Source organism: Rhinolophus sinicus, chromosome 14 (assembly GCF_057876585.1).
Source record: "Rhinolophus sinicus isolate RSI-liver-muscle chromosome 14, RSI-T2T, whole genome shotgun sequence".
NCBI classification, from domain to species: Eukaryota; Metazoa; Chordata; class Mammalia; order Chiroptera; family Rhinolophidae; genus Rhinolophus; species Rhinolophus sinicus.
This window is the reverse complement of record NC_142514.1, coordinates 39,799,829-39,871,917: the sequence shown is the minus strand read 5'-3', so window position 1 is coordinate 39,871,917 and position 72,089 is coordinate 39,799,829. Positions and strand designations below refer to the sequence as shown.

General features: G+C 40.4%; 2 non-coding genes and 1 pseudogene across 2 annotated transcripts; all 3 read left to right on the top strand.

Moving 5' to 3' along the window:
- The first annotated feature begins 24,316 nt into the window (after positions 1-24,316).
- LOC141572562 (small nucleolar RNA SNORA24) lies at positions 24,317-24,426 on the top strand. Its single transcript, XR_012497886.1, has one exon. It is a non-coding gene; the product is annotated as a small nucleolar RNA SNORA24 (small nucleolar RNA).
- A 1,557-nt stretch (positions 24,427-25,983) lies between these two features.
- LOC141572563 (small nucleolar RNA SNORA24) lies at positions 25,984-26,120 on the top strand. Its single transcript, XR_012497887.2, has one exon. It is a non-coding gene; the product is annotated as a small nucleolar RNA SNORA24 (small nucleolar RNA).
- Positions 26,121-29,868: 3,748 nt separating this feature from the next.
- LOC109453223 (pre-mRNA-splicing factor RBM22 pseudogene) lies at positions 29,869-56,115 on the top strand (annotated as a pseudogene).
- Positions 56,116-72,089: the final 15,974 nt, after the last annotated feature.

Here is a 72,089-nt window from a genome sequence, read left to right as displayed (position 1 = left end):
TGTAAATTGGTGCAACTATAATGGAAAACAGTATGGAGGTTCTTCCAAAAATTAAAAAAAGAACTACTATATGATCCAACATTCCACTTCTGGGTATTTATCTGAAGAAATCCAAAACACTAATTCAAAAAAATATATGCTCCCATATGTTCATAGCAACATTATTTATAATAGCCAAGATACGGAATCAACCTAAATATCCATCAATAGACAAACAGATAAAGAATGAAATCTTACCACTTGTGACAACATAGATAAACCTAGAGGATATTATATTAAGTGAAATAAGTCAGACAGAGAAAGACAAATACCATATGATTTCACTTATATGTGGAATCTAAAAAACAAAATAACCAAACAAACAAAACAGAAACCAACTCTTAGATACAGAGAACAAATTGATGGTTGCCAGATGGGAGGGGATTGGGAAGATGGTTGAAAAGAGTGAAAGAGATTAAGAAGTACAAATTGCCAGTTATAAAAATAGTCATGGGGGTTTAGAGTACAGCAAAGGGAATATAATCAATAACATTGTGATAACTATGTAAGGTGTCATATGGGTACTAGACTTATTGGGGTGATCACTTTGTAAGATATATAAATGTTTAATTACTATGTTGTACACCTGAAACTAATATAATGTTTTATATCAAATGTAATTGAAAATAAATCTTTTAAAAAAGAACAAAAACAGTTGTACCAAAAAAGGGGTCACTTCCTGATGATAAAGGGGTTAATTCATTAAGAAAATAACTCTTAAATGTTTATGTACCTTATAAGAAAACTTTAAAATATGTAAGCATACACTGAGAAAACTTTCAAACTTCTCTCTCGGCAATTGATAATACAGAAAATTAGTAAGAATATAGAAATTTTGAAACATTTTTAACCTGTTTGAACTAATTTACATTTATTTGTAAAATATTCCACCCAACTACAACATAATGTATATTCTTTTCCAGTATACATAGAAATTCAGCAAGATAGAACATACGCTAGACTACAGAACTATTCTTAAAAATTGTTTTTAAGAATTAAAATCATAGTTTTTTCCTGTCTCCTAGAAATTGACTTAGACATAAGTCTAATAACATAAGATAGCCTTATAAATCCCCAAATATTTGGAAATAGAACAACACACTTCTAAAACAATCCATGGATCAAGAGGAAATCAAAAGCGAAAGAAAAATGAACATTGAGCATAGAAGAAAAATGTTTTCTGCCCTTTAGGATCTCACAATCTAACAAGGCAAATAAACGAACCCGTTGAAATAAATATGGAAACTACTATAATAGAGCAAAAGTGTTATGCTGACATAGATAAGGGAGTGACGTACTTTACACAGTAAATGTCATTCAAGTGAGTAATTACATGATAATTCAAGTTTACCAACGAAAGAGAACAGTATGTTCAAAGACAAGGTGACATAAAATGGCATGGCATTTCATTTACTGAGGCTAAAGGCAGGGTGTGTGGAAAGATGGTGGTAAGAGATAAGGCTGAAAATGTTGGGAATCAATTGAAAACCTAGCTGGAGCTCTTGGACTTTATCCTTAGGCTGCTGGCAGCCACAGGAGGCATTTAAAGGAAAAGATGCCGGGGGTTGGGGGGGGAGCATTACTAGACTTCTGTGTTAAAAACAGAACTATCAAGGACAGCCAAGCTTATGCCATCTTTTGTAACCAGCTCTAAATATCTGTTCTTTGCTTGGAAAGCTCTTCACCTGCATCTTTATAGGCTGACTCCTTGCTTTTAGATATGGAAAAATTTCATTTCTTGGGGGGGAATGTCTCCAGCCTCCTAATTAAAGTGGTTTCCACTGGAAGCCAATACAACACCCTATTTCACTTTCTCAGTAACATTTATTAATCGGTAGTTAGCATTTATTAATATTCAACATTTTCTTATATATTTGCTGCCTATTCATTTGTCTGTACCTCACTAGAATGAAAGCTCTGTGAGAAAACAACTTGTCTTTTGTTTCTCTGCACCTCCAGCATCTAGAACCATGAACATAAAGGGTACTCACCAAATATTCGTTGAGCGTGAGATGTAATAAAACCCATTTCTTTTTATGACTGTCATGAGAGTTGCCTAAGATCACGCAACTAATAAATAGTAGAAATGAACGTCCTTGTCTTCTGATTTCCTGGTTCACTGATCTTTCCATGCAAGACATCTGGTCTCTTATGTCACAGGGCAATTGGGAGGATCAAAGGAGATATGGGGAAGAGCTGTAAGTTTTCTCAGAAGACAAGACTTAGAAGTTACCCCAAAAGAAAACAATGAGTGCCTCTAGAGGCTGAGACCAATTCACAAAAGACACTATATGGGTGGTGTCAAACCTAGCATCGGGCGCTGCTGAAACTGAGATTTCAGTAGGGATACCTCACAGGAGAGAGGTGGATGGGGCAAAGGAAATAGACATGGATCTGTCTCATTAAAACACTACCAAAGTCCTGAGGTGGGCAGGATTCCCAACAGCTCATATCTAACGTATCCCTTCCTCTTTGGGCTCTCTGAGTTAAAGGTTACATCCTCCTGGATTTCTTCCACTTACAGGACTGAAGAGATAAAATCTATATGTGACTGATAACGAGAGAAGACATGCCCTAGGCAATGGATGCCTAAGAATTTAAATTTGAATTGATAGACTATTAATTAATGCATTTATTGCTCACTCATCCAGTATTTATTGCATAACAAATGAATTAATTAATGAAGCAATAAGTATTGCAGTATTTTAGGCCAGGTAGAAGGCACTATATATAATAAGTATGGTGATAAATTGGTAAATAGGATAGACATGGGTTTTATCTTAAGGGAGCTTTGAAGGTAAGCACGGAACACATATTAAATACATATGAGTATGAGGCATTCCATCTTGTTGAGGTGACTCTGGGAATATCCTTGCGCCTCAATGAGAATCAGGGGCACACACTGAACAATGATTATGAAAAAGATGTTTTGTTTCTCGTCATCTTTCTATTAAAGTAGAACTATAGCTCTAAAACAATTTGATTTGAATACCAAAGTTGGAATTTTGGAACAGTCTTAAATTGGAAATGTACTTAGTTTTTACATTTTTTAAAAAGATTTGTGCATTATGTTTTTTACAAACATTTTTATTGAAGACTTTTTTCAGCTTGTTTTAGGTATAATTGACAAATAAAATTGTAAGATATTTAAAGTGTACATTGTGATGATTTGATATACGTATACACTGTGAAAGGATTCCTCCCATCTGGTTAATCCACACAACCAACACCTTACCTCACATATTTCTCTCTATGTATATCTTTTTGTTTTCTTTTCTCTTTTTGGTGATAACATTTAAGTTCAACTATCTTTGTAAATTTCAATTACAATAGTGCTATCAACTACAGTCACTATGTTATGCATTAGATCCTCAGATTTTATTCATTTTATAGTTGAAAATTTGTACTCTTTTACCATCCTCTTCCTATTTCCCCACCCTCAAGCCCCTGGTAACCACTTTTCTACTCTGTTCCTGTGAGTTTGACTTTTGTTTAGATTCTACATGCAAGTTGTAACAGGCAATATTTGTTTTTCTCTTTCTGACTTATTTCACTTAGCATCATGTCCTCAAGGCCCACCCATGTTCTTACAAACAGCAAGATTTCATTCTTTCTCATGGCTGAATAATAGTCTATTGTACACATATATATCACTTCTTCTTTGTCCATTCATCCATTGACAGACACTTAAGCTGTTTTTGTATCTTAGCTATTGTGAATAATGCCAATGAACATGGGAGTGCAGATATCTGTTTGAGATCCTGTTTTCATTTCTTTTGGATATATACCCAGAAGTGGGATTGTTGGATCACACGGTAGTTCTACTCTTAATTTTTAAGGAAGTTTCATATTGTTTTCCACAGTGGCTGCACCAATTTGCATTCCTATCAACAGTGCATAAGTGTTCCCTTTTCTCCACATCCTCACCAACACTTGTTGTCTCTTGTCTTTTTCATGATGGCCATTCTAACAGGCGTGAGACTCTCACTGTGGTTTTGATTTGCATTTCTTTGATTATTAGTGATGTTGAGCATCTTTCATGTACATGTTGGCCAATTATATGTCTTCTTTGGGAAAATGTCTATTCAGTTCCTCAGTCTGTTTTTTAAATCAGATGGTTTGGATTCTTTTGCTGTTGAGTTGTGTAAGTTATTTATATATTTTGGACATTAATCCCTATCAGATATATGATTTGCAAGCATTTTCTTCCATTCCATAGGATGCCTTTTCATTTCATTCATAATTTCCTTTGCTGGGCAGAAGTTAATTTAGTTTAATGTAATCTCACTGTCCATATTTTCTTCTATGAGTTTTACAGTTTCAGGTCTTAAATTTAAATCTTTAATTCATGTTGAATAGATTTTCTGTGTTGTGTAAGATAGGGTTCCAGTTTTATTGGAAAAACTAGACAGTTTAGTTTTCCCAACACCGTTTATTGAAGAGACTATTTTTTCCTATTGTATATGCATATTATTGGCTTCCTTATCACAAATTAATTGACCATATATACATGGGCTTAATTCTGGTCTCCGTACTCTGTTCCATTGATCTATGTGTGTTTTTATTCCAATAGCATATGCTTTGATTACTATAGCTTTGCAATATAGTTTGAAATAAACAAGTATGCTGCCTCCAGCTTTGTTTTGCTTTAGCTATTCTGGTCTTTTATGGATCCATACAAACTTTAGGATTGATTTTTTTTTTTCTGTGAAAAATGCCATGGGAATTTTGGTACAGATTGCACTGAATCTGTAGATTGCTTTGGGTAGTATGGACATTTTAACAATATTAATTCTTCCCATCGATGAACATGGAATATCTTTCCAATTATATGCCTTTGATTTCATTCATCAATGTTTTGTATTTTCCAGCATACAGATATTTAACCATCTTGGTTAAGCTAATTATTTGATTCTTTTTAGTGCTTTTGTAAACAGGATTTTTTTTCTTAATTTCTCTTTCTGATAGTTTGTTACTAGTGTACAGAAACACAACTGACTTTTATATATTGATTTTGTACTCTGAAACTTTACTGAATTCATTTATTAGTTTTAACAGTTTTTTAGTGGAGTCTGTAGGGTTTTCTATATATAACATTATGCCATCTGCAAATAGAAAGAATTTTACTTCTTTTTTTCTAATTTGGATGCTTTTTGCTTCTTTTTCTTGCCTAATTGCTCTGACTAGGACTTTGAGTACTATTGAGTAAAGTGGTGAGAGTAAGCATGCTTTTTTTGTTCCTGATCTTAGAGGAAAAGCTTGCAGCTTTTCACCATTGAGTGTGATGTTCTCTATGAACTTGTCATAAATGGCCTTTACTATGTTGAGGTATGTTCCCTCTACATCCAGTTTGTTGGAAGTTTTTATCACGAATGGATGTTGAATTCTGTCAAATGTTTTTCTGCATCTATTGAGATAATCATATGATTTTAAGCCTTTGTTTTGTTAATGTGGTATGTCACATTTATTGATTTGTAGATGTTGAATCATTCTCAAACCTCTGGATCAAATCCCACTTGATCATGGTGTATGATCCATGTAATGTACTATTGAATTCGGTTTGTTAATATTATGTTGAGGATTTTTGCATCTATGTACATCAAAGATATTGACCTATAATTTTCTTTTATGTGCATTATTTGTTTTGTTGGGAAAATTCCCTTGAATATCAGCCATCTCCAATTTGATGCAGTATTCTACTTCACTCTTGTTTCTTTGCTAATCCAACAAAAGTGAGGATCATTTCTAACGGGTCCCATAAGAGGACAGACCTCATGCCTATCTCTTAGGGATGGTGGAAGCAAAAAGAAACACATCCAGCCTATGATTCTGTTTTTCAACTCTGGGACCCATAAAACAAAGGGCTCTTTCTTCTCTGACCAGGTAGGAAAGCCTCTGTTCTGTTGAAGAGCTATAGACTTGTCACAGAGGTAGAGTTGTCACAGAGGATGATTTATTGATAGTAAGGTGGATAATACTACCTTCCCTCCCACAATGGAGCAATACAGGTCAGGCGGTGATGCTTAACTACCAGAAGCCAGGAGTTTGCAGTTATCCTCATGATCGGTAAAGTGGGCATGGCAGCTGGAGGGCTTCAGCTATAGACCGCTGTGGAGATAGTTAATAGAACACCATATCTCTAGGGGTAAAACAGATGGGCAGTCAGTGAGGATACTGCTTAATACATATAATCCACAGATAGCAAGAATGAAGGAGCAAGAGATTCAAGGAGGTTGTCCCCCCAAAAAGTGTCTCAATTTCCATGCTTGAGTCAGTTTTCAGACTGAGAACTTGTTGACTGAAGATGTGGCTCATTCCCCATGAAGAAGGACACTGCCACATTACAATGGGTATATACTGTGTTAATTCCCACATTCTTTCCCCTAAAAGAACTTCAGCCATTTACTTGGTTGACTAGGGACAAGGGAACTCCAACAGACCTAATGAATTATCACAGATCCCCTGTTAGAGAAGGGGGATGTAAGAGGCCTATAAATGAAATTCTGGACAAAGGTTGGCTGACAATCAGTCCACTGAGTCCACAGGCCCGTCTGGTGGTCATTTCCCCAGTCCCTAAATATATAAATAGGATTGACGTACTTGGCAGTTGGAGTAACCCCTGCATTGGGTCTGTAGGGTAAGAGCTATCATAGTGGAGAAACCAAGAAGAAGCCTTCACAATGCGCCACTCACCCTGGCCAAGACAGTAAATAAAAAAACAATATCACATCCACGTGAGATGGAAATTAGTTTCACCGTAAGGATCTCAAGGATATAGGGGTAGAGGACTCTATCATATTGCATAAGTCTGGCCTCTGCTGAAATAAAACAGATCCTGGAGAATGGCTGTAGACTATTGCAAGCTCAATCAAGAAGTAGCCCCAATGCTGCTGCTGTATTAGGTGCAGTACCTTTGATGGAGAATACTAGCAGGGCCTCAGGAAGCTTTCCTGGGCGAGTGTGTTCTTTCCTAGTCCAATCAGAAGATTTTAAAAAGCTAGCAATTCGCATGGAAGAGACAAAATATTCATGTACCATTTTCCCCAAATTCATGTTAATTTGTACATTGTCTATTATAATATAGTCCAAAGACATTTGAGCCTCAAGGACATCCCATGGAACATCATATTGATGCATTACATTGATGTCATCATGCTGATTGAGCAGAATGAACAAGTATCTAGTACACTGGAGGCCTTGGAAAGACAAAGGTACTCCAGGAGGTAGGAAATAAAACCTACAAAGATTCAGAAACCTGTCGCTTCAGTAAAGTTTTAGCAGTCCAGTGGCCAAGGGCATGCTGGGATATGCCCTCTAAAGTAAAAAAGACAAATTCCTGGATCTTGTATCTGTTATCATAAAGAAGGAAGTAAACCACTTGGCAGAATTTTTCAGATTTTAAAGGATCACATTCCACACCTAGGAATAATACTCTGGCCATATACCAGGTGACAGAAAAGGCTGCCAGCTTGACCATGGGATACCGAGTGACTATATGCCCGGACTGCCTGTTAGTCATTGGATATGAGCAGCACTGGGAAAGGTTTGACCTTGGCTGAGGTGGTGTTCTGCAGCTGAGAGGACCCCCAAAGGGGCTGACAGCTGAAGGCTGCCTGCTTATTACACCCCAAGCAGCTGGAACAACAAATTCTTTCTCGAAGAATAATCTGGGCATCACATCTCCATGTCCATCACATAGGGTATGGTATAATGGTTTAGAGCTGGATGACACAGATAGAGAGAGTTAGTGTTGAAATCTGGCTCCTTTGCTTTCTAAATGTATTAGCTCAGGACATATATTTAAACTCTTTAAGGTTCAGTTTTGTCATCTATAAATAAGGTAAGGATAATAATAGTACTTTGATTATGAGGTGACTTACATGTAGGTGAGGTAATATGTGATACAAACTTAGCATAATGCTCAAAAGTGCCACCTACAATTGTGTTCATTAATTATTTGTAAACCGAGATTGAGCAGTTGAAATAATGCCTGTGTCAGGTTTAATCGTGATTAATTATGCCCAGATTATTTCTCCTTTTTTTTTTTCCTTCTAATTTCTTTCTGAATAATGTTTCAAAGTCTCCATATGGCTTTCTTTTGACGAATGTTTGGCACCGAAATTAGAAAGGTAAGATGGGTGGGGGACTGAGAAGGGAACATTCTTTGTTGTGTTTGCTTACTGCATCAGTAGCCCTAGCAACTCAGCCACAGGTCTGCTCTGTGGACACGGCAGTTCAACTTAGATTTATGCTGCACAAGTTGCAGACATACATTAGAATGAATTCCCCAGGCTTCTTGCTATCCTAACACTCTTCTGAGACACCTACATATACTGATCAAAGGTTTCAACTTGCTGGAGAAGTGGAGCATAATTTGACCAAATCTAATTTTTGTGTGGATATGGGTGTGTTTTCATTTCCCCTTCCATAAAGAAAAAAGAAAAAGAAAAATGGGAAAAGCAGCATATGTTATTTCTTTGCTGCCATCTGAAACAGCCAAGTTGAGAGCCAATTTATTCAGCCTAATTCATTCCAGATTTCTCAAGGAATAAACAGTGTTCTTGAGAATTCTCAGATGTATGGCCAATAGAGATCCAGTTGCCCAGGAGAACTAATGTCAAACATGCAGGTACCCTTCAAGTCAGGGTACAAGGCCCTGGGGATGGAGGGTGGACTCAAGACACTGTCTGGAATGCCCCTGAGGCCTCAGAGCTGAATGATGTGACATCTACTTTGCATACCCTAAGCAAAGACTTAGGAGAGCTCACTAGGGTTCCTGGAAGCAATATTATGTTTCAGTGCTCAAAACTCAAATCAAATATGCCGAGAGAAAAGGGACTTCTCACAGAGAGAAAAACAGAGGGAACTTTATTCAGACCCTTTCTCGATGAGTCCTACATATCCTTCAAGGACCCCCAAAGAGACCCTCCTTTCTATAAAGCCTTTCTAGATGATTCCAGCCTACACTGATAAAAGATTTCTATTGAAACTCTTCCAAATCCCATTTCTCAGATGAGGAGATAGAAACTTCGCTATTCTGTGAACACCTTTCTTACTGAGAACTTGCAACCCCTAATATGTACAGAAAAAAGATTACATCCTTTGGAGGTGGTGGTTGTAGTTTCCAATTTTGTTTCACTTTTACTTGCTCTGTGAATTTGGGCAAGTTATCTCTCTGAGCCTGTTTCCTCATCTGAAAACTGAAGACAATAATTTCCAGGTTTCAGATAACATATGTGAATCAAACAGAATAATTATCATTATTTAACTTTTTGTTGCTTCATTAATATGAGCTTGGCTTCCTCCAATGCATCATAAGCTCCTTAATGGAGTAACAAGCACCATGGTGACAGCGCCAGGGTGTGTACTGTTTGTACTCAAATCCATTCCTCACCTTCCTCCTGCTTTTCTCTGTATCACTGAGGAGGACTCCAGAAGGCTGCATTGCCCAGGCTGCTGCTGAGAAAGCTGAGGCTGGGTTGGACCCAGGGAGGCACAAATCGGAGATAACAGGCAGAGGAGAAAAACATTCAGGCTGTCCTCGCTCCCTCCTCTGACTAGGTGTCTCTGACACTACATAAGCCTGTCTGGTTCCATCATCCTCCATATGACCCTGACCACTGGGCTCTGGAAACATCAGCTTCTCCGTTTGTCCCTCCAGCCTAGAGAGTGGTAGTAGTTTCATGCTGAAGCCAATCTTGGGCGGTGAGGGAGTCTCACTGCCTTGTGTTTGGGCTCTCAGCTCGTCTTTCACCAGTGTAGTTTCCTCCAGGCTCAATATTCAGTACTTCCTGGTTTAATCCCGACCCGTATGAGTATCCTGAGTATGGAGGAGGCACTCAATAAAGAATTGCTACAGATTTTTTTTTAAGGCATTAAAGAGCCCTGGTAAATACAGAATATTGGAAATTGATGCATCTTCAGCATATGTAGAATCCTGACACCCTCATTTTATAGATAAAGAAACTAAAGCCCAGAAAAGGGAAATGACTTCACAAGGCAACACAACCAGAAAAATATGCAGCATGTATGCTCATGTGAAAGATATTTCTACCAACTGTATAATGCAGGTTTTCTACATCGTATCTCACTTGAGGACAGGGATTCCTCTGTATATTCATAGTTCAGAGTGCATGGCCTGATATGGAATAGGAGCGGAGCTGTAAATGTTTGTCAGATGGAACTCACTAGCTGGCCAACGCACACTCCTTGGAGCAGGAGACATAGGGAAGCTATAAAGATGCTAAAATGTATCATAGTGCTCAACTTATGTTGAAAATATTGGCGTTAAAATATGACATACATATTTTCTGCCCTTACTCTGGAAGACAAATGTTACATGGTTTACAAAATAATTTCTCACATAAGCCACAGAACAACTTTGTGGGCTAATAGGCAAAATAAGTATTTATTAGGCTTGTTTTATAATTGAAGAGGTTAAAGTCTTGGGACTTCAAGAAACTTATCCAAAGTAAGGTCCTAGTCTGAACTCAAACAGATCTTCTGATTGCAAAATGAATATTGCTTCAATTATACACTGCCCTGTGCTCCCTATCTAACATCTGAAGTAGATACAACATCTGGAAGCCATAATATATTTAGCCATTATGGCAGCATTAACAAGTTAGAAATATCCTTCTCAAACTGGGTTACTTACAGCCCCAGGGAGTTCACAGCGGTGTCCTGGGGCTACTTGAAGCCAAAGAATAAACCTGCTGGATCTTCCTGAGCATGAAATTTATTAGGGGATTTGAGTAAATATGTACCTAAGTACTTTAAATAAAAAGTTGTTTCACATTAAACTCACACAAATATATTATGAGTAAGCATATAAAATTTTTGTGATCTTCATTATAAAACTCAAGACCTGAAAGCATTTTTTAGTTTGTCATCACAGTTTTAGTGCATGCCTACATTTCTAGGGAGGTGTCTTCATTCCCCATTCTAGAAGTACTTCAGTAAGAGTTTAATACTACATCTTGTTTTAAAAGAGTATTTGGAAAAAAAATCAAAGTAATACATGCACATAATTAACTGATAAAATAATACAGAGGGATTAATAGTGAAAACCAATAGTTCTCTTCTCCATTTCTTTCCTACTCATCCTCACTTTCAGGCCTCCCAGAAACAGTGATCTATTATATGTTTCTGTGTTTTATTATTTATTTATGAATCAACTTTAAATATTTTCCATTAACTTCTGCATATGAAAATGAGGATTTACCCCAGTTAGACACCCCTAGATGTATTACGTCCCCTCTATGGGCTTGCCGTTCATCCTTTTAATGGTGGTTTTGGAGTAACTATTTTTAATATTGTTGTGATCAAATTTAGTAGTCTATTTTTTGTGCCCTGCTTAAGAAGACTTTCCCTACGTCAAGGTCATGAAGATATTCTTGCATATTATCTTCTAAGAAGTGTATTGTTTTATCTTTTTTACTTAGAGCCATAATCTATCTGTAATTGATTTTTTAATATGGTGTTGGATAGAGGACAAATTTACATTTTCTGAATGAAAGAATGAATTTATAGCATCATAACCAACTGACGGCTCTCTTTCACAATGTATAAAGAACATCTATAAATCATTAAGAAAATGCTAACCATCCAATAGAAACATGCAAGAATGTTGAAAAAAAGACTTTGCAGACGAGGATATACTAATGACCATTTAATATTTAAAAAGATACTTAATGTAATTTTTCAATTTTTATTAAATTTATTGGGGTGACATTGGTTAGTAAAATTATATAGGTTTCAAATGTACAATTATACAGTACATCATCTATATATTGCATTGTGTGTTCACCATCCTCATTTGTAACCACAGAAATGCAAATTCAAACCATAATAAGAAACCATTTTATTTTTAAATGACAAAATTAAGAAATCTTACAATAGTAAATATAGAACATCAGAGAATCTTCTGAAATGCCGATGAAAATATAAATTGTTAAAAACCATTTTAAAAATTATTTGGCTTTGCCTATTAAAGTTGAACATACATGTGCCCCATAATCCAGCAGTTTTACTCTTCATTGCACAAAAGCACCAAAAGATGCGTATAAGAACTTTATAGCAGTATTATTTATAATAGTTCCAGATTGGAAACAACACAAAAGTCCATAAACAGTAGAATGAGTTAATACATGGTAGAATATTTTTATAGCAAAAAAAAAGTGATGAATCTCACAATCATAATTTTGAGCACGAGAAACAAAACACACACACACACACACAATGCAGTGCATGATGATATTTCTACGAAGATAAAAGAAGCAACAATCTATACTGATGGAAGTAAATACAGAGATTATTGTTCATGGGTATTGGGGAACCCACTATAATGGGTGAATTAATTCTAGGGCTGCCATAACAAAACATCACAGACTGGGTGGCTTTAACACCAGAAATGTATTTAGTCACAATTCTGAAGAAGTCCAAGATCAAGGTGTTGGAGGGCTTGGTTTCTTTTGAGACCTCTGTCCTTGGCTTGTAAATGGCTGTCTTCTCCCCTGTCTTTACCTGGCGGTGCATGTCTGTGTCCTAATTTCCTCTTCTTATGAGGATACCAGTCACATTGGATTAGGGCCCGCTCTAAGGACCTCATTTTAACTTAATTATATTACATATTTAAAGACTCTCCAAATAAGATCACATTCTGAAGTACTGAGGGTTAGGACTTCAACTTTCTAATTTTGAGGGGGCACAATTCAACCTATAGCAAGGAGGAGAGGGTACAATCTTGTTTTTGAGGACTGTAGCTATTTCGCCTTTTAACCCAGGTAATGATGATAACATGGGGTTTAATTTAGTGTTAATTTATGGCAGGGAACATTTGTTTTGTTTCCTTTTTTGGATGTATGTTATACTTCATGATATAAGGGTTTAACTTAATACAATTAAAAATGCAAATTAGTTGGCTTTGCTTAGAGAACAAACAGCCCTAAATTCTCAGTAGTTTATAACAGTCAACATTTATTTCTCACTCACATTAATTCTTGGTGGCTGTGGATCTGCTTGACCTAGGATGAAGGAACAGTTTTTATTTGGGACATGTTGTTTCTGTGGCAAAGGGAAAGGAAAAAGAGAGCTGTTAGAAACTCATAATGTCTCTTCAAACAAAAAATAAGTGCATCATTTTGTAAAAACATTGGTGACCGTTTGCCAAGTACACATCAGTGGCGAGGGATATAGACTCCTTCTTCCCTGAGTGGGAGACACTGCAGATCAATAAGAAATGATACAAAATCCTCTTATGGAAAAGTAGGGGACAAATAACCTGGGACAACAAAATAATCTACAAAATTATAGACCTGGAAGAAAACTTTTGAGATGCTGATGACAGATCAATTCCTGACAGGTCAAAATAACTAAATACTTTAAAAAAATATGGAAGTATGGGACCAAAAAAAATGGAAAATTTGTTTTATAACCTTAAAGTAGGGAAAGTCTAAGTTTGACATTAAATTCTGAAGCCATAAATCCGAGTATATAAAAATTGAACACTATGAATTAGAAAAATGGCAATACACAAAATTAAAAGACAACTTACAAATATTTAAAACTCAAATCACAGGCAAAGGGACATATTTTTTTTGAGAATATAATATGCTTCTACAAATTAATAAGAAAAGGTTTAACAAATTTGTATTGTTTTACTAACTAAACACAAGAATTTTCCTATGTGTTGCCTTCATTCCTGAGGCCCTAGATAATCCAGGTGGACATTCTCAAAAGGAGAAATGTAAAACAGCCCAAACACAGGGGAAGATCCCCAGTCACATTTATAAGGAAAATACAAATTAAAACCATAATGAGGCACTATTTTTTCACCTATCAGATTGGCAGAGATCACAAACTTGGGTAATGATCTTTGCAGGCCAACAGGTAATTTTATATATTGTTGAAGGAATGTCCGTTATTACCTCCACTTCCACTCCAACCTGGCAGTATCTCTCAAAGTTTGTAATGTACATACCCTTTGGACAAGTGGTTCCTCGATATTTAAATACTTAAATATGCATCCCATGGTTAGTACATGTAAAAGTATAAGCTTGCACAAAGATATTTATTACAGCATTGTTTGTAAAAAGAGCAAAATATGGACAAGAAACCTAAGTGTACTTCTATAAAGCACTGGTAAAATAAATTATAGCACACCCATACAATGGAACAATATGCAGCCATTTAAAAAGACACTTTTATATTTGTTTAAATAGAAGGATCTCCAGCATATATTAAGTGGGGAAAAAGGGACATGAAGAAAATTTTGTACAGAAGGCCATCTTATGTGGAAAAGAAAACGACAGTCTCTGACTGAAAACTATTAACTGCCTAGGGGGGGAGAATTGAGTGGGAGTGGCTAGAAGACAACTTATGGAGGGAGTCTTATGTTTTACCCTTTTGTATCTATTTATTTTTGTATCATGCATCTGTACTACCTAATTATAACCGGCCAACCAACAAACAAGCAATTGAACAAACACGAATGAACAATACAAAAAAATTTGGAGAAGTGCTATGAAGAACTGAAAAGATCCCAGGATTTATAATCAAATGGGTCTCAGTTTAAATCCTAGGTCTTACCTGTGGGCCCTTTGTTTCTCTGAGTTCTGTAAAATGTAAATCTGTAAAATAAAGATCATAGTACCTATGTAGCAGCATTGTTGACCGAATTAGAAACAAGGAGCTTGATGTGCCTGGCTCAGGGAATAGTCAGCATTGTCATTGAGTGGAGTCATCTCACAGTTGGGGGAATTAATAACCACTGAGAAGAGTAAATCTATTCCAAGACAACAGGAAGTTTAATGCAGAGTTGTTCCTCAAGGGGCAGCTTCGGCTTGCTGAATATGGCGGCACTCTCTTCAGGGCAGGACAGAGCTGGATCTGTCTGATGGTTCCGTTTCAAATGCAATAGAGCAGCAGTAATGGGTCTTCTTGTTGTGTTTCCCTCATTATCATCTCAAAGAACTCAACCAGCATTTGGCTGGGAGGGGGAATCTTCTGGGTGGTCGTGGGTCCCAAGAGGGTTGCCAGATAAAGTGACACTGGAATTTCAGATAAACAACACGTAATTTTGCAATACAGATATATCCCAAATAGGACAGGAGAGCTTAAATGTGGCATACTTATACTACAAAATGATTTGTTGATTATTTGCAATTCAAATGTCACTGAGCAACCTGCCCTTTTATTTGTTGAATCTGGCAACCCTACCCATGAGTGGGAATTCTTGCCTATAGGAGAATTCTTGCATTCATTTGGTAAAATGATGCGAAGGTCCTCAGAGCCTTTGAGAACCACCTCTCCCTGAACATTTTGTGGCATAAATGTTGAGGCAGGAATTGAGGAAAAGGTGAAAACAAGGGAGGAGGACAGTTGTGCCCGATTAACCCACCAGGTAAACCTGCTGCCTCAGTTACCCTCAGCTTTTCCTTTTCTTCCTAGATGAGGTAGATGCCTTTAAAGTGGAGGGTGAGAGGAGGGATGGGAAGGCAGGTGTTTTCCCTTCCCTAATGCAGCTCTATTTCTTCCTGAGCATGCGCCAATGACGCTTGCCTTTAAAAGCCAGGGCTGGGCTGCTGGCCGGCAGCGTTGTGGAGGGGCTTGTGCTCTGGGGAAGGTGGGCTTGCTGTTTTCTCTGGGGGCAGGGCGGCGTATTATTTTTGTAGATTAGCAGATTTATAATCAGATAGTGATTGGGGAGAAATGAAGAAATGGTATCTGTTTCTTTCCCTTTCTTTCTGCAAGAACTTTCCTTCTCAGTCCTACCTCCAGGACTTGGAAAGCTGTTTCACAAAAAAGACTTTTCTTTTCACTTGACTTCTCTTACAAAGCCTTGTGTTTTCACCTTTAAAGGAGAGTTGGCTTTTCGCCTCATCCCTCTACCATAGTTCTGAACGAGTCAGTTCTCTAAGGGTTGGGAGACGGCACAACTCCAAAATGTTTCTTTCTTTCTCTTCTGACTCTGTCTAACCTGCTCTAAGAGAAGTGGAAGCTTGAGGCAACTGTCTCTTAGGGCCTCCGGCAGGGAGAGGCTCCTAACTATCATGGCAACTGCTGATACTCCCGCAATGGAAAGGGAGGTCAGGCTCGCCTAAAAGTCGGGCACAGAAATGTGCTGGGCTGTGCCTACCCTCAACTTAGAGACCTGGGGTATGGGGGTGGGGCCGCCCCTTTCCCTAAGCAGGTTGTTTCTAACCAGGGTATATAACCTCTTCATTAGAACTCTGCTGTCCTATTCCCGGGTTTCTCAAAGTAACTCTGAAGGCTAGTGTTGGGATAGAGCCAAGCACGGCTTTCTGGAGCATTGTTCTCCTGGGAGAGATTTTCCCAAATATGAAGCAAGCCGAGAGCTCCAGGGGCACTGTGACGAGCCACACTGCTTTGGGGACTCAACTGTTTGTGCTGAAATCTGGGCTACATAAAAGGCTGGGCTGATGCTAGCAAGCTACTGGAATCCATTTGTGTTCAATAGCAGTTAGCAGTCAAGTACCAGCTGAGTAGAGAGAAGTGGAATAAGCTACACTTGATGACTGTTTTAGGCAGAGGGAAGAGAAAGGAGTGAGCATGTTGTGAGAGGTAGCCTGTTTATCACTTAATTTCACTAGACTTTACCAGCAAAGCTACTAAGAGTTGGATGTGAAGTAATATCTCGATATCATGTGGAACAGTAAAATGGCAGAAGGTGGGTTTATTTTGGGTGCTCTAAATTCAGTGCAAGCCTTAATGCCTTAATGGAGACTGCTGAGCAATGAGTCCTTTCACAAACATGGAGACAAACATCCGGGGCTAGGCATGTCCATCTGATAGCTACACATAAGGCTGCTTCCATCAATGTTAAGCTGATTTTAAATGCAATTTTTTTTTTTACCCTCCCTATCATTAGGCCACTTCTTTACTCTGTCTCTCAGATAGTAAAACTCAGGTACCTCAATTCTGTTTTACAATCAAATACCTGCAGTTGGTACTCTGAAGTGCTGGCTCTTCCTAGTAGCCAGTAACACAGCTGAAATCCTTAAAAAGGCTTTTGCTGCTAGTAAGGTGTTGCAGCCCCCGAGTCACTCCTTCTGCGGGAGGGTATTAAGTGAACTAACTCGTCTTTAGCTGTGACCCCTTGCAGTTGCAGAAGTCTAACTAAAACACTGATTCAAGCAGTCCATGGTCTAGAATCTTCTGGGGAATGTTTCTCTAATCTGCATGAGAAATGGTAGTTTAGGAATCTAAAATCTCAAGACAAATGAGCACAAGTTAAAAGGATCAAGCCTTCCAGTAGTCCTGATATCTAGTGTCAGAAAGCTCTTAGGAAGAGGTTGGCTTTCCCTCTTTGACTCTGCCTCCCCACTTTGCACAGACTCAAGTTTCCACAGACCATGGCCAAGAGCTCTTCCAATCGAGTGATTTATTTCTGCCAAGCAGAGTTAGGGCAACCAGCTGGTAAAACCATTTAAGAAGGACTGAATTGATTCTCATGACATGAGGTGTTGTAAGACTTATAACAAGTTTATAGACCTCCGTGGAAATCTGAGTCATTTTTCTTATCGCCCATATAAAGGTTTTAAGGTGAACAGATGATTGTATGGAGGTGATTATTTGGCAAATAAGGGACATCTGAGCTGTAGTCACAGCAAGTAAACCTCTTTAGCTGGTTGAGGGGGAGGAGAGAGAAAACTTGTAAGGATTTTGGAGAAAAAACTTCTTGGGTTAACTTAGTATCGCAACAAAGTCATGTTAACTAAAGATTCAAAGCTCTCAAATATTGCTACTTGATTATAGATTCTAGAAAGTTGCTTGGAGACGTCTGTAATCACCCACAGTGGCTACATACTTCAAATACTCAGCACTGAGAATAGTACTAGTGTACTTCCCACAAGCATGTCAAGGAGAAATAGATCCCTGACGGAACTTGATGTAAATTCATCAGCTCTTGGTTGTATGAAAGGATTTGAGTAGAAAAGTTCTGGTTAAAGCAACTTAGGGAAGTGGTGAGCTGTCAACTGGCTTTTTGGAGGTTGGATAGAATTTACCTGGGCACAGAGCAGGTGGGAAGTGAGACTGAACATGGTCTGTAGGAACGAGCCTGGCGTACGGGGAGCAATTTGACATCTTTTTTAAAAGGAAAGATTTCTACAACCTGAAAAACCGGAGTATTGGCATCCATTTTAAAAGCTATCTTCGCCTTCTGGTAGTAAATTGCTTTCATCTTTCTAGAATCTTGGGTCCACTTTATTTTCACTGGAGCTGACGCCAGCCCAGAAGTTAGCCATGTTGGCCCAAATACGCCATCCGCTAAATCCTGTGCCTCAGGTCAAGCTGTTGCCTCTGCTTCTAAAGCTCTTTCCGGCTCCTCTCCCTGGCATCTCACATTTTGGCGTCTAATTCCAATGTGGCTAAGTCCTCAGGCTTCTGTAGTTACTGAGAGCTAGGGAGTGTATGAAGTATGGACATTGAAGGTGGCTCTCAGTGCAACTCCAAGTGCTATGTGAGGCTGCTGGGTTCATCATTGTGGGGACAGTCCCAGAGAGCATTTCTGGGCTCTCGGCCTCACGTGGAAAGGTGCTGGCTCGGGTAGTAGATGGCCATCAGCTGTAGCCAGTTAGCCATTGGCCGCTGATAGAACTGCCGTGGCTGAGCTAGCAAGCGCGGGTTGCAGTTAGCAAGTGGGGTTGGTTGGCAGAGAAGCGGACGGCAGATTGTGCATCTTGTGGCTCCTCCTTCCTGTGTCACCAACCCAGCCGCCAGCGAGAATATAGTGTTATGACTCCCCTATCTATGGCTCCGTGGGTGTTCCTTTTTGGCCTCACCATATCCTGTGTTTTTGTGCGGGGAGTGGGAGCAGAGACCCCACATGACAATCACTAACTCAGTTTCATCTGCAAAATGAGAAGGACCACTCTGGGGGTTGTCTTGAATACAGGTAGAGCAACTATCCATGTCGGGTACATCTGTTACATCTGACAGTATCTACTAAAGGAGTTGAATTCTGTGATGGAGAGGAACTACTTGCCTTTTTGCTACTCGGCATCAATACACACTTGAAATTGGTGTTTCCATTCAGTTTAGTGACTTTGAATTTCTAACACTAAAAATTGGGTGTAGCAGAGAAAATACCCACATATTTAAGAGTTGCCCCTAGAGCTTGCATTGTAATGCTGATAAGCAAAGAGGGCATATATGGCCCAAGTGGGCAGAACAGATCTATAAGATAATGTGATAACTCCTTGTGTTACATCAACTTGTGTTACATCAGTGTGTAGCAGAAGCCTTGTAACTGCCTCAAACAAAAGAGGTAAAATGTGTCTCCATGCTCCAGAACCCACAAGCAGCTGGTTTGCTACCACTGCTCCTGCATACCTGTCCAAGCTTCCCTACTGAGCTGAGTCTGGGAAAGCAACTCAAGTAACCCTTCCCACTGTTTACCTAATAGCTGAATGGCAGGCCCATTGAAGTTGTGAGGACAAAATCCATTCCAGTTTTAGCTGGTTTCCCTGTTTACAGCAATGAAAGATAGTAACATGAGGATATATCCCAACATTTCTCACATGGTTTGGGGCCTCTTTGAAATATTCTAAAGAAGAAAAACAGTTTAAATGCAATGCTTCACCTGACACCAAATATGGTGAGACTATTCAAATGTGTCTAAACTTGAGGCCCAGGCCAAGTAACTGCCTGTTTTCTCCCTCTTTCTTCCTCCTTTTATTGGACCAGCAGCTGTCTGATCATGCTGCTATACTTGAGATAATCTCAGGAGAAACGTTTCTCTACAGATGTTTAAACGCAATTTACCTGTACTAAATCAAAGACCTAGCCAATAGTCATGCACAAGGAATGCATTTGGCAACTTATTGTCAAATGCCATGTAATTTTCTTGTTCCCCTTGAAAAGCCACAAATGTGGCCAGTGCTACTGGACTGTGATTTTTCTCACTGTTTAAAATGTAGTCTCTTGAGGTAAATGGAGGAAAATAGTTTTCTAACCAAGGAAGGGTATCCTATCTTTGGGGATGAGCCAGGAGTGCAGTTTCCACGCTCTCGCCCTCACATGGAAAGGTGCTTGCTCAGGTAGTAAATGGCCATCAACTGTGATTGGATGGCCATCAGCTGTGGCTAGTTGGCCGTCAGCTGTAACCAGTGAGCCATTGGCCACTAATATAATTGCCGTGGCTATGCTAGCAGCAAATGGGGGCTAGCAAGAAGATGGTGGCTAAGCTAGCAAGCGCGAATTGCAGTTAGCACGTGAGGTTGGTTGGCAGAGAAGCAAACGGCAGGTTGCACATAGTGTGGCTCCTGCTTTCTGTGTCTCCAACCCAGCCGCCAGCAAGAATATAGTGGTATGACTCCCCTATCTATGGCTCCGTGGGTATTCCTTTTTGGCCTCACCATGTCCTGTGTTATGTGGGGAGCGGGAGCTGAGAACCCGCATGACACCCTGCGTGACACTATCCTAAGTAGGAAGTTGGCTGCCCAAAAGCAAAAGTCAGTGTTCAAGTTTCCCAGAAGTTAATCATTGAATTCCAAGTCCATCTGGTTCTATGCATTAAAACAAGCTATTCTAGTACTAGGGGCTTTATAATATAACCCACCATTTCAATGAAATGAGTTATTTTTTTAAAATTACCTATCACCAATCTTGACCCTTGTGGATGAGTTGTACTTTCTGCTGAATGGAGATGTCTATAAAGATTTGGGTAGTTAAGACTTCTGGTTTGGGGCGTGTAAGGTAAGGAATTTAGAAGTGGTCACTCACGCACGCAACTAGGAATAAAGCTAAACGAAGTCAACAACTCTTCTTGGGTCCATCAGAAAGTTAGGAGTACAGGACAAACTGCTCCTAAAATTGAAGAGTCAGGAAGATAATGAGAAGAATGACCAGAGCAGAAACTCAGTAACAGAAACCTTCACAGGACCCAGTATTTAAATAGGAAAACGAACTGTAACTGATGGTTGCTAGAGCCTCAGTGTGGGCCAGTTGGAGAGTTTAAAAACTCCAGGGGGCCTGGTTTTGGAGGGCTCCACCCTTTTGTGAGTTTTACCCTCTAGGAGTTTTCAGGTTCTTCCAGTGAAGAGAAAAATCCCTTCTTGCTTTCAGCAGAAGGGGAGAGGAAAAGTAACCATCTTGAAATATTCCACAGCATTGTGTTTCTAACAAGGCCGGCCCTCAAGAGAAACTATCTTACCAAAGTTACCTAACCAACTACTGGGAAAGGAAATACCCAAGTTTAGCCCTCTTGAGCCTTCCATGTGGGAGGAAGGGAAATATCCAACTCCAGGTCTCTCTTACACTTCCTGGAGAGAGGGAAGGAGAGAGAAACTGAAAAGCACTCCTGAAGATTACAGCCCAAGGGCACAGACTCACTAAAAGCCGGAGACCTAATTAATGGACTAGAGAACTTGAGAATGATTTTCCTTTCCTCACACCTTGGCACCATATTATTAGGTTTCCTGATATGACAGGGGAATACATCTGAAAGAAATAGGAATAGAGACAGTGGAAATGTAACGGCTGTATGCGATGTCAGAGGGGTGGTAGATTGGGGGAGGAGGGTCAACACTTTGTGAGGGATATAAATGATAAAGGTCTAGTACATTGTTTTGTACACCTGAAACTAATTTTTTAAAAAATGTGTTGCCACGCAACAGCCTACCCATGTGTCTCCTTTTACTTGCCCCTAAAGAAAGGAGAGTCTGTGAGACAGATCCTTTCAGGGACTTTGCTTCACCTTTGTGCTTGTACATTATGTCTCCCTGTTTGGCCCCAAAGATGACTGGACAGTCAAAGACGGGTACGACTTTCTACGTGGAAAGCAACCTAAGACAGGCGCAGTCGAGTGGGGACCTACTAGAGAACTCACAGGGTTCATAGAGGTGGGCACAGCCCCCCAACCTTCCCTGGCTAAGGAGAGCCTCTGCCTCTGTGGCTGCATTCCTTTCCACAACATGCAAGGGAAGAGATTCATATGCATAAAGGTTTTGTCCCTTGGGGAAGTACATACGTCCTGAGACTTATGGTTCAGCTGCCTGCAGGCAAGGGTGATTGGCTTGAATCAGTTTCCTATTATGATATATGGAATTCACAGATCTTGAGATTGACAAGCTTTATCTCCTTTACTTCTCCACCTAACTAATAAAAGCTAGTGCGTAGGCCTGATTAGGTGTGTCGAGTCCTTGAGGCCGGAGGTCCCTTGGCCCCGCTTAAACTCTATTCTTGGCTACTGTCTTTTCTTAACCCTGCACTGCCCTCCTCACTTCCCACAACCCTCGTTGCGCAGGACGCAACAGAAATGTAGTCTTACTAAAACAAAAATAAAATAAAAAATGCATGTCTGACCTTACTGAAGTCTCTAGGGAACCCCAAAAACCACAGGGGAGACAAAACAAAAAGGATACCAGAGGAAAGTTTAGCCTCTGACACATACTATTACAGCAAATAGTAAACATAACCTAACCCTTAGCCAGATAAACATAAAACCTCACACTAAAGGCCTATTTATCTGTTTCTTTTACCCAGTTCATAATGTCCAGTTTTCAACAATAACAAAACAAAACAAAAAATCTCAAGGCATACTAAAACAAACCCAACAGTTTGAAGAGACAGAGCAAACATCAGAAATAGATTCAGATATGACAAAGATGTTGGAATTAAGACTGGTAATTTAAAAGAACTGATAGACTAAAGGCTGTAAGTAGACAACATGCAAAAAACATGGATAATGTGAACAGAGATGGAAACGTGAATCTAAAGGAAATGCTAGAAATAAAAAATAGAAACAAAGAATGCTTTGGGGCTCATCAATACACTGGATGTGACCAAAGAATCGGTAAGCTTGAAATGTCAATAGAAATCTCTGAAATTAAAATGCAAAGAGAAAAAAAATGAAAAGGACAGAACTGAATATCTGAATTTTAGGACAATTACAAGTAGTGTAACATGTGATAAGAATATCAGAAGAGAGACAGGTACAGAAAAATATTTGAAGCCACAATGACTGAGAACTAATAGACACAAACAAACAAAAAATAAATCCAGGAAGGTTAGAACATCAAGCCAGATAAATAACACTCCCTTCCCCAAAAACCCAACTATCTACGCATATATGCAAACTGTAGAAAATTGTGAGCCAGAAAGAAGCCAGGAATAAAAAATACACCTTGACAACAGAAGAGTAATAAGAATTACATTGGGCTTCTTTTCAGAAATCATGCAGACAAGACTGGGGTGAAACATTTAAAGTCTTTAAAGAGGGAAAAACAAAACAAAACTGGAATTCTGCATCCAGAAAAATTATTCTTCAAAAGTGAGGGGGAGACAGAAAGATTTTATTAGATAATACAAATTGAGATTTTGTTGCCAGTTGCCAGTAGACCTGCCTTGTAAGAAATGTTAAGAGATTTTCAGAAAGAAGGGAAAACGCTATAGGTTAGACACTCAGATATACATTAGCAAAGGCATAAGAGAAGGAATGAATTAAGTTAAACTATTCTTGATCTGATTGTTCAAAATGTATTTGGTAACTATAGTTAATAAGTAAAATGAATGACAAATTATGATAGGAGAGAGGAATTAGGACTAGAGTATTAAGGTAATTGAAGTACCCATGAAGTGGTATAGTGTTCTTTAAAAGTGTGGTACTAGTTGTAAACGTACATAGATGCAATCTCAAGAACAACCACTATACTAAGAATTATAATTGATATAATAAGGGAAAATGCAATAATAAAGAATGCTCAACTGAAACCAGAGAAAGCAGAATGAAATACAAAAATGAAAGAAAAGGGGTCAAGTGATAGAAACCAGTAACAAATATTAACCCAACTATATCGATCACTTTAATGTCATGGGTCTAAATACAACAGATAAAAGACAGACTGTCGGAGTAGATAAAAAAAAAACCACACACAAAAAAACTCAACTATGTGTTCTATAAGAAGCCCAACTTTTAAATAAACACATAGTTCAAAAATAAAAGGATGGAGAAAGATCTCTATGCTAACACTAATCAAAGAACTAGAGTAGCTGTATTCACTTCACACAAAGCCAACTTTATAGCAAGAAAAAATATGCGGGGGCATTACATAATAAAGGGGTCCATTTTTCTAAGACATAATTCCTAATGTGTAGGTATCTAACAAAGCATCAACACACATGAAGCAAAAACCAATAGAACTGTAAGGAGACATGGATAAATCACTACTGTGTTTGGAGAGTTCAACATCTCTCTATAGGTAACTGACAGATCCAGCAGGGAGAAAATCAGCATGGTTGAACAGCAGCACCAATCAATTGAATCTGTCTCCCTTCCTAGTCATGGAAGAGCATATTCTTATTTATTGGCAAAGGTGTCACCATTTAATTGGTATCAGATTCTGACTTGCACAAGTAAAATTGTTGAAAAAAAAATAATAATAAAATAAATAAATTGAATCTAATTGATAGCTATAGAATAATTCAGCAAAGCAGAATACACATTCTTCTCAAAACTCACACAGAGCTTTCAAGAGCCCATTGTGGGTTGTAAAACAGACATTAACAAATTTGAAAGAATAGAAATTATACAAAGTATGCTCTCAGAGTGTAATGGAATCAATCATAGAAGGATAGCTAGAAAAAAAAAAAATTAAAATACCTGAAGATTAAACAACACACTTCAAAGTATGCTCTCAGAGCATAATGGAATGAATCATAGAAGGATAGCTAGAAAAAAAACATTAAAATACCTGAAGATTAAACAACACACTTCTAAATAACACATGGGTCAAAGAAATCTCAAGAGAATTTTTAAATTTTGAATTAAATTAAAATGAAAATTCAATCTTACCAAAATTTGGGATTCAGTAAAACAGTGCTCAGAGGAAAACTTATAGCACAGTATGTATATTATGAAAGGTCTAAAATCAGTCTAAGCCCCCATTTTACCTTTAAAGATCTTTTTGCTAAGCAGTGCTCATAAGAGACACCTATTAACTTCTATGGCAATGAATTAAACTTAGTGTGTTAAACTTAGTGTGTTTTTCAATTTTGATTTAGGGTGCTGTCAGTTTGGAACTGCTAGGAAACAGAGGCCAAGATGGATTAAGTGTGTATTGGGGAAAATTCCAGTGAAAGGTAGAAGGGGAGGGAGCAGGAGTAGAACAAACCTATACACAGCTACATAGATCTGGCCATGTGAAACGAGAGGGGGAAGGAAGATTGAGAGTCCCAGGCTGCAGTGCATTTCTACAGGTCTCTGCAGGCCAAGAGGGGAGCCTGGGTACAAATATTGCCTCCAGGGGAGTCCACATTGAGCACCAATGGCTTGGAACTTCTCAGAAAGAGCATAATCGCAGTGGGAAGACCTTGGATTTAACGGGGAATCCACTGGAGGCTCATATTACTAGGCTCCCTTGAAGGAGAGCTGAGTGGTTGTGCCTCCATGGCCACCAGAGTCCATTCTGTGTGCTACAACAAATCTGTTTTTCCACGCTCAGGGATTGATTCTTCCATCACTCCCATGGGCGCCTCTTCTTAAAGAGAAACATGAGGAAAGGGCAGCAGAAGGAGCCAGCTTCCTGTACAGTAGTTGACACCAGGGCAACAAGGAATGCTTCCTGCTTCCTGTCTTCACTCCCCACTCTAATTCTCCTCGCCCTCAGGTACCAGGTCAACAGATCTTGGCTCAATTGATGGTGTGACCCAGACCTTCACTCCTAAGGAGCTGAATCACTTGGCAAGCACTCTTAATTGGGGGCAGCTGTGTGTTTCCATACAGGTACAGCAGCTCATGTAGAACCAGGACCACGTGGTTCTATGTGAATCCACCCTACCTCTCAGAAAATGAACCACCGGCTCTTCCAGGATGAGCCCAATTAAGTTAACTTACACCTAATGGGCAGAAATGGATAAATCACTACTGTATTTGGAAAGTTCAACATCTCTATAGGTAATTGACGGATCCAGCAGGGTAAAATCCGCATGATTGAACAGCAGCACCAATAACTGAATGTCAGTCTCCCTTCCTAGTCGTGGACGAGCATATTCTAGTTTGTTGCCAAAGCTGCCACCATTTAATTGGTGTCGGATTCTGACTTGCACAAGCAACATTGTTGAAAATAAAAAAATAAAAATAAATAAAAATAAAAATTGAATCTAATTGATAGCTATAGAATAATTCAGCAAAGCAGAATACATTCTTATATCCTCCAGGAATAAAGCCTCTCTGGGCTCCATATGGGTCTTTGGTGCCGTCAAGTTGAATATTCAAAGGCAGTAGCAGCTAGATGGCCTTCACGAGATGGGACCATGCTGTTGTGCGCACATGTAGGCATCTCTCTGTCATGGCTACACCTTTCAGTTGCCATTGTGCCAGATCCAGGGGGCCAATGACAAAGGCTATCTAGTGTCAGTGGGCTGAGTTGTTTTGTCTACTTGATTATTCAGTGCTTCCTCTATGGTACACGCTTTGTGGGGAAGTGTTGACATATGATAGAAAAATCTTCATATGGCAGTATGGGTGTCATATATCTGTACTCCAGCCCCCTTTGTCTCTGTTTCTCATCTCCCAGTTTTTCCCAGGCCTCAACATAGACAGCCAGGCCACTGGCCAGTGTGTGGGAATCTCCACGTATTCTCATCTTGAGCCACTTCTTTCCATAATGTAGATGACCACATATGTTCCTTGTATCTGCCCATTTAGAATGTTTCTGTTATTTTCTATTAAGGCCACCCCTGATAACCAACTAAAATGTAGCAGCTCTCCAATTTTGACTTATACCCAAATTTTTGACTTATACCCAAATGTAATTATCGGAGAATTTAAATTATTCTCATTTGTAACTGTTTCCGGGTCGCGCCAGAGTCATTTGGTACTAAAAAGACTGGGGCCTGTCCCCACTCCCCTTCTTCCCATAGATGCCCCCACCTTTCAAACTGGTTTGTATTTATTTCAAAGGAAGAAAATATATTGATTCTTAGAAAAAAAAAAACTCATCATAAACCAAGCTCAGCTCTCCTCCTTCAGCTGATGTGTACAAGACACAGCGGGCATTGATGCAATGTTAGTACTAGGTAACATGGGTGTTTGAGCTACCTATTAAAGCACATTGTGATCTCTGGCTATTCCATTTCTACCTTACAATAGATGGTTGTTGGTCCTGTCTGAACTTATGAATAAAACTGGTAAGTCAGATGGAACCAAGCTAATAGTGGGTAATTCCAGTCATGGTCGTTTGGAGCACATTGGTCAACCTTTTGATCTCTACTCAGCAGAATGCTAACAACTGCTTGAAACGCATCAGTTCTCCACTGTGAATTGCATGGGCCTTCCCACCCACTCTCCACAGACCTGCATAGCCTTAAAAAAAAAAAAAAAAAAAAAAAAAAAAAAAAAAAAAAAATTTGTTGTGCTGTAACTTAGACCATAAAACTCACCCCTTTTAAGGGTACAGCCTAACTTAGTAAATTCAGAACTGTGAATCTATCACCACAATCCAGTTTTAGATTATCAGCCCAAAAATATTCCTCATACCCATTTGTAGTCAATCCCTATCCCTATCTCCTGTCCCAGACAACTATTAATCTAATTTTTATCTCCTAGATTTGCCCTTTCTGGACATTTCCTAGAAATGGAATTGTATAATACATGGTATTTTTCTTCTGGCTTATTTTCACTTCACACGTGTTGGAAGCTCATCCATTTTGTAACATTCATCAGTAGTTCGTTCCTTTCTATTGCCTAATCCAACTCACCTTGTTCATCAGCCAACAGATATTTTTCTACTTTTTGACAATTATGAATAAATGCTTTTATAGATATCTGTGTACAAGTCTTCAAGTATTTGTGTAGATAAACGTTTTCATTGCCTTTCCTTTCTTTCCCCCCATGCATAACACAAAATTTATTTTAACTGTTAAGTGTACAATTAAGTGCTATTTTATATTCAGAATGGTATGCAACCATCACTGCTATCTATTTTGAAGACTTCTGCATTACTCTAAGTAGAAACTGTAACCATTAAGCAATAACTCCCCACCCGCCTTCTCCCTACCTCTCGTAACTTCTAATCTACTTTCTATCTCTATGAATTTGCCTATTCTAGGTACCTAATAAGTAGAATCAATATTTGTCCTATTTTCTGTCTTATTTCTTTTAGCAAAATGTCCTAGAGGTTCGTCCATGTGGTAGCATGTATCAGAACTCCATTCCTTTCTATAGCTGAATGATCTATTTTGTGCATATGCCCCATTTTGTTCAATCATCTGTAGATGGACACTTAGGTTGTTTCTCCTTTTTGGCTGTTGTGAATAATGCAGTGAACATTGGCTTTTAAGTATCTGTTCGAATCTCTGCTTTCAATTCCTTTGGCTATATTTTCTGAGTGGAATTGATGGATCATAGTAATTCTACTTCTTTTTTTGAGGATTCACCAAGCTTTTAGTGTCTGCACCATTTTATTCTCCCACTAACAATGCACAAGGGTTTCAATTTCTCCACATCCTTGCCAAAATTTCTTTTTTAATACCACTTCACACCCATTAAAATGGCTATCTCATTGTGGTTTAAATTTGCATTTCCTTAATGACTAGCGACAATAAGCATCTTCATGTACTCGTTGGCCATCTGTATATGTTCTTTGGAGAAATATCTGTTCAAGAGCTTTGTCCATTGTCTCATCCCGCACCACACGAGGAGGGTTGTGGGGAACGAGGAGGGTGGTGCAGGGTTAAGAAAAGACAGTAGCCAAGAATAGAGTGCAAGTGGGGCCAAAAGACTCCAGCATCAAGGGCTGAGCCCCGAATTGGGCCTACGCATAGCTTTTATTAGTTAGGTGGGGCTGTAAAGGAGATAAAGCTTGTCAATCTCAAGATCTGAAAATCCTACACATTATAATAGGAAACTGATTCAAGCCAATCACTCTTGCCTGCAGGCAGCAGGACCAGTAAGTCTCAGGATGTGTGTACTTCTCCAACAGACAAAACCTTTATGCATATGAATAGATGGAGAGCCTATCATTGAATCTCTTCCCCTGAAGGTTGTAGGAAGGAATGCCGCCATAGAGGCAGAGGTTCCCCTTAGCTAGAGGAAGTGGGGGGGCTGTGCCCACCTCTATGAACCCTGTGGATTCTCCTGTTGGTCCCCACTAGGCTCTACCTGACTTAGGTTGCCCCCCCCTACCCTGTGGGGAGTTGTACCTGTCATTGGCTGACCAGCCATCTTTCTGGGGCCAAACAGGGAGACATAAGATGCAAGCACAAAGGTGACGCAAAGTCCCTGAAAGGATCCGTCTCACAGACTCTCCTTGCTTTAAGAACAGGTATGAGGAGACAGACAGGTAACCCAGCTGCTGCGTGGCAACAGTCCATGTATTACATTTCTTTTTTTTGTGTGTGTAATTCTTTATTCTGCATACTAATTCCTTATGATTTACGAGTATTTTCTCTCATTCTGTGGGTTGTCTCCTCCTGATACTTAAATGTTTGAAACGTGTCACTGGGTGGGAGCTTTCCCTTTATTGGAATATTTTCCAAGGTCACCAACTATTCAATCGTGCCACCACTTCATGACATGGATTATCTTTGTCCTCAGTTTCACTCAGGGTGGGGCTGTCCTTGCCGGCTAAGCAGTGAGGGAGTGAATCCTCAAGCCATTCTACTACTTGCCTTCTCAAACCAATCCCTTATCAGTTCAGATCCTCAGAAGCAGAAGCCAAGATTGAGTTAGACTTATTAAGGGAAGCACACTGATGTGCCACTGACTCCTGTGAAAAGAGAGATGGGAGCGAGATTGGGTAGGAAAAATCTCTCTACAGGTTAGTTCTAAAACTCTAGGCTAGGCAATGGCGTCCTAGAGCAATCATGGTCCGTTATGAGGAGGTGTACGTCCGAGGGCAGTCGGCTGGCTGGCAGCTCTCAATGCGTGGCCTTGTCGTGAATGCCATGGCAGGTCACTGAGGACTGTCCACTGACTGTTTCTCATAATGGAAATAGGAGTGGCACACCTCCATGGTCACAGAATTAGGGGCTGTTGGATAATTAAGTAGAGAAATTAATGTTGATTCCTGTTTCTTCACTATGGTGGAATTCCCCAGGAAATTTTTCTCTAAATCACTGGAAGCTCTTCCAGTTGAAGAAATCCAAATAACGAATGATTTTTCTGCTGGGTATTCTCATCTTACGAATGTAACCAATGTTACTTCCACAAACAGAAGGCAAACCATATAAACTTTTAACCTGTGTTTTGTATTCATCTAATCATGGTCACTACCAGTTTGGTTCTTATATAGAATGATAGGTTTAAATACCCTTTTTAAGAAATACTTTGTGTACTTACTCTGAGCACAGGGCTCCATAAAAGAGAACTTGAAGTGGTTGGTCAGAAAAAGCCCAGCCTGTCGTTTGTATTCATACATGGTAGGGTAACTTAGGACTTACGTAAGAAGTAACTGCACAGCAGTGAAGATTAATTCCAACTAAAGTTGGTTTGTTTTGACTGATTGGTGTGAAGGCTTCCTAGAAGCTGCCATTTGACTTAGTTTTGGATGAATACTAACAAGCCAACATTAGGAAGATGTAATTTATGAAGATGCATGATAAATGATGCTGGGAACAATAAGTAGTCCATTGAAGATTGAAAACCTGGAGACACTTAAATGCCAAAACCTTTGTTTCCTTTTGTTATAGTTCAAATGCTTCTCTCTGGGGGCATGGAGAAATAACAATTATGTGAAATGCAACAGAAAGAGTCCTTCACGTCTATTCCCATTTGCACCTTGAGTTTTTGGCTCATCAATGAAAAGGATGGAAGATATTACTTATTGTTTTCATGCTCAGAAAATTGATTACTTCAGGGTTCCAAGTTCTTGAAACTCCCCCAGTGGAAATTGATGGTGCCTCATATCCTATTAGGGGCCACCTGACAAGGCCTTCATGTAAAACTGAACAGAGAAGCTAACTAATCAGTTGTTCACATGCAAATTGTCCCCCCAGGACTGACAATGATCCCAACTGGTGTTCTTACAGGCCTGGGAAGAAGACCATGAACGTTTCTCCTCAGACATTTATGCCACTATAGAAATACCAGTCAAATATTGCAAGTCATAAAAGGTAATGTAAAACAGATGTCTTTACCTCTTGGAAGTTTAACTTGGTTTTGATCAATGATGAGCTTATGTTAAACGTAGTGGAAAGGACATGCAAATGTTTAGGTTTTTCTTCATGAGTACCAAGAATGTGTTTTTTTTTTAACACCTGAAGAATTGTCTAGCTATAACAAATTAAACGTTTAGAAATATGGACCCTTGGAATACAAAGCAAGAGAACTGACAACCTAGAAAATATGCTTAGCAATGAGCATATACCTACATACCTCACTTTCTACAAATGCAAATCTGGACTCTGGAAAGAGTCTACAAATATAGTTAAGAAATGAATCCTCTTTTCAGGGAAACTTCTGGATAACATTATCTTTGTAATATATGTTACCTAATGTGGTAGCACCAGCCTAGAAAAGAGCAAATAATTCAACAGCAGACAGCATCCCTGTTTTTCATGCCAAGCACTGTAGGGTATCCTCATAAGCCCATATGGTAGATGCTATTAACATACCCACTTGACAAGTGAGTAAGTTGAGGAACAGAGTAAGGAAATGGCCTTTCCTCGTATTGCTGAGACTTAATGTCGTCTGACTCCAAAGCCATTTCTCTTTAATACTCTATACTCTTTGTCAACTCTATACTCTCATCTGTTAGAGGCATTCTGGCCTCTGCAAGCACTTGAAGTTACATAAGGAGTTATGTAGTTAATCCTTACGTACTTGAACCCCAGGATAATAGTGAGAAATCTCATCATGCTGTCTGTCAACTGTGGCTACGGCACATTTAGTCCTTTCTCAAATTGTGGACTGAAATGAAGATTTCAATAGTGGTAGAGAGTATAATGAAGCAATAGGGGACAGTGTCACACTCCCCCTAGGGCATCTTGGCAACTTAAGTGGGCAATTTTAGTTGTCACAATCACTTGGTGGCTGACAATGCTGGCAATCAGTGGGCAAGACTCCGGCAACTCCAGAGTGCTAAGTGTCAGGATGTCAGTAATTGTTAACAGTGCTACATGGTGCATTAACTTACAAGCAGGTGAAAAAAAAACTTTAAAATATGAGCTTGGAGCTTAACGATTGTACTGGTTATTAGTTATTGAATTTGTACTGGTTGTTGAGTTTTCTAAGCATGCAACATCTCAGGCAAGGTTGGATTTTGGTAAAATTCTGAAAAAGTACATATACTTTAAAAACATCTTATTAAAGATAACACTAGTGGTATGTATGGCCACTTCGGTGCATTTGCATTGGTCTGCATTTGTAGTTGTCACCTTCTGGAGTTTCTACATACAGGTACAAAAATCTGACTACTTCATTACGTCTTCTAGTGTAGTTGTCTCAGAAACAATACGTGTGTACTTTAATCTTATAGCCAGTATTAATCTCCAGAAAGTGTTGAACAGAAAACACTTGGGTAGTAGGAATCAATAGTTTAAATGGGAAAACAAAGCATTCCCAGCCTCTCTAAAACCCCAATCGATTTCTTGAAATATCACTAAAACACCCATAAACATATAATAATCTGCCAAGGATTTTTATGACAATGCATTTAAAATACCTTTAAACCCATGTATTCACTACTGGTTTAATTAAGTGTATGTTTGTACAGAATTAAGATCTCTGAACACTGCCAGGAGAGAACTTGGACCCATAAGGGGCTAAATGCTAAGGAAAAGTGGGGAAGATGATGGTCATAAGACGCAATGCATTTAAATGTGAGCACAGGCAGGACTCTCTCAGGAGATAACTAAGATGACTTGTGTGCAACTCACGGTTCTTTGAGTCATTTGTAGGTCAACAATGTGAACATAAATAATCTCAAAACTGAGACATGTTTGAGGATACAGTAAAAACATTTTTTAAAAGGTGCATTAAAATCTGTTCCACTTTAAACTAAAAGGAACATACATACTCTGCTTAAAAACAATGGGGATTCTTTTCCCCCCACTAGAGAAATGATTTTCACAATAATAATTTTCAACTGAAAATGACTTGAAACCTGACTCTCAGTACTTGCCATTCATGGGATTTTGGCAAAGTCACTTTACATCTTCAGTTCCCCCGTCAATAAGAGGGATTGTTACCCTCTAAGGGTGTCTGAGCTCAGTAGAGTCAGGAAGAGAATGCAGTTAAGCTATCACCCACCAAAACTCGGTCTCCCAGTACATTAAGCAGATCTGTGTTGTGTACCCTAGACCTTAGCTTTTATCCTTGCCAGCACATACTAATCCTGTCACTTGTCCAGACTCACTTGGGTAGTGGACTGAAACGGGGGTTGTCCAGAGGCAGGTGGGAACTGAGGATGAAGAGCTGATTCCATGTCTTTGGAAGGAGTGCTACTCCACCCAGCTGTTTTGTCCTGGAACATTGTTCCACATGGAAAGACAAGCCAACTCTTCTAGTGAGTAGCATAGCATTGATTCCATTGGACCCCAAGCTGTTTGCTGTGATGACCTCATTCTGGTGTTGGTTTTTCGAACTTAGGTGAGCTCTAGTTTCAAGCTGCCTGGATACTATGTCTCTACAGTGAAAGTCCTTTCTTTTGGGTAGAATAACTGAGTCTCTGAAATAACAAGAATCTCTAAAGCAAATGGAAAACCCTACTTTTGTGAAAACGAAGCTTCCTGTAACTTCTCAAGAGATGCCATGTTCATTCTAGCGATGTTGTGTGATGAAACACTTCATCTCTTGCGCTGCAGCATTCCCTTAGATTTCCCCCTTAGGCACCTAAGGGTTTTATAGAATGAACAACCTCAGGTATGTAGTGACCCACCTCTTCTTGGGACTGTTGTGTTAGGGTAGCAAGTAAAAGTGCATTTTCAGTGGTCTAGTCTACATCCTTAAATATGACAGCTTCCTAAATCAAGTAATTTTGTCAGGCATAGTTATTGCACTGAACAGAAAGATTTCTATTGTTTACCAGAAAAGTTCTTAGCTATAAAATTATTTTTAAATGCATAATTAATTTCTGCCTTTTTCTCTATTAATAGCATAAAATTCTCTTGGTTCTGATTTGGGACGATAAGAGATGACCTTTTTACTTCTGGTTGTGATTGCTCACCTAGCTTGAGTATTGGGAGCTAAATTGCTCCTAAATAGTTCTGGGATGTAGCCCTTTTAACTTAATTTATAACCTACACGTTTTTCTTTTGTAAGCAAGAATCACTGCTAATGTTAGTGTCGTGAATTAAATTCACTGCTAACTCAGGTCATCCTCTGGTTTGATTCCAGTCCAAAGTTGCAGTGGTTTGGTTTTGTTACATAATGAAGCCTGGCCAAAACATTAAAAAAAAAAAAACAAAAAAAAAAAAAAAAAAAAAAAAACTGTTCTATAACTCTGAATGTCCTGGAACTGATTTGACCTCTTAAACCACACAGGTGGTGTATACGTCTTGGTCAGGTATAACAAAGAGCCATTGGGCTTACTTATCCTAGCACCTTTCATGATGTCTATAGGATAAAACTGAACATAGCAATTAAGGTCACTAGTATTTAGTGGGTATTTTCTCCAACACCACTTCTTATAGCAATGGCGCAGGGACTCGCTTTTCTGTGCTTCTAATGTCCCCCAGGATGAAATGGTGCCATTCCTTCTATATGTTTGATCTGAAGGCTCTTTGATAAAGAGTCCCAGGCCAGTTGCCTGGAGACTGAATGTTTAACAAGTATCTCAGATGATGCTTATCAGACAAACTTAGGTAATGCTGCAAGAAAGGAACAGGTTCATGATGGAGTGTTCTTAAAACATCCGTAGCAAATTCACTGGTGTCCAGCCTTGCCACCTCACGCTTGAGTCCTATTTATGAGCCTGGCTATGTGATGGATTGTATCTTTGAACATAATTTTGGGCACAGAATGGAGGCTGGTTCTTGGCATCAGAACGTATAATTCTATAATCTTAGGGTACTGCTTTCCCTCTAATGTACTACATTTGAAATTCTTTGGCATGACTTGTAGATGGACCCTGTCTTCCCCTCGTAAGCATAGGTTGGAAATTGCTTTGGGAGAGACTGTCTATCAGCAGTCACCGAAGGTGGTAGAACTTAAAACTGTGTCCGGTAACTTCTCACAAGAAGCAATGAAGGTGATTTTTGTAAGCCTAAGGTTTTTGTGCTTTATCGGGGCATTCAGATCTGAGCACATTTTGCACAACTTAAGAGTTCAGGTTGGGTGTAATGTGGGATCACCTCATCTAAAAGAAACTTCCATACACTAAAAAGCACTCAAGTCTTGAGGGACCCCTCACAAGTGTCCGATATCCCTCCCAGGTCAATCTGCATCCATCACAGCAACTTGTGTGTGGTCTTACCTGCGTCACCTCTGGCAGGAGCATGTTTGATCACTCTTCACTTAACTCTAGTGACGATGTCAATTTACACATAAACGCTGTGGAGGTGTAAACAAATATTCCCCATATCCCACATCCTAATTATCACTTGGTACAGTGTGACTTAACAATCTTGTGGGTGTGAAATGGTATCACACTGTGCCTTAAATGTCCACTTCCCACAAGTGCACTAAAAGTGAAGTCGCTGAGGATGGCTATAAACGTGAACGTGATGGGAGAATAACATATACATGTTGTACCAGTGACTCAAATGCCCTGGCACTCTTGCTGTTGGTGATGAGACTTTTAAGGATGGTCCCTTAATTGTAAGAAAAGTCTCCAACAAAGCAACGTGAAGACTTCAATGTATACAGTAGTTGCATTCCAGGAAAACTCTGCATAGGTTAAAACTATGCCCAAAACACTTGACGCCAGACGGAGTTAGATTTTAGACGTAGCTGTTTTTACCCCACGCTGCCTGTATCAATCACAACCCCGGTCTATAGTGCCTCAGTAGAAGTTTCCAAGGCAGAACTTCACTTGAGAATTTGCTTCTTTCAACTGGGTCATCTCAAGAATGCTGAGCACAATCCTTACTTGCCAGTTTAGATCTGAGCCTTAAATAAAAGTGCCCAAATTTGGGTGTTTGTGTCATAGAGTTTTTTCTTCTTTTTTTTTTTCTTCTCACACCAGAAATTGAAGTTTTAAAGTTTTTTTCTTCCATTTTCTTTCTTCATTTCCTTCTGATAGACTTTTGACTTATTCAAAGTCTGTGTCTCTTTACTCCAATTGCCTTCTTTGACATTTTTGATGTGAGCACCTCTATTTCTAACCACTAATTGGACACCGTTTCTCTTTCAATTCTGAAATTTTAAAGTTCGATCACATTACAGGATAAAACATGAGTGATTGTATAACAGTAATATCCACATCAACAATCTTCTGTTTAATGGAAAAAAAAACGGATACCAAAAAATGTCCTATCTTAGGAGAATCTGCTTGCTCTTGTCTCCCCTAGTTTTCCTCCAACGGAACTGAACACCCTAAATGAAAACCCCACTTCTGCCTGTGGCCAGGCATTTCATAGTATCTCAGGCCATGACATATTGGCAAATCTTAGACTAAGTTTTCATGAGTGGTGTTAAAGAAAACAGGACTGATTACACGAGGCCTACTTTGAAGTGTGGGGAGAAGTCTCTTGTTCTCACATCTCTCTAACGTGTGAGCAGGGAAGTTTTGCCCTATTTCAGTTATACAGAATAAGTCTCATATCGCAGTTTCCCATGTAAGTGGACTCCTGACATGGAATTTGATTGCAAATAGTTCATTTGGGAGATGCAGGAAAGCTGGTAGAAGGGTAGGGAAGTGATACGGAGAGAGGAGGGGGGGGGGTCACATGAGAGGCTCTTGGCAGATGAGTGAGCAAGTGGGTGACAGCCAGGGATACATTCCTCTTAGGATAGACACCAGTCAATGGCCCACTATGGTGGCAGTGCACCATGGTACCAGTGTCACCCTAGGCAGGACTCTTTATGGGCTCTGAAGCTTCATATGGCACTGGCAAAGACTTAGATTAACATGGTTTGACAGTTCTCCCTGCCCAATCCAGCTTCCTGGCCTTTTATATCACAGGTGATAACTTCATTATAAACCTTACGCCTGCATAGTTCTTTTCAGTATCTGCTTCCGGAAGACCCCGTTTGCAACAGCTTCCTTACTGGGCTAGAGCCTGATACAATGTGATCTCCTATAGCTATTTAGGTCATCAGGTGCCCAGCTCATGATGGGCAGCTCAGGTTGCGTAGTTGCTGGGTGTATCAGGCTCTGCAAGGACCCAGCAACAATCTTGGAGTGGCTCTTCAAATGCAGTGTAACTGGAGGTAGAAGAGGACATGTGTCTTGAGGCTCCATTCAGCATCCTCTCTGCACCAGCACCTCAAACTTCAGTGGATCTGCAGAGCATAAGGAGAAGGGAAGGGGGTCCCACCACCTGGATGAGCTGGAGAGTTTCACTTGTTAAGCTCCTGTTCTCAGCAGGCTGTGAAATTTAAAGCTACTAGTTTAACCATCTAGAGGAATACACATGATATTCTATTGTCTTCTAGCTCCTATTATTGGATATCAGATGCCAAAAAAGTCATTATTTTGTTTTCCTCTCTAAAGGCTTATAAAAGAAAGCCCCCTCTACAAATTTTCCATAATATATACAGCTATTTCTTTTGTCATCAGTCCTGCCTGGATTGACCTTACAAACAGTCCTTTCAAATCAATCTTCAGCTCAGGGAAATTTGCTTATATTAGTTTCACTCTGACCTTTTCCCTTCAGGAATGCCTGTCTACGTACTGATTTTCCTGCTCCTCCTCAAGCCTCTGCATCTTTCAGTTTTCAATTTCCTTCTTGTGTCTATCAGGCAAAACCTTCCAATTTCCATATACTTACTACGGCTCAAACATCCCTAGTAACCACATTTGAATCAGTAAGTTCTCATTTATGCACAGATGTTCTTGTACCAGGAACGGCATCACATCTTTCAAAGGCCACTAAGCTTTCTCTAAACTCTTGTCCTGCTGTTGGGTTTCACTTGTACACAGTGAGCTCTTTGGATCATATGTAGGTGTTGCCTACAGAACTTCAGCTCCATCCCCCAGTGCTTGCTCTCGTCCTTCCCTGTCTCAGGGCACCAGTGACTTTTCCTGGAATTACTTTTCAGGCTTAGTGTCAAATTGTTCTTTTCCCCTCCTCCCATTGTCCTAAAAAGCAGTGTTTTGAACACTTGCTCTTCAGTTGTTACTAGGAAACCTCTTGCCAATAGTCCTGACCTTATTTATAGTTAATCTCATTCAGACTCTAGGCAGTAGTGAAAGTGTTTAAATGCAGATTTCTGATTATCATCACACTGCCAGACGCATTGAGACACTTACTGTTTATATGATCCTTTCTAACGACTTCCCTTCCCCAGTCCTCACAAATCATAGCAACCTTGGACACACGGCAATGTTAAAAGAATATGTAGCACTCCCAACTTGGGTTTGCGATCACAATTCATCTAAGAAACCGTATAGTTCTAATCTGAGTCAATAGAATCCTAGGAATTTGCAGAGAAGTCGATTGGTAGATAAATCTCACAATACAGGGATGCCCGGTTCCAGTTTGACTGGATCACAGGCCCGCATTTAGGAGGCTATGGCTTTCTCCTAGGGGCACTCTGTCTCCTGGACATCCAGGCAGCTTTGTGCAGTAGACTGGGGACATGGATAGCTCCTGACACAAGGACGCCTTGGATATGTGCAATATTCCACGTGGTTAGTTTCAAAGGTTCATCTTTTACCAGATCCCAATCGCAGGTATATGTGGCTTAGCTACTTCTTCTGCCCGTGATGTTTCAGCTTGAAGACTCAAAGAAAAATCTCACAACTGTTTTCTGAACTGCAAAAAGTGTGTAAAACATGGAGCAAGATATACAGCAGCCAGCACCTCCTGTCAAATTCCCTGTTGCTGTGAGGCAACGGGTGGGTGAAGTCCCGACAGTATCAATAAGTGAAACCAAAGTCACTGTCTCAGGGAAGCTATATTTTAGTGAATGTTGTGAAGAGCGTAAGGGCAGATCATCTCATTGCCTGAAAACCATGAGTTTGGGCATTTGTATTCCTATCACTTTATATCAGTCTCAACTTGGGTGGTGGGAAAGGGGCAGGTGTACCTTCAAACAATGAATATTTGGTATGAGCACCACTCAGTACCTTTGGGAGATGCAGGTGGCAACTTTTTGTCCAGGTACCTAATCATTACGTGATTATAAAACTCGATTCAGTACAATGGCCTAGATGTTGCAATCTAAGCACTGCTCCCTGTGGGCCTGGTTTGAATTGGAGGCGTTGGCTGATATGACACATGGGCCCATATTCCATCCTGCTTCCTTTTCCCTGTTTGCACCTACATCTTCGATGGGATTAAAGACTTTAGTTTTTAAATTATTTTTACTACCACTTTTTCTCTTCTAAGCTAAACTTCAGCTTCCATTCATCTGTACAGATGCCATTTATCCTGTTCCCTTTTTTATTCAAAGCTCTTCTCAGAAAACACTAAGGAGGCTGCACTACCTTAAATCCTTTTACTCCATTCTACTGCTTAGAGTTTATTCTTTAAAATAGACCATTTTCCCCAAAAGGCAATTTTTTTCAGCAGAAATGTCAATGCTTAAGTTTCTTGAATTTCCACGTCAACTACGCTGTTTTTAGTGGATTTTGAACAGTGAGCTAATTCTTGTGCGTGACAGTGAGTGAGTGACCACGACAAACCTTCGACATGGCCTCAGGTCTAGGGATTCACTATTTAGGGGAAGCCAGGAAAAAGTTGTCCAGATAGGTGCTGATACACGAAGACAAGGAAATCTATTTTTATTTGTGACCTCCTGTGGGTCTAACTTCACACATCACTATGGGAGAAAATCTTGTCTTACTTCAATACAGATCTGAGTTTTGTATTTATAATGATAATCTAATTTGATATAAACTTGATGTTAGGAACTAAGTTTGCTTTGCAAAGGCTCCGGCTCTATTGCATATGCAGATGGTTCTATTTTTTTCCCTTTTGTATGTGCAGAAAAATGCTGCTTTTCCTCATGCTTCCTTTCTGCTTCTTCTAACACTTGGGTTTCAGCATTTCTGATAGCATTTCCTTAAATTCTCCTGTCATTGAAGGGACCTGTTTCTAATCTGTGGCTCAAAAGCTGCCTAACATTATGTGGCTGCTCTGGAAACAGACTAGCATGTCCTTTACTGTCCTTGAAGCCAGTCCATCTGTTTCCCACCCCAGGGAAGCCATTCGAAGCCTGCCTTTCCCACAGGGATCCATATAGCCCTTTTCTCTAGCATCTGGCTCTACAGGATCAGGTTCCTTCTCAGTAAAAGCAGTGCCATCTAAGCACTGAGGTAGGGTTTTCTAATTCTACAGGCTTTAACAAAGATATTCTGCATAGTAGAAAGTGGTACAACTTAACGTCAATGCAGCATTCCGTCTTCCCTTCTTTACTTTGTCTTAAAAAGACACCCTCTATCTTTAGCATTAGAGCTCTTTAAAAATTTTCCTATTATGGTGGATACGTATTAGTACATTATCATGAGATGGTTCAGGTTTTTCTGTGTTGTATGATTAAAATAGAATGTCTAAATTCTACTTAACAGCCAGCATTAGGTTTTGAGTGAAAGTAAAAAGTTATATGATCATACTTGGCTTTAGTAACAAACATACAAAAATACTTTATCTAGTAACATATAGTATTTAAATAAAACTATTAAAGAAACCACTTTGAGTGTCTGGTATACTGACTCTATTTGGTTTTTGTCCGTGGTTCCTGGCTCAAAGCTCCTAAAAACTTGAGAATTTCTTGAGTGATTGAAATGTCTTTGGTTATTTATAAGGAGACCCTTTTGATAACACCTGAGTTTATGTTAATAAGATGAGTTAGAGTGATTCCACTAAATAATCTCAGGATGGGGATGGTCTCTAGAAACATGATGTGATTAGGTTAGAAAGTTTAGCCCTACCCACTGATTTCCAGAAAAGGGAAGTGGGGCTGAAGATTAAGCTCTATAACTCATGAACAAAAAGAGCTACTGAACTTCTGAGTTAGTAATTCCGTGGGAGGGAGTCCTGGGAGGGTGGTACACCCAGAGAGGGCATGGGAGTTCTGTCCCACTCCCCCACCCCAAACATTGCCCTTTCACATCTCTTCAATTTGTCTGTTCTTGAGTTGTGTCCTTTATAATAAACTGGTAACATAAACAAAGTGTCTTCCTGAGTTCTGTCAACTGTTGTAGTAAACTATTGAACCTGAGGAGGAGGATGTGGGAACCCCAAGTGTATAGCCAAGTTAGACAGAAGTTCAGGTTGACCCTCAACTGTGACTGGTATCTGAAGTGGGAACAGTCTTGTGGTACTACACTCTTTTTTTTTTTTTTTTTTTTTTTTTTTTTTTTTTTAAGTGTAGTTGGTATATAATATATTCTTATACTGGTTGCATTAGTTTCAACTGTACAATATAGTGATTTAACATTTTTTATACCTGACAATGTGATCACCCCAACAATTCTTGTAATCATCTGTCACTGTAAACTTATTGACTATATTCCCCTTCCCCTTTTTATCTACCCCCCCACCCCCTCCCTTTTGGTTACCATCCCTTTGGTCTGTTTCTATGAGTCTGTTTTTGTTTTGTTTTTAGATTTCACATACAAGTGAAATCATACTGTATTTGTCTTTCTCTGCTTGACGTATTTCAATTAGCATAATACCCTCTAGATCCATCCATGTTGTCACAATGGCAAGCTTTTATTCTTGAGTTCTTTACCTGGAGTTATTGTCAGATACTAGTTAGACAGTGTCAATTGAATTGTTGGACACAATTCCCTGGTGTCAGGGAATTGGATATTGTGAGAGAGAACACTCCAGACTATGCATGAACGAAAAGACGGACCTTTTAATCCTGTGCTTAAAGCTGGGTCTGAACAGAGTTAAAAATACAAGATAATGTTTGAGCAAGATTTTGGCAAACTCTTTCAGAGCATGGCTCCACAACATACTTATTTTGTAAATGGCCATACATAATTATAGTCCTTGAATAAATTGAAGTGATTAGTTATTGATTTGGCTAAGTCTTTAACATTATATCACCCAAATAGATAATAAACTCAGTAATGTAATGTTGATAGAGTACATTTGTGGCTGTATTTGCATTTTCTCTTGCATTCTAAGGACTCTCTGAAACTGCTGTCATGTGTTTTTCTGTAGTCAGTTCATTGCCAGAGTAATACTAGCACAGCAGACTGAAGTACCCCTAGAGAGATTCACAAGACTTCTGCTCAAGCTAAAACATGGATCCTTGAGCTAAAACATGGTGTGATCATTGTTCTGAGTGGTCTGTAACGCTAGTTTTTTGGTAGTCTCTGAGAAGAACTTTTATTTGGGAACAGAATTCCTCAGCAGCAGGTGGCTCACACCTCTGGAATAAAAATCTTGTCTACCATGCAGGTCAAGGACTATTAATAGTCTTATCAATAAGCTGATCTTATCAATAAGCTACAAACAGTGGTTACTATAATGTGCGTGGAATCTCTTCCTTCAGTGGTTCCTTGCAGTGGTTGCTGCCATAGTTGGGGAGATAAGAGAATCTTTAAAAGGGCCTGAACAGACTCCTCACGTGCAAGGGCAAAATTCTGAGTCTGGAATAAAAGCATGTACTGTTCCGGGCTCTGCTGGTGGTGATGTGACTGAGATCATTGAAGACAGTCTGAGGTCTTAAGAGAGTGAATTTAGACCACTCACCCTAAGGTACACCTCTATCTCTAACACTGACTGTGAAGTTATAGGAGGCAGAGCTTACAACAGGAAGCACAGCCATGTGGGCCATGAGTAGAACAGTTGCTGAGTGCTAGCTGTTGGGGTTCTGTACTTTCTCCTGGGCTCTCTTGATGTATTGAGCAGTCCAGCATAGTTTATTAGGAAGTCATTCTGGGGAAGTCATCCTTACTTTAGTCCAAAACACCAGAGAGATCCCAAGACGTTCTGGAGGGATAAATTCTTCACAATGTTTTCCTTGGAACCCAAGGATGACTTGGCAAAGCTTCCTCCAGAAGGCCCCAATCACAGGGTCATTTACAGATTTTAAGTGGAGCCGTACTAGAAGGTTCATCCTGGCAGTTCTTGGAGGAAATAACAGGCCCAATGTTAACTATTCTCACAGAACTTTAGAGTTCCCCTAATAGCTATTAACATCAACATCTATATCTTCTGTAACTCCATGCACCATCCGCTTTGCCAGGAGAGCCCTAGGGAGCCCAGACAACAGAAGCCCTGTGGGTTTAAAGTCTGTGGGATGCCCATCTCCCCACTCAAACTTTCCCCTTGCTGGTGCTCACTAATGTGGAATTCCTCAACATCTCCTTGTTGGTTCCTAAAATCATTGCTTCCCAGCTTCTACTCACTGTGCGCTTGGAACCCTAGTGTTCTCCCAGCTTGTGGTGGTGACTTCCGGGAACACCTGCCTTTCTGTGCTCCTCTGCAAATGATAATTTACCCTCTCGGCAGTTGCATGCAGTGTTTGTGCCTCCAAAAAGCCTCACTGTTTCTAAGCAAGACCTTTCTTTGACTCATGTTTTAGATATTATTTCCAGCTTCTGGTGTCTGTGGGGGAGAATAACAGCAGCCCATGTTCAGAATACCATTTTGAATCTTTAAATCCAAAAATAGACTTACTCTGTACTAAACTGAAAGTTAGTCTTTCTGACCTCACATCTCTAATCATTGTCTTTACCAGTCAAAACCAAATATGTGGCTGGCATTCTCCATAGAAGAAACACAGTAACCTTGAGGTTGGTGCCTAGAGGAAAAAGCTATTAGAAGTTTCCATGGGTTGTTTTCTATTGGGCAGGTGAGTTCAGACAAACCCTCAGACTTAAACTTACCAAGCTACATTCAGTCACACTTCTTTTCTACTGTTTACTAAAACATACAAATAATAAATGTAGGCCAATAGCTCTGTGGAGGCTCTTTGAAGCTTCTGGTCTGAGGCAAACTGGTCTCCCTCTTCTCTTTTGAAATCTCGTGCACCTTCCACCAACTCATCCAGTCTCTGAATGTGTTGTTTTCTCATTTAACAAGTGGTAACTTCCTTTCACTTGATCTGCTTATTTCTTCCAAATCCTGATTTATCCACACATTTCTTGTTCAACAGCCAACAAAGTATAAACTAACAGCTCCCATAGATTGAATATCTCCTATGACACCTTCCTGTAGGTCTTGGAAACCTAATAGATTTTCCAGAGGATTCTTTAATCCTTGAGACTGGAAAACATCTGAGTAGAACCTAGTCATCACAAGATAGCTTTGGTGACTCCAGGTAAATGCCAGAAGTGACATTCTGTAACTTTGCAACCAACTGAAGACTTTTATGTGGCCAGCATGGCAAGACTATGCTTTATGTCTCTGAAAAGGAGAAAAAGGAGCTCCTATGAATAGATACATCTACATGTTCTAAAGGAATTCTTGGCAAGAGGCCAAGGGATCCCTGGCACTTAAGGATCTCGGCCTTGTGCAAATTGGGGAGATGGCTAGCTCATCCCAGCAATTGGCTGCTGCCCTCCCCAGCTTGGCTGGTGTGACAGTGACCATGCTGAATCCTGGCCCTTATACCTGGGAAGTCTTCCTACCTTCTCCTCTTGAGGATTTTCATCTTGTTTGTCTTCTACCTTTTCTAGAACATGAGTCACTCTTTTACCAGTGTCTTGAGCTGGTAACTTGTCTCCTGTCTCACTTTATTTCTTTAAATTGCTTCTGCTTCATGACCATGGAAACTATTCTGTTGTAAAGGTGAGCGATTGGCAGAAAACAACAGCAATCAGTTGCTGATTGCTGGGACAAGCTGCCAGAAATTAGAAATCACAGCTGGGACAAGCTGCCAGAAATTAGTCTGCCTCTTTCCATAGGAATGATTGGCCAAGTTATTCCGTGTTCTTTAGGAAAAGATTACCCGCATCATCCTGCCAATGGCACAGACATAAAACCTGCAGTCATCCCCAGTGTGAGGGCATCCAGGGAAAATCAGTGCTAAGGCATTATAGTAGCTAGGCTTCAGTGACACCCCAGGCTGCCACACGTTGGCAGAAAGGGGCCCTGTAGTATAGTGTCTGGCTAGTAGGAGTGGTTGTGTACTGCGTGCAATAATAAAGGGAGACTGGTCACTGAGATGCACATTATGAGACAAGCAGTGCTAAACGGGCTTCTTAGAGCTTCCCTGGAAACTACTTGCTATGTGAGCCCAAGCAACTTTAGCCATAGAAGCAAGAAGAAACATATTCCAATCCAAAGCATAGATATTAGAGATACAGTATTAGACCCCTGGATTTGGCACAAGGGCTATAGGGAGTCTTGATATACATATAAGTTTACATATATAAAAACATAATACATAGATGACTGAATATGAACGCATGTGTAGATTATGAAAGTGCTCTCAGAGGTATAGCTTTTGGAAGGATAGATGAGGCTTAGCCTCCTCAGGACCAAACACTGGCTGTCCCTTACACTGAAATGCCATTAATAGCCAGTTGACTCACATGGTGTAAGCCACTAGAATTACCATATTTTACCATGTATAATGCACAGTTTTTTGCTCAGATTTGTGAGGGGAAAATAAGGATGCAAATTATACATGGGTAGTACGAGTTCCATATCTATATAAATGTTTTTAATTCTTTTATTTGTGCTTATGAGTTAAAAGTGTAACTCGAGAAGTCACTCATGATATTCGTATGTAAAATAATACCCTGGAATACCGTAATCAGTTTTATTGAGCTTATGATGAACTTGTAACGGCAAAGAGTTCTTGGCCTGTGTAAATATCATATATTTGTTACTAGTACATAAAATGTCTTGTACCATAATATGTTAGAAAAATAAATGCTAAAATTCCTTTATAATACAAAAACAACCAAGTACAGGTAACCCCCATATAATACGGTACTTCTATAACACAGTTTCACTCTAACACGGATCGAAAATTGGGGAACACCCTCGTACAACACTGCGTCCTAGATGAAGGTTTCACTCTAACATGGTTTGAGAATTAGAGAAATCCCCGAACAACACGGGGCATAGTGAGAGCTTTTAAGAGCAAAAGATATCCAAAATTAGGGAAATCCCCAAATAATACTAAATGGAATAAAAGCTTTTAAGAGCAAAAGCTATCTCATTTGAAATTTTTCATTCGAGCATGGATGTTGTGTCAGATTTGACTGCAGAATTTTAAAATTTATTAGAATTTTAAATCCATTTTGTTCGTGGAGTATTAAGTTCAGAGGATGAAGATATCTTGTCAAAAAGAAAACACCCTCTGTTATGGTGTTTAGTAGTGATGATGAAGAAAACATTATTTAATACATATTAATATGTTATGCTTTTGGTGAAAATTGCTTTAATAAAGATATTTCTCAATTGCAAAAATATAATAGTACATTTTTAAAAAAATTTTTAGAACCTAACCTTTTTTGTACTAGTTCTTTGTTTCGTATAACACGAATTCGCATAACACAGCATTTTTTAGGAACATAACAACCATGTTATACGGGGGTTACCTGTACCTAACTGTAAACAAATAAAATTTGAATTAAAAAATTGAAAGTTTTTTCCCCTGAAAGTTTGGGCCAAAAACATGGGTGCACGTTATACACAGGAGTGCGTTACACACACCAAAATACAGTAAATGTGACTGGGGGATATTTTCCTGACAGATTCTGAGCGTTACAGACTTCTCTCAGCTGCCATCTTCCTTCTAATTATCCTCAAACTACTGTATTTGACCTAACTTTTCTTTTAATCGAGAGCATGACTCAGTTAACTAAGAACTAAAATTACTCTTGGATATGAGCCCCTTATCAGTCATGGCCACAGAGAAAAATGTGTTTTGCGGTCAATAGTCTTAATGTTTTGTAAAGTTTCAAATTGGTATTGAACCATGAGTCTAATCTTTCAAGGATGAATTGATTAGCTTAGAATCATAAGCGGTGACAACAGAGGAGACCACGTATTGGTCATCAAGTCCCTTGAACCTGTTTCATCGTTTTGGAGGGGTTGAGCTGATACAGACTGGGCCAAGTTCTGTATCCTTTGAAGCATTTTCAGCCCATTGAGGGATCCTTCAAATGCACTGTTTTCCCTAATTGCCAGATCCTATTGTACAAGATGAAGAGTCAGTCAATAAGTAGGTACCTACTGTGTATCAGAAACCATTGTAGGTCCTGGTGACACTTTGATCACAAGAGAAAATACCTCTGGATAGATTTCTCCATCCCTGGTTCCACCCACCAAAATGGAACATTTTTAGACTTGAGGTTGATTTGGAATATTTCATTAAACAGGAATTATTAGTACTTCTTAACGATGACTTTACAAGCTGTCTATGTGATATCATACATTTTAAGCTTTAAAATGTTGCCCATGCTCTATGCTACCGGAACAAAATCTATATAGTAGAGATTATACATAATATGTCATGGTATATATCTTAATCCTGGAAATTGTAAGCATAATTTAAATACCAATAAATACGTGTCTGAAAAACGGACAAACAGAGCATCATATTTGGTTGTTTAACCCCCTTTCTTTTAAGCCCGAAGCTCTCTAATTTCCTGAGATATAGAAGTATAAAAGGTGACCTTAAGGAAAAGGAAGACCCTGACTAAAGCTAGGCTGGTCCTAGCCTGTTTTGTCCTAAATAATTACTAGAAAAGTTGTTACCTGAATGAAGGAACTTAACATCTGAGTGAGCTCCATTCACATTCAGCTTGTTAGAGGACTGAGGTTTTGGTGGACAACCGTACATCCTAGAGGGATTGAAAGTGAAGGGTCCAGGTGAGATCATTGAACCTTAATGTACAGGAACCCTAAAGGAGCTGCCAGAACTTTGGGTAGTAATTGGGAAATAGATATCAGCCAAGCAATCTCGTGTGGAATCATGTTATACCAGTTAATGTGCTCTCTTCTCCTGACATACTCTCCCAATATACTGGTGTAAGTATTAACAATTAGACCACCATCTAGTGCCAGGGACCCTATTCTCCACCTACCATCACTAATGAGGATCTCATTGTCTGCCAGTCAGCAAGTGAACCAATTCCAAAATCCTGTCCCCTTGAAGGCTTTCTGGTCCACTTCTAGTAGTAGTGTTGAACCATAGGTTTCCTCTCAGCTGCAAATCTGATATGCAAGTGTGATATGCAAGATGTTAATTAAGGAGGCATACCTCTGTGATCTATGCCTGTAGAAGACGGTAGGAAAGGACAGAGGAGGACTATGTGGTATGATGTGATCCCAAAATACCCTCAGCCACCCACAAGGGATGCTCTCGAGCTGCATGGCCCTTCCGATTTGCCCTGAGTAGGCTTACCTGGCCACAGCTTTATCCTCCATGTGGGTTGACTGCTGGATGTGGTCAACCTGGGAAAAGATATGACCTTGGCATGAGGTGGCCCTTTGCAGCTGAAGTAATCCATGAGGGCTGATAGATAAAGGCTGTCTGTTGATACCAAGAGCAACATGCCCTTCCCTGACCGGATCCTGTGCACTGTCCCAGTGTCTGCAACCCAGTGGTGCCACTTCTTTCACTGAAGGCCTCATCGCATCACATCTAGGACATGGTGAAAAGCCTGCCTGCAGGGGAAGTCGACAAATCAAGTAGACAAAAGCCAGCAAAATAAGTGGGGATATTAGATTTGTTGAGGATTTAGCTGGCAATTTAAAAAATATTCTAACCTGTACTAACACTATCTAGATGCAATATATAGATAGACTTATTCTTTGTGTTTTTTTGGTGGGCCTGTGTGCACCAATAGATCAGCTTTTAAAGGCTATCGCTTCCTATCATATGGCTTATGCCAGAAGGGTACAATGCTGGAGAGCTATTTCAAGGCTGTGTTTAGGTGTTTAGGCCATTGTTGTCAGTGGTTTGAATGTCTTAGGAACAGACCTGCCCGAAATTGCCCCTGTAGCGAAAATATCCATGTGGAAAAGTGTAATCTTCTTATTATTGGACAGACTAGACTACTGCTAGCCTGTTTATATCTATCATACCATTCCTCAAAGACAAATAATCATATTTAGCACTCTAGGTTGAATGCTTTATTTGGAGTTCTACACCAGGAACAGAACCTGAGAAAAGAATTTAGATGCTGAGACTTAAAAGTGAGTAAAGGAATGGTAGGGTGAAGGAAAGAGACCCCAATAGAAGGGTACATTGCTGAGGTCCTGACAAGGTGCACTAATTGGCTTTGCTCTATCCTTCCCTGAGCTTAAGTCTATTTCCTGAGATTTCTTAGGTCTTCCATTGAGTCTTGGCTGAGGTACTTCAGACTCTTAAACTATAAAACCAAGCTGGGAAATGTTACCTAGAAAACAAGGTCACACACAGCATCCTCTTGTTTCACAGGTCACTTTAGTTGGCCTTCTCCTCTTTCAAATTTTTGGCTCTAACACAGGCTTGTACTTTCTGATTTGTCGAAAGATGCCACTAGCCTCAAGTGAATTCAAATTCCTGGGCCCCAATCATTGCTTTTGTCTATACAGAAGTGACCTCGAGAAGCCACCAAATTGCAAACTTCAGTTAGTGCTTGGGGTACTTAGAAGGTGGTAAACGTCGGTACAGTCCAAGAATAGGATCAATACACGTGTCTTTACCTTGAAGTCACTTTACATTTCTCTTTAAAATGAGAAGGGCTGGCCAGCTTGTCGCTTCGTAGGCTGAAACATAAAATGCTTGAAGATTTAAAACCTGTCACTCTGACTCTACATAACAGCAAGTGCATATCTGAAACAGAACAGAACCAGGTATCATGCCAAGGACATCATTTGCTTCAAGTCCCTTTGCAAAGAAGGGACAGGTTGTTTCTAGGAGCTTATACTCTGATCCCAAGTGCCATTGTTGATTTCTATCCAAAACCCAAGAGAACACACTTCTGTACTCAAGATAGGCATCGTAAAACAGAGAACTAAATACATTAATTTCTATAAAAGGATATGTAGGCGACTGTATCTGGGGGCTCACAGTTCTGAGTTCCATGTCGTATCATAAAATGTCTTGATTTTTAGACATCTGCACTTCAGTCTACCTTTGAAAATCCAATTAGTTTGCTGATATGTAGGAAGTCATGTAAGAAAACATAATTTTGGACAAAACACCTGGTATTTGCTTCAACTAAACATCTACGTAAGAACCAGACATGGTAAGACATGTCTCCACAACAAACTGAATATATTACTGTGGGAAACCACAAAATATTTTTCTTCATCTTAGTGTTCACATCAGTCCAGGTTAGACTGGAATCTGCAAGATCAGATTCCAAGATGAGATTAAATGTGCAAAGATCATATTGAACAGAAAAGATTGCATGGAAGAGGGAGGAAGCATGGCAAGGGTGGAAAGCCATCTCACTGTGATGCCAGTGTGACCCCAGTGAAGGAGAATGAGAAGCTGGAGTGGAAGCATCCAAGACCGCCACACAGGACAAGGAAGATTTGACAATGCTCTTGAGGGTACTTGAACAGCCAAAGGGGTCCCCTGTCTCCCAGAAAAAAAGTCTTCCTTAGCAAGAGATCCATGTTGTCATTGGGCAGCAGCCCTTGGTACTGTGGCCTTGGTACAAATGGAGAAACGGATTTCAAAGAGTGCAGCTGGAGCCTCAGTCCATTTCCTCCCTGAAGGAGGTCTGTGAGATCCATGATTGTGGCCCCCACAACTCGTTATCGAATATTAAAAGAAAATACGAACAAAAATATTCATGTGTACCCAAAGTCCTGATTATCAAAGCTTTGGACCTGGAGAAAGGAATTGATTCAATCTCATAGACTTCAAGTGACCAACCGTTCACCTTTGAACAAGTAGCACACGGGGATCAACTTGAACTTGTCTACCTTCTGTGGGCAGACCTATTTCCTGTATGACTCTGACTCCTATGACTGAGTGAAGGCCTTTGTAGAAAAAATAAATAGCCTCTGGAAATGTATTTGGAGCTGTTTATGGCTAAACCTCTTTGGGCATGCTGGTAAGGCCCTTAAACAGCTTTCACCTCCCAGTTTCTTTGAGGCTTAGATGCAATGACACAGAAGCCCTGAGGAATAGTGTGGTTAAAGTGTGAATCGACCACAATACCTCCAGGTCAGCCAGTCTAGGTTTGGCCCAAGAGCAAACTTACAACGTATCCTTCCAGATGACTTTTTAATGTTGTGGGTGACATGTGTCAAGATTAACATCATGATTAGAGGGATTGTGTCAGCTCAGACCCTACAAGAAGCAGGAACCAAGATGGAATTTCTTTGTGAAAATATCTGTAAAGATAACGGGAAGGAAATAGGAGTGCATGGGGAGAGACTTTGGAGTACTTTGCAGGTCTGACAGTGAAACAGAAAAAGGATGATGAGGAAGAGGAGACTTAGACTACAGTGCAGGTCTGAGAAGCTTTTGGCCAACCACTGGGGAGCCCCAGTACAAAGGTGGTTATAAAGGAGTCCTGCATCAGACAGGAGTGGCCAGGCTCCTGCAACTTTGCCATGCTTTCTCATTGGCTGGAGCATCCCAAGAAGTGTGACCTTGGTGGATGCTGCTGCAGATTTGAAGAGATGGCAGCTGGAAGATGTTCCTACCAGCTACTCCTTGTAGAACACCTCTAGGGTTCCAAGGGTGACACCTTGATTGGATAAACAGACCTGTAAAGTGCAGGTGTGATAAACAATTCCTCTTTGGTTCCCATGGGTTCAGAGGTGTGACAAAAGCTAAGATCCTTGAGGACTGACACAGATGTCTCCATCCAATGTTTCAAGGCCCCAGGTTTTTCCCAACAGAGTTCTGAGCTTAGCATAAGACACCTGTTTCAGCTGAGCATGCAGTATCTGTCAGACTTGGTCTCTAAGCTTGTCCCTTAGCTCGCTGCTGTCTTTATGAAGGAGCAGATGTCCTCTTGGTAAGCTACCATGTTTCCCCAAAAATAAGACCGGGTCTTATATTAATTTTTGCTCCAAAATATGCATTAGGGCTTATGTTCAGGAGATGTCATCCTGAAAAATCATTCTAGGGCTTATTTTCTGGTTAGGTCTTATTTTCAGGGAAACACAGTACCAGAGATGTCTGTTTTACACACTAAGTTTTCACTTGTTTGTTAACAACCTTCATTTACTCAAGATCCCCCTACAGAACACTGATTCCACTTATGAACAACTGGACATCTCTACTGTCTTTCTAGATGTTGTTACCCCCATCCCTTTCAATGTTATAATCATTGTATTGTTAATAGCATCTTCTTCTAGAGGCACATTTCCCATGTCACCTGAAGTGAAATTTTCAACACTTGTACAAGTACTGTGTGCCTGGGAGTTTCTGCATGACCTACATTCCATTTGAGGTCTTCAAACTCCACACTGCTATTCTCTTGGATCACTCCCAATGTGTCCATCCAGACCCTCTGAAGAGTAGGCATCAAGATGGAAGTAAACACTTAAGAGATATTGAGGGAAATCTTATGAAGAATGAAAAGAAAAGTGAGCAGCAGTAAATGGGGTGCCATCCTGAGTTGAATGCTGGTCTGATTTCTGAGAAGACAAAGGGGAGGACCAGGCAGAAAGAGACTCACATTCTAGGACAGCTCTGCAAAAGTCCCAGACAGGCTGTTGTGGTTTACAAGGGCAACGACTACCCAAAGAAGACACTTGCATTGAGCAGGGAAGACCCAGATTTAGTTACCAGTCAAACTTCTTCATTGGCTGTGATCAGACTGGAAAGAGTGAAATGAATATTTTATGTAATGTGGAGGTATTGTAGCTGGGGAGCATAACCATCCTCCTTGCAGGACATTTTCTTGGTGAGTCTGCCCCTATACAGTCAAGTATTCCTATGTCTCGATTGCTGTGCTGCGGAAAACGTATTAAGACAGGAGCACATTCAGATTGTTTTGAGTTAGTTACTGGAAAAATCAAATCATTATTTGCTAAGAGCTCGATCTAATTCAAAAAGTTTCTATTCAGAACACAATAACTTGTAACCAAAGAAAGTGGAACTACATGGTAACTAACAAAACCCAAAGAAAAAAACATTTGTTTGATAGCCAGTCTCAGAAGTAGAATCTGAAAGACTGTCTAACTGAGGAGTAAATAGCCAATGGAACCAATGTGAGAAAAATTTAATCAAGAAAAAGTGAATCTTGGTAAGAATAGCAAAATTTGTGGTGTTTTAACTTGACCTACTTCCCATGACTCTCCCCCAGATCCATGATAGCCTTGAAAATTAACAGCCTCACAATCATGGGAGCCATGAAAAACAGTAGCTTATACTGGAAGGGCAAAATGGGATTAGTACCCACCCCCACCCTTAACCCCCGACTCTCCCATCCCCCCAACCCCGCCCAAAATCTCAGTGTCCAGAGAATAGTCTCTATTTGACCTGTCAGTTCCCTGGAAATATTCAATCAGAGACATTGTCTATTTGACCTGACTCAGAGCTTACTCTTTGCAAACTGCCTTTCCCTTGGGCATTTGTCAAGAACAATCACAAAAATCATTTAACATCACCACGCCTGAAGTGGCTGATAGCAGTTGGTGTAAACAAGAAGCCGACCACCAAATTTAAAAGGAAAAGATGGGGAATGACCTGTCAATAAGGGGCTTGGCAAAGCTCCAACATATTCCTGGAAGCCTAGAAGGTCACACACACGTGTAGAGTTGGGCACGTTCCCAGAGTTGTGTACATGCTCACCCAAGACCTGAGAAGGTCTGAGGATTTCTTGTCCCTGGCTGACCTTGACGCTATGTGTAAGCAGGAGTGAAAGCTAAGGTGAAGCTGTAAACTGCCTACCCGAGCATTGACGGCATGTTCAAAACACACACTAAGTCCCTAACAGAGGTTGGGAGATTTATTGGTTTAAAGTGTGGACAAAAAAAGGGGTTCTATGAAAAGTAACCTTACAGGGTGATCTGATCACAGATTCCTAGCTGAGCAGGTCCAGGTAGGTAGTCACACCCCAGGCATATGACTTGAGTGAAAGGTTTATGCCTTAGGTTAGCCCTGTCCAATTATTCTTATGTGTCTAGGTTAACACATCCTTGATAGGCCAAAGTAATCCTCTTTTTTTCAGACCCCTTCCCAAGCAACCACCCTCAAGAAAGCACAATCTTGTTAACTATCCTGTAACCCAGTCACCACCTTGCTTCCTCCCACCTTCGTGTAATCTTCCCAACATTCCCTCATCAATTCCAAATGTATAAAAGAAACTGCAGGAGAATTGTTGCAGTCCTCGCTCCCAACTCCGACGCTGCCTCTGCCTCACTCTCGCAACGTGGCAACTTCCCTGGGTTCCAACACCTACAGCAGCCAGAACTGGGAGTGTGAGGACGTCCCCATTCTTTGCCAGACATGTCTTGGAGAAAACCCATATAACCAAATGACCAAAGAAATGTATGGGAGGGAAGGTGAAACCTGTGCCAGGCCATAGCCAGTGTGTCGCTGGTGCTCCAGGGTCCACATGCATTTTCAGAAGACTGAAGTGTGCCAGACCTGCAGTAAATTGAAGCATGTCTGTCAGACCTGTCTCTTGGATCTAGAGTATGGCCTTCCCATCTGGGTTCGTGATGCAGGATTTAAGGGTGACATGCCAAAGTCAGATGCCAACAAAGACTACTACACACAGAATGTGGAGAGGGAGATTTCTAACTCTGGCAGAACACGGCCAGTTGGCATGCTGGGGAAAGCCACATCCACCAGTGACATGCTGCTCAAACTGGCCCGGACCACACCCTACTACAAAAGGAATCAACCTCACATTTGCTCTTTCTGGGTGAAAGGGGGATGGAGGAGGGGAGAGGAGTGTCCATACAGACACGGGAAGCCAACAGATCCAGGCGATCCCCTTGCTGATCAGAACATTCAAGATTGATATCACGGAATCAATGACCCTGTGGCAGATAAGCCTCTAAAGCGGGCTTCAACGATGCCTCATCTGAACCCGCCAGAGGACAAGACTATCACCACACTGTGTGTTGGTGGTCTGGGTCATATTTTTACTGAGACACATCTAAGAAATCGATTCTACCAGTTTGGAGAAATCCAGACAATCACCGTTGTGCAGAGACAGCAGTGCTTTCATCCAGTTTGCCACGAGGCAGGCTGCAGAAGCGGCTGTGGAGAAGTCCTTTCGTAAGTTGATCGTCGATGGCCAAAGACTCAATGTGAAATGGGGAAGGTCCCAAGCAGCCAGAGGAAAAGAAAAAGAGGTGGAATCACAGGTGCTGGGATGAAGCTAGAGCCCGTTCCTGGATGGCCAGTATAAGGACAAAACTTGGGAAATTCATAACTTAGACTTAGTTCAGTAACCTCATAGCTTGCTATTCCGCCATCTTCTCTTTTTGTCCCTTTCACTGCTTGATTTAATAACTCTGCTTAGTTCCCTTCTTAAGACTGTATATACATGTTATTGATCTAATTAATCAGCAGAGCACTAATCTGGAAAGAACAATTGTCAGGTCCCAGACCCTGGGATCCATGGATGCAATTCCCCTGTGGCTTTTACTGACGATGCATGACACTCAACCCAGGCCTACTGCATTTGAGATAAGCTTATGAAGCAAGCCAGACCACAGGAGGCGATTTCTCAACTGTCAGCCCTGAAACTTACATGACCACCTTCCACCTTTCTTTGTTCTTTCCGCCCCCTGCCCTCCCTACTCGTCTGACTGTAAAACCTCTTTATCCTCAGTTTGGGAAAGGTGGTTTTGTCTAGACATCAGTATGCCATCTTCCCTAGCTGCCAGCATCTAGAATAACATACGCTTTTCTCCGCAACAACACTTGTCACTCAAGTTTTTGGGCCCTGGGCAACAAGCTGCTCTGGATCTGAGTCCAGTAACACCAGGAGCTCTTCAGCCTCTAGCAGCAGCAGAAGAAGCCTCTGCCAACTACTTCAACCTACTGCCCAGTGGGCCTCCCGCTGGGTGAACATTGACCCTGCCCCCACTCCCTGGTTTTGGGCCACACATGTTCCGCCCAACGGGACCACCTCCTCCTTTCATGACGGCTCCAGGGTTAATCCACTATCTTTCTGAGACCCTCACAGGATGGGAGTTCATGCTGGGAAACACAGCAGCCCCTAGCACATTATCACCACTCTGGGGCTCTACAGAAGACAGGGCACTTAAAAATCCCAGCCAATGAATCTTCGAATCAATATATTTTTCCTTCCTTTGTAGTTTCCGTGGTAGCTAAATGTGCTCAGATGTGGGCAGTCAGAATGGCACCCATGCTTTGATTAATGGACCTCAAATAAGCTGCCATGAACACATCTGGTGACTACTGTAACACTACTAATAAAACATAATGCCTGTTCCCCTTACGTCTGTGGGGAATAAGCAATGGGGTGAATTGGAATATCCAAAGGAGTGACCATCCCAATTACATGAGCATTTTGTATTTTGAGGGGAGGAGGGAATTGATCCACAGGAAAAATCTTTTAACCATTTTTATGTCCATTGTATATTTTCCTTTTTATCATCTAAAAAAAGATTACTAACGTTAATCATTTAGTGGCACGAGTGTGATTTAACACTTTCGAAGTCACACCCTCAGAAAGACAAGTGAAACCGGCAGGCAGCCCAACCCAGCTCTTCTTACTTCTCCTTTCCAGCTCTTCTTACTTCTCCTTTCCTCATTGATTACTAAAGGAATCTGGCTGATAGTTTCACAGAAGTAAATGCTATGCTACCAAGAAAAGACAAAAATAAAAATTACTTTTTATTCCTATCAATCGATGGAAACAAACAAAACTGCAAAACTGTCACTCTCCAAAGCATTTGAGATCTTATTTTGGCTCAAATAAACTTTTATGAAAATTCTTTACAGGTTTCGATGTTCCTTACATCGACAAAAGTGTTTAAGGAAGTCTCTGTTCAATCACTAGTTGCCCACTAAACTAACACAGCAGAGACTTCAGTGGCCACACATTTAAAGTAATGCCTCTTACATTTAACATGCTCGGAACAAACAGGAACTGAAACTGCAGAATTCCAGACTCAACCCTCAGAGTTTCTCAATCAGTACATCTGGGATAGAGTCCAGAAATCTGTGTCATCTTGACTGATCAGAAGTTTTACTGTCTCTTCAATAGGTCAAATATTGCACATCAGTGATACAGATGGCTCATGGAACATATTTTTCTAAGTGGAACCATAAGTCCATTACCATTTCTTAATCTATAGAATGTGGGCAAAAGAGCTGAGTTATAACAGGGGGCTGATTCAGCTTATTTCTGCTCTGAATACTATGAGGTACTTATAGGGTTTGTGTGGAGATTGGTGGCAGATCAATAAAGGATAAAGCTATGTCTTAAACTCCAGACTCACATAGCAATCTCTTACGAAGTGATGTCTGAAACTGTTAGAAATTACCAAAGGGGAATGAATAAGTTCCTTGGCTGGGCCACATTCTTTTGCTCCTTAAAAGACAATGACACTGTCTAATAGTGAAATGTACTGAAGTGTATCGTTTCATGGTAATCCTATTTCTAATACGAGTTGGATATTATATAATTTTCTTTTAACCTTTATTGGACATGGCCATTGTAAGTGTTCTTCCCTAACATGTTGCATCACAAGAGTCATTGCTATTCAGTCAGGCATTTTATTTTTGATGTAGATTAACTTTTACACAGACACTGCTTTTTTGAGTTTAGGGGTTTTCTTCAAGTATTTTATGCTAGAACATAATAGGTGCACACAAAGAGCAGGACCTGTACGTTGTTACGGGTCAGTTTCTCAAGGAAACAGGCTGAGATGAAAATGTGTCTGCAGCGTTTATTGGAGAGTGCTCTTGGAAGCAATGCCCTTGGGAAAGGGAAGGAAGCCCAACTGAGCAGAGAAAGAAGGTGATCTGGATTGCAATCACATCACAAAGGCCTTAGCCAATCCTACAGAGAACTCTCTGAGCTGTGATGGCCTTTCAGAGTCATCCTAAAGTGAAGCAAAAGTCCTGGTATTTCTGTCCCCATGCCAAATAGTCACTGAATACAGAATGGCTCTAGAAGTATGATTTTGGGAAGGCAGCTCTCTTCAGCCAAGGGCAAGATGAAATAAGATTTAGCTGAGACCTGTTAGCTGCCGACATTTCTGTAAACTGAGGGAATAAGTGCTCAATCCTGAAGTGGGGGTGGAGATGGGGAGTCCAGGTGGCACAACAGCATCTACTACATACAGCTCAACCAATATACTACTCAAATGCACTTGCCTCGTAGACTCTGGAAGAAGTTTCTGTTGGGCTTTTTCCCCTAGGGGCAACAGAAGAGTTAGTAGAATGCACTAGAGCCCCTGCAGCTGCAGCTGGTCTCAACTCCATAAATATTTATCGCTCCCCTCCCCTTACCCTTGACTAGCTCCTCTGCTGACCTTGTTACTTAATCTACAATAGGGTGACAGTGCTGGCCAAGGCCCTACTGGCAACAAAGACGTGAGGGCCATCTGCCTCTGGTCACCATGGCTTCTCAGTCCAAGGTTGCTATACCTACCCATTTACCATAACAATTTGTCAAGGGAATACCAAGAGATGCCCAGATGGTCAACTAGATTCCATACCCTGTCTCCATTTTCTAACAGCAGGCCTACCTTCTCCTCGTAATCAGGTTCAGGATAACTTTTCTAGCCTGCTGGTCTCTTAGCAAGAGGGCACTGACGTGGCTAGGTGCCAGCCATAGCTTGAGATAGAATGGGATTTTTGCTGTGTCCCCTAATAAAAGCACACCATTCTGGTAACCAGGCTCTCTAAAACTACAGAGTCCAAAGTTGCAAGGACTAGAAACACAAGTTATCAAATGTGGTCATCACGAGTGATAGAAGTGGGGCCACTTTTGCTTTTATCTCTTGGTGCCTGGGCCCAGGGATTTTATCTGTTGGTGATACAGCACTTATATAATGGTTGTTGATTTAGATTATACAGTCACTCTGTGATGATGGGGTATTATCCTCCAGGATGATCATTTTTAATTAGGGATCACAGCTACACCTTTAATGGGCTGTTTCGTCACTTCATCACGTCTGGAGCTCTGGATGTTGTGGTACAATACACGGGTAGGACAAGTACATCCCATGGTCATGTGCTCACTGCAACCCTACTTTGCTGTAAAATGGCTATCTTGCTCCATGTAATATACAAGATTCTCCGCCACTGGGTCTAACACCCGAGGAGCCTTAGGACACTAGTACTAGTTAACGTACTGCTGGCAGGAAAAGCAAACCTTTGCCTGGGGTACGTGTCTATTTCTCTCAAAATGAACTGCCAAATGACCAGTTGGTCTCCAGAGATGGTACCATATTCTCAGGCTCAAGATTTATTTTTGTTGCTAGCATTTTGTATATTTAGCAGCAGCAGTAGTTAGGTTAACTTGGGTGAATGGGAGTCAGTGGGTTTGGGTGCATGCACAGCTTCCATCATTGTCACCATGACTACCCTACTTCTGTATAATTATTGGGAAAGTGCTGAGTTCAATGATGAGAGCGACTGGTTGATGTCAACTGGCAGAACTATTCAGTCTGCTTTATTGTAGAGTGTCTATTCAGTGGCAGGCATCTTAGGGTGGGTAACAAATAATGCAAAGATTCTCCTATGTTATGCCCACTACCACCTGTACATCCACGCGCCTCTTCCCCAGACCTCTTTGCCCTTCATCTTCTGATCTTTTTGCTCCCCGGTTCTCCACTAGCTACCCACTTTTCCCAAAGTGTGTATCTAGGTGCACCACTCACAGTTCTGTCCACCTGGAGGGTTTTTTCTCTCTTGTATCTGTACATAGAAGCAGTCCTTTGTTGTAGCCACATACAAGGTGAGCCATTTGGGCCAAAACTTGATCATTTTACTTCTCTCACCTCACCATAAGAAATACCCTACATGGCTACAGGTGTGAGTTGATGGAGTTGTATCAGTAAAACACTTGTGGAGGACACGGTGGTCTTGGCCACATAATTGTATAGCTCAATTGTGTTAGATTCTCGATGTACAATTTCCATTTTATGAGGGATTACTGTTGACCTACCTGAATTTATGTCTTGGCTAATCTGACCAGGACCTCACTCAGGAAAGGCTGTGCTGGCCATATGGTTTCTTGGTGTCCTGGATTAGTTGCTTTATCTCTATTGGGTCCAATAACATACTAAGAGCTATTTTGTTAAAGGAATGTAGTTCTGATACAGATGGTATAGCCTTGTTCTAACACACCAGCAATGTATCCTGTGATTTTATTAGAATATGCCATTCATTCTATATGTTTTTCCTCTTATCATAGACACTTCTAATACTATAGGAGATGCCAGGTTGTATGGCTCAAATAGAAGGGCCTTTAAAGCTGGCAGCCCTTTGTGTCATCTGGTATAAATATCAGAATGTTATTCCCAAGAGTGGTATGTGATGCCTCCAGAAGCTGAAGAGGCATATCAGCCATTGATTGTGCTTCTTTCTACATGGTGAGGGGTGTCTTTTATTTTGAGTCTATGACCTGGTATGCCCCCAAAGCCACTGGACTCCTAAAAGCTTCACTGAAATGACAGTGAATTTTCATGGCTTTTTAACTCTCACCCTCCAATATGTGTATTTGCTATATCTTGTTCATCTAACCAATGATATGATGTCATCATAAGGCAAACTAATACAATACTTTACAAAATGTCCAGATGTACCAGCCCTTTCAGACTATTAACCGAAGGTAAAATGGATAAAGCCTCAGGAAGATAATTATAACCTAGCCCCAGGGCTGTGTACTTGAGGCTATATTAGCCAGCTAGAGCAAAATAGCTGATGTAAACAAAAAGGGACCCCATAATAAATCTGACAAAGCTCTGTGATGAAAAGTAACCTCACAGCATGATTTGATCACAAATTCCTAACTGGGTAGATCATGGTGGCTGTCAGGCCTCTGGCCTATAACTACCCTAGTAAACAGTTTATCTTTGCCTTAAGCAAGACCTGTCCATTGTTTTTGTGCTTCTGGGTTAACATCTTTGAAATGCCAGAGTAAATCTCTTTTTTCAGACCTCTGGGAGGCATAACAACCCTCAAGGGAGCACATAATCATGTTAAATATATTGTAATCCAATCATAGAGATTTCCCTTCCACCTTCGTGTAATCTTCCTAATATTACCTCAATTCCAAATGTATAGAAGGAACTACAAAACTCATTCTCAGAAGCATTTTATCACTGTTTAGATCTTGTTTCCAGGCGTATTCTCTGTTTGGCTCAAATAAACTCTAATGCACACTTACAAAATTTTTCTGTAGGTTTATACATTCTTACATCGATACTCGTCTATTACGGAATTGAATTTATAGTAATCCACTCTTTCTCAAGGAAGTTTCTTCAGGAACCTGACTTTTGTAGGGGCCAGATTGATGGTTTAAGTGAAATATAATGGGGTAATGCAATTTTTAATGGTGGCACTTAGTTTTCCATTTCTTTCAAATATGTAATATCTGATTTCTATCTTGGCTGTTTGAGGGCTAGTATTAGAAAATTCCCTTTGGTCATCAATCTTTTCAAATTAGTGCTGTGCTGATTAATTAGATCAATAACATGTATGTACAGTCTAAGAAGGGAACGAAGCAGAGTTATTAAATCAAGCAGTGAAAGGGACAAAAAGAGAAGATGGCTGAATAGCAAGTTATGAGGTTACTGAACTAAATCTAAGTTATTAATTTCCCAAATTTTGTCCTTACACTGGCCGTCCAGGAACGGGCTCTGTTAGGGACTTAGTGTGTGTTTTGAACATGCCGTCAATGCTCAGGTAGGCAGTTTACAGCTTCACCTTAGCTTTCACTCCTGCTTACACAGAGCGTCAAGGTCAGCCAGGGACAAAAAATCCTCAGACCTTCTCAGGTCTTGGGTGAGCATGTACACAACTCTGGGAACGTGCCCAACTCTACACGTGTGTGTGGCCTTCTAGGCTTCCAGGAATATGTTGGAGCTTTGCCAAGCCCCTTATTGACAGGTCATTCCCCTTCTTTTCCTTTTAAATTTGGTGGTCAGCTTCTTGTTTACACCAACTGCTATCAGCCACTTCAGGCGTGGTGATGTTAAATGATTTTTGTGATTGTTCTTGACAAATGCCCAAGGGAAAGGCAGTTTGCAAAGAGTAAGCTCTGAGTCAGGTCAAATAGACAATGTCTCTGATTGAATATTTCCAGGGAATTGACAGGTCAAATAGAGACTATTCTCTGGACACTGAGATTTTGGGCGGGGTTGGGGGGATGGGAGAGTCGGGGGTTAAGGGTTGGGGTGGGTACTAATCCCATTTTGCTCTTTCAGTATAAGCTACTGTTTTTCATGGCTACCATGATTGTGAGGCTGTTAGTTTTCAAGGCTATCATGGATCTGGGGGAGAGTCATGGGAAATAGGTCAAGTTAAAGCACCACACATTTTGCTATTCTTACCAAGATTCACTTTTTCTTGAATAAACTTTTCTCAAATTGTTGTAAGCCTCTGCCTAATTTCCATGTGCAAAAAATCAATTTTGGGCAAGTTTTTGCTAGGGTTCATGTTGCTTGCATGGAGATACGGACTTTCAGATGTTCTTACTCTGCCAACCCTGAAGTGCTGTCCTCAGAAATTTGAAAAGACTAAATAAATGGAGACGTGTACCTCATTTATTAATTGAAAGGCCTAATGTTATTAAGCTTTCAACTCTCCCAGGTGACCTATAAGTTCCATGAAGTTCTAATCATACTCCTACCAGGTTCTTTTTGGTAGCTGTTAATAACCTTATTCTAAAATGTATATGGAAATACAAAGGACCTGAAATATCCAAAGCAATCTTGGAAAAGGACAAATTTGGAGGACTCAAATTGTTTTCAAAACTTAGTACAAAGCTCCTATAATCAAGATAGTGTGGCGCTGGTATAAGGTTCAGCAAACAGGTAAATGAAAATGAAGAGAGGTCTCAGAAGTAGGCCCACACTAACGCGTAATTTCATTCTTGACAAATGCACAGGGGAAACCGTTTGCAAAGAGTAAGCTCTGAGTCAGGTCAAATAGACAATGTCTCCGATTAAATATTTCCAGGGAACTGACAGTGCAAATAAGAACTCTTCTCTGGAAATTGAGATTTTTGGGGGAGGTTTATCCCATTTTGCCCTTCCAGTATAGGCTACTATTTTTCATGGCTACTATGATTGTGAGGCTGTTAGTTTTCAAGGCTGTCATGGATCTGGGGAGAGGGACATGGGAAATAGGTCAAGGTAAAGCACCACAAGAAATACATGGGACATACTTGTACTAAAAAATGTTTAGTGATCTGAAATTCAAATTTAATTGGGTATCTCAAATTTTTATTTGCTAAATCTGTTAACCTGATCTGTAACGGAATACTATACAACAATGAAAACAAATGAACTATAGGTGCATAAAACATGAAGCCATAAAGCAATGTTGAGTCTACACAAAGCTCAAACTCAGATAAAACTCAATTAATAGTTTAGAAAGAGTTAAAAGGTGGGGGAAGAAGAGGGTAATGATGTATTGAGGACATGACCGGGTCTTCTGAACAACTCTTAATATCCCTTGAACTATGTGGGGATGTAATTACACAAAGATTTTCACTGAGCTGACTTACAATTTTTGCACTCTTTTGTATGTTATAATTCAGTAATACGTCTTAATAGTGATTACTTTAGATTGAGGGGTTTTTTTTGTGCTTCTCTATCTTCTCAATTTATTTTTTGACTTTGAACTTTACATTGGATTTGTTTTTGTATTCAAAAAACACTGAAGCAATGTTGTGTGTAATGATTGAAATTCATCTTTCAATGAACAAAAAATATCTATATTCTGCCACAAAGTTTGGTTGTGAACGCTTTTAGAATTGAGAGACGTTTTAAAGAAAACTTTAAGATGACTTTATTTTTAACCAACATGTTCTTTTTTTTTCTCCCAACCCCCACCGTGTAGGAGCCTGCCTCCCCCCTTCCATTCCTCAATTTTGAGAAATCAGGGAAAAGAAAACAATTTTGTCCTAGTGGGCAATATAAGTTTTAGAAACACCAGGAATCTCTTTGAAGATTTGTCAAATTAAGTTTAGAAAGGCAAAAAAAAAAAAAAAAAGAAAAGAAAAAAAAAAACCCTTTCTCAGCACAGTTTCAGAGCCTGGAACTCTGGCAAAACTAAGTTTGAATCCAGGTCTGATGGCAATCGACTTGGGCAAGTGATTAAAGCACCCCCCTGAGCTTTAATTCTCTCATCTTAAAATCATTTAAGCCTCAACCTAAGGAGTGACATGCTCAGGCCAGTGCCTGGCACAGAGGAAACCTTCAGTTATCAACATGATAAACCCACAGTTGCTCTACTGAAGTCTCAAGTGGAGAGCTCTTGCTTCAGCCTTGAACTTTCCATGGACCTAGGTTTGCCTGTCTCCCTCTTCCTGGCAGGATGCCTGAGGTTGATTTACTTGCAGTTTCTTCCCTCCTTGATTTCAGCAATAAAATACTCCATTACAATGGGAGGCTGATGAAATTATGTAAGTTAAGAGGATTCTTTTCCCAAGCGCTCTGAATCATTCCCAGAACAATCATCTGAGAAGAGTTCCTTGTAAGCTCGACCAGCATCTTTGTACATTTCCTTGGGCAATGACTGTGAAACCGCCTAAACTACAGGATGCTTATCTCTTAGTAAAGTAAAATATCTGCTCTGCCCACACCTAATTTAAAAGGGCTGATTTCATTAGAATACTGTGTCACTTGGCTTCCCTCCAGGGTCTCTCTGTGAATATGCTAGGGAGAAAGGGACAGGGGGATGTGCTTTATTTCATTTCTCAAGCTCCCATCAAACATCAACATGGCAGAAACAGCACTCTGAGATGTTGGAGATAATTGCTGTTTAATTCTGGGTTTGATGAGTTAATGCGCACTGTACAGAAGGCATACGATGGAGCCTCATTTGCAGCATAAACGGTGTCACTGTGTGTAGTGGGGGAATTTGTGCCGTCTGTGTGTATCCTTGCAAATTACATTTTTTAGCATAAGCAGTAATCCTGCCAAACAATTACAATGTTTACAGAATCTGATGCAATCCATCTGTTGAAAAGACTTTTCTGTGTTTAGGCTGATAAAATATAAAACAGTTGGTGAAGACAACAAAATCTATGGATCTTGATTTCGGAAGAGTGTCATGTTCCTTCTAGGCTGCAAGGGCGAGTAATGGTGAAAAGCTTCCGGAGGCTCACTGGGCTCTGACAAATTCTGTGTGATGGAGAGACAGCAACACTGTTGGGGCTCAACTGCCTCCCCTAGTACACCACCTCCTCACTGCGAACTGACACCAAAGCATGGTCCCCTGCACTTGAAATGCAAAGTGTTCAAATGACATATTTGGTTCCCTCTGCTGCCATTCTTGCCTTAAAGCTACAGCATTAATAGAGAATGACTGAAAGCATCTTAGTTGAATTACCTTTCTCCCATGAGAGGTTGACTTTCCTACTGGGTGAGCTGAAAGGCAATGAACTACACGCTTTCAAATGTGAATGTTTTGAGACTCAGTGTCCCCCAGTTTGGGTTCCCCCTGATGTTGGCCCCAAGACAAAGACTTGACGCAAGTGGTTTATTTGGAAGGTACAGGGAACACTGGCGGGGGAATGAAGAAGTAATATTGGGAAGAGAGTCAATAATGGATGTATTAAGCTGTCACTGTGGGTGGCGAGAGTTTAATCTCAGAAGTGGGGTAGCACACATCCCTCAGGGTTATCCCAACTGACAGGCAAGGGAACTGCGGTGTATATATTCCCACTCTCAGCCATCCTTGGCTAAGGACCGCTTCTGGGTGGTGGTTAGTCTCCAGCACGTCCAGCCTGCTATGCATGTGGCAGCGGAACAGCCTTCTGGAAATAGCAGAAATTCAGATACTAGAAGCTGGGAAGCTGCCTGGAACCCAATTATATAGTATATTCTGAGGGACAAAAGGTAGCACTGACAGATGTCTGCCTCACACTCTTTCCATTTTATTTTAGAGGAACTATTAATGCTACCCATTCTGACTCAGTATTATATTTATGAGAGTCATGTGGGAAGTAAAATCTAGTTTTAAGCAGGGTGGAACCAAGAAGAGTTGTTGTGAAGCCGTCTTGGGATGGTAAGCGACCTGTCTTTTCTTAGAGGTGGAATCTCAGGAGAACATGGTTGGAGGTACAACTTACCCTCGTGAAGCTATGACTTTGTGTGCCTGCTACTTCTTTCATAGGGTTGTTGTGAAGATTCTTTAAGTTCCTTCCTTAAGATCATACAACCAATAAGTGATGAAGTCAGGATTCAAACACAAGTCCATCTGATAAGAAAAGCCATGGCATAATTATTGCTTATGAAATACCATACCCTAGAGCAATGGTTCTCAACCATGGTAGGGGTGGCAATCATGGTCCCCAGGGGACATTTGGCAATGACTAGAGATTTTTGGTAATCACAACATGGAGGAATGTTACTGGCACCTGATAAGCAGAGGCCAGTGATGCTGCTAACCATCCTACAACCCACAGGACAGCCCCTACGGCAAAGAATTGTCTGGTCCAAAATATCAATGGTGTAAGGTTGAGAATAGCTGCTTTAAAGGTTCAGGACATTGGTCCTGGCCTTGCTACCTATTAACAGTTTTATTTAGAGAGCCCCAAGTCAATTTCCTCATCTGTCCCAATAAGGGGAGGTATGGATTTACTTTCTAGAGAGTCCAACAATTTAGTGTGCCCGATTTTAGGGAGTACTTGTAAATGCAGAATACTCGGCCTTATAAATTCTGTTTAAATAATTCTGGAGCAAGGATCAAAAAGGTGTGTTATAAAAAATACCCCAGGTATTTAAAGAGGACCATACTTTGAAAAACTTCATTGTAGGATAGTTTCTAGAATTGATGAAAAGTATGTTTATCATTTTAAGTACTTACAGTTGAGGGCACTGAAAGCATGCTATCAGGGCCAGCCGCAGCAGAGATGTCAGATCATCCAGAATAAGCAGATCAGGAAGCTGACAGAGGCAGACATCAGAGGCAGGGATATGAAAACATGTGGTGGCTATGAGAGATTCAACGCCTTATCCTGATGCTTTTGTTACTACAGTAGGCTGAGGCTTGACTTGTGTAAAATCTTAGTTAATGCTGTCTATAAAATGCTGGGAAGAGGTGCTTGTAAGAGCAACATTGTTAGATTTATTTCCATATCCCCAAAGCATATAATGATGTCTGCCACAGTCAAGATTTAATAAATGTTTTGACTTGGTGGATGGAAGATGCAATGAAGCAATAGAGATATTCTAATCTGACAGCTAGCTAGATTACCCAGATTTAGAAGTTAGGATGGGGCACTTTCAAGCTTAATGACTACGACAGTCCTCTCAAGGTATTCCAAAACTTTCATGGGAGGGATACAAGATATGGTGGAGTCAACTGTTGGGGCCTCACCCAGATGTTCTTTCCTGGGTCAGCACATCCATTACCCAGCTAATGTGAGTGTGGGATGCTAACAGCTCACAGAAGTATATTTCTCTAGAAAACTGCCCTCAGCTGATGGGCACCTCCTTCCTCTGGAAAGGCTGTCCTCAGGGGTTCCCCAAGACCAATGATTAACTGATGTTGGGATACAACAGCACGGATCTCCTGTCTCAGGGTAGGACAATTCTATGGTGCCTTTCATGGGCCAGTGCTCCCTTAGAGATCACGCTGTAGTAGACTTCAGTTGAAACCCCATCTCTGCTTACCTCTTCGCCCTGCCCTAACCTGTTCTTACCTCCTTACAGATGTCTCCTGAAAGTACTCCCTCAACAAATCACTTGCACAAGAATTCCCGTGCTTAGGAAACCTGATCTAAAGCCCTTGGCACCAGGAGTAAAGGTCAAATTTACACGTGCATGTGTCTGTTGGACCCACTGATCACACCACATAATTTCCTACCCAGAAGCTGCTGGCCTGAAAGACCAGTGAAACAACTTGTTGAAGGTGTAGCTGAAGTGCCAGCTCAAGAGGATACTGCAAGCAGGGGGCATTATCCTTCTGGACGCAGAAGGATATCGATTCACCTTGAATCAATAGCCACTACATGCTGCTGGGTTCCCACAAGTAAAGTGCAGGGTTCTGGGAACCCAGAGGTGGCAGTGGGAATGCCCCTCAAGGTGGGACAACTCTGTAATACCATTCATACTCCAGTGCTGTTCATAGAATGAAGGCTAAGATTTGACTTTAGTTGAAATTCCATCTTTGCCGAACTTCTCCTGCTCTACACTGTTTCCTTCACTTCCCATCCAGGTTTCTCCTTGGTTCATTCCCTCACTAAATTATTTTCACAAGAATCCTCTTTGGCTCTGCTTCTAGGGAACCCAGCCTAAAGTTAAGACAAGGCACCTAAATCCAAGTAATACAGAGATCATCTCATCCTTGCCCTACTTTTACAGAGGTACAAGAAGAATCTGACACTTCATTTGCCAGGTCCATGAAACTGAGGTCCTGAGAATGTAAATAAATTAGTGATGATCATTTAGTTCGAAGCAAAGCTGATATGAACCTGGATCAGACCCTAGAGGCCTCTTTACTGTTCACTGCAGCATTCTTGTTGGTTGCTCAAGCTAGCTGTTCATGCCCAGGGGCTCACAGTACTTTCCTGCAGGATCACACTACCCTCTTATTCTCCACTTCCTGTCCTGGCTGGTCAGGGAGAATAACATAAGACAATCATCAGTGGTTTCTTACATGGGCCAGAGTAAGCTAGAATATCACTCTGCAAGAATTCCCTTTAGCCCTGGACTGTCCACAGCTATAACCTAGCTTTCCCTCTTATACTTTGGCACATTAGGCTGGTGCTCAGATATTTCTATTTGTCTCTTGGTTCCAATGATGTTAAAGAAGCATGTTTCATCACTGTAATGATCATTCACTCAGAAAGTTGATTTGGGTCCATTTCATCATCATAGTCTCTTTTCTAGCCATGACTCTGAATCTAGTCAAAATGAGCTATTTACATCTCTTGAAGTACCATGTTTATGTGGACTCACTGTGCTAGTCTTTGGAAATGGACTTTAGAGAAGGAAAATATTTCAATGGATGGAAAATATAGAGCTAGAACAAGCTCTGATGGAAAAAGTAACGCCCCATGTCAGGGGAATGAGCAATCATTCAGTAAGCACGTGTGCTGATGCCCACTTCATTCCACCACAAATCCAATTGCCAGGCCAGCTTTTAGGCCATATTTGAAAGGTCTCAAAGGCAACGGGACTGGACATCCATCATGTGCATGGACTTCTCTAGCCTTGGAAGACATATTTTAAAAGTTTGAGGTAGGAGAAGGTATTTAAAAGATCACTTGGGCAAGGAATGTGAAGAAATAACTAGAAGGACTTACGGACATTCTCTGCTCACAGCAGATGTGTTGTATCCGATAGAAATTACATGAACCTTCTCAGATTCCCTTGCCACTACCCACTTCCTGTACTCACTGAAGCTTATAGGCTTGATCAACAAACCTAAACCCATCTGAAGCCAACGTCACTTGCCCTGGGAATGTCAGGGCTACCACCCCACAGCCAGGCTGACCTGCTGCATGCCTGAAGTTCTTGGCTTCTCCTACCACTTCTAGTCTAAGGGTAAAATATCATGCCTCAGGGCATGGATCTGGCAGCCCAAGTAGCTGAAAATTGGAGCAGCTGATAAAATTCCTGCAAGGCAAATTTTGACCAAAAGGAAACAAGACATGGGAAGTAGCTGGAGAGAGAAAATCCCCACCATAAACTATTCTCAGGTGCAACTTTTCCTCGTGGTCTCCCTGGAGAAGTCCCACGTGCCATACAAACACATCTGCCAAGGAATATGCTATGTCTCTTCATAGTTTATCACAAAGTAGTTGCCAACATCATAATGCGTCACTTCACATTGCTTCAATCTTTCCTTCCCTCACTTTTCTTTCTCTTATCCTTGCTGCCTTGGCTTTGCATCTCTTAAATAAATCATCAACTTTTTAATCCTTGCCTCAGGCTCTGCTTTCTAGAGGATACTGTTTTGCTTACTCCCAGGCATATCCTAGGCAATTGAATGAATACCCCGCTAATCCTTCATAACTCATTTTTTGAGTCTCCTCCATGAAGAATTCTGATCTCCTTCCCAGGCTACTGAGTCAAACACCCCCTCTATATGATTATAGAACCTTGGATTTCCCTATCTCTTAATGCTTATATTTATTAGTTTCGGTATCTAACAAGGTGTGACATCTCCCACCTTCTAACTAATCCCATTCACTCAATCAGGCCATCCCTATTCACCAGAAATTAATATTTTTCTAGTTTTGCTAGCATCAACCATGATGATTTTCACAGCTCACGTGCTTAAGAAATATTTATAGAATGAGTGGGGAGAAAGTATAGGAGGAATATAACTAAAGTTAGTCTTCTAGTTAGCTCCTGGGAATCCAGTTAGCCATATAAGGGAGCTGGAGTAGTTTTATGTAAATAGGGCAGCTGGGTCATGTGCCAGGGTGATCAAATAGATTCTGAGGTGGGAATGACGAGGTGGCTCAGAGCACCAGCGAAGGGAGGTCCCTGCGGAGGCATTGTGTGGTTACATAAAGATTAATGTTGTCCTTATAATGTGACAGAGCACCACTCCCAGTCTACCCCATTCTTACTTTGGAGTACTATCTTTGCTGCGTGACGTTAAACAGGGGCTCTTAACATTCATTTTCCCAAAGGAAGGTGATATCTTAATGGGCCATAATGAAATGAAAGGTCCACGAGGGCAGGGATTATCTGACCTCAGAATCTCCGAGACCCTCATGTTTGGTGCTCAGTGATTATTTCTTGCATTAATTACTACCAAAAGACTCCACTGACCAAATACATCTTAATACTGTTGCTAACAGGCTTATCTGTATACTCAACTCCTAGTATAATGCTGAAATTGCCAAGGGACCATTATATGCACAGTCAGGATCATTCTTCTCCCTACAGGGATTCACGGTATCCTGAAGAGATGGACCTTTAAGACTAAAGCAAAGGGATTGTGATTATTTGTACATTAACATTTTCCTGTATCACAGAGTCACACCCTCTTCCTCCCTCACATAAGCATACTTCCCAGGAAAATTGTCTTTACCAGCTTGGTCCCTGGACATTTATCTTGCAGGATTAGGGTAATTAGTAAGGGAGAGAATTGAGAGACGCTACATGACCTATGTAGTAATTTACATTGGAGAGGACAGGCATTTTGTGGCAGAAGAGAAATTAATACATCTAGAGAGTAACTTACAAAAATGTGAGCCCCTGAAGTTTAGATTTAGAGTGAATTTGGAAAAGAGACTGTTGGACGGACAACTACTTTGCATATAAGGGAGAAAAAGGAAAAGAAAAACTTAGGACACATGATAATGTGTCATACAGGGACTCTCCTATTTGCATTTTGAAGTACTTTAAAAAATAATGTGAACAATAATTATTCACTGATTTTTTTTTTTAATGTGACATCATTTAAGGCTGGATCAACAGTTGTCTCAATTTTATTTGGGTTCTACTCCATTCAATTTAATCTTATCTAGGGAATTTGGTATCATGACCACACTTTTCTTGAGGTGATTTTAACGAGTACCTACCATTGCAGGAAAACTAACCTATTATCAGATATTGATATGCACTTGTTTGTTTACATTATTTATATCAATTTCTTCTAACATCAGAGCTAAGGCCATTTTTAGCGTTATATTTAACATGACTATACAGTCTATGGGTCTGATGCTTTTCATGGACAGAATTCTTTAAGCAAGGTTAGCATGACTTGTGAATGTGACTGCTTCAATATGATTATTAAAATACGTTATAACTACCATTTGCTCTAAGTGTCTTGTGATGTGTTTGGCCAAAAGCAATATAATTTTGACTGGAGCTGATTCAGCGGAAACATTTGCTTAATTTTGTTAACGTTCTCACTAATGAACCATCCGATGATCATGACTACAAAATAGAGCCAAGTGTCCAGGTGTCTGTCATCACAGGTCTGGTTGTTAATATTTTCCAGTTCCGCTGATCCCATATCCCATACAGCAATGTGAGCAGGAGGAGGTTGAATGTGGGAGCAATCTGCACATCATTTC